Genomic DNA, 72,089 nt, shown 5'->3' with positions numbered 1-72,089 from the left:
ATATCCCTTTTAGCATGTTATTAATTTGATTTTGGATGGCGTACCAATACGTCTAGTCACTTCCTAACTCAACTGCCGGAGAGGAGTATGCGGTCAATTGTGACTTTAAAACAGAGTTTAATAGCTGTGATAAGAGAAAACTGAGGATGGATCAAAAGATTGTAGTTACTCCACAATACTAACCTAAATAACAGATTGAAAAGAAGGAATCTTGTACAAAACAAAAATACTCCAAAACATGCATCCTGTTTGCAATAAGGAACTAAAGTAAAACTGCAAAAAATGTGGCAGAGAAATTAACTTCATTTCCTGAATGCAAAGCGTTATGTTTGGGGCAAATCTAACTCAAAGCGTCACTGAGTACCACTCTTCATACTTTCAAGAATGGTGGTGGCTGCATCATGTTATGGGTATGCTTGTCATTGGCAAGGACTAGAGAGTTCTTTAGGACACAAAGAAATGAATAGAGCTACATGTAAGCACAGAAAAAATCCTACAGGAAAACCTGGTTCAGGCTGCTTTCCTACAGACACTGAGAGACACATTAATCTTTCAGCAAGACACTAACCTAAAACACAAGGCCAAATATATACTTGTGTTGCTTATCAAGATGACATTGAATGTTCCTGAGTGGCCTAGTTACAAGTTTGACTTAAATCGTTTTGAAAATTAATGGCAAGACTTGAAAATGGCTGTCTAGCAATGATCAACAACCAATTTGACAGAGCTTTAAAAACATGTTTAAGAATAATGTGCAAATATTGTACAATCCAGGTGTGCAAAGCTCTTAGAGGCTTACCCAGAAAGACTCACAGCCATAATTGCTGCCAAAGGGGATTCTAACATGTATTGACTCGGGGGCGTGAATACTTATGTCAATGAGATATTTCTGTCATTCATTTTAAATACATTTGCAAAAATGTCTAAAAACATGTTGTTGTTTTTTTTTTTACATTTAATCCATTTTTATTTAAGGCTGTAACACAACAACATGTGGAATATGTCAAGGGGTAAAAATACTTTCTGAAGGCACTGTATCACAGCCTCTTGGGATGAGGCACTAAATCAGAAGAGCACACTGATATCCAGGCAATACAAGCTTTACTGACTAGTCAGGCTCACCAGGGTTTTTTCTACGAAGATATTTCTTACTGACAAATCAGTATAGGTATATATTTCTTAGCAAAGTTAATACAAAAGGGGATAGTTATTTGTGAAACAGAGAATCAGCTGCAGACTGTGGATATGGATATGGATATGCTCACCAAGTGAGAGACAACATGGGTGATAGACAGCTAAATCTGTCCCCACAGCTGGTCATGCAGAAAGAAATGTGACAACAGCCTTGTGACTGTGCAAGTGGAAAATACCCTCCACATCAAAGGTGTATATCTGGGAAGAACCATGGTAGTCAGAGATGGACTTTTAACTCAGCAGGTTTGGTGGGGTCATGACACTAATGTGTCCAGAACTCTATCCTCCTAATTCCTGCTTACAAGCAAAAACTAAAGCAGGAATCACCAGTGACTCGGTCAATAAAGAAGTGGTCAGATGACGCAGATGCTAAGCTACAGGACTGTTTTGCTACTACAGACTGGAACATGTTCCCGGATTCTTCCGATGGCATTGAGGAGTACACCACATCAGTCACTGGCTTTATCAATAAGTACATAGTAAGCACATCCCCACAGTGAATGTACGTACATACCCCAACCAGAAACCATGGATTACAGGCAACATTAGCACTGAGCTAAAGGGTAGAGCTGCCGCTTTCAAGGTGCGGGGACTCTGACCCGGAAGGTTATAAGAAATCTCGCTATGCCCTCCGACGAACAATCAAACATGCAGAGCGTCAATTCAGGACTAAGATCAAATCGAACTCCACTGGCTCTGACGCTCGTCGGATGTGGCACGGCTTGCAAACCATTACAGACTACAAAGGGAAGCACAGCCGCGAGCTGCTCAGTGACACGAGCCTACCAGACGAGCTAAATTACTTCTATGCTCGCTTCGAGGCAAGTAACATTGAAACACGCGTGAGAGCATCAGCTCTGTGAGTAAGACCTTTCAACAGGTCAACATTCACAAGGCCGCTGGGCCAGATGGATTACCAGGACGTGTACTCTGAGCATGCACTGACCAACTGGAAAGTGTCTTCACAGACATTTTTAACCTCTCCTTGTCTGAGTCTGTAATACCAACATGTTTCAAACAGACCACCATAGTCCCTTTGCCCAAGAACACGAAGGTAACGTGCCAAAATGACTACCGACCCATGGCACTCACGTCTGTAGCCATGAAATGCTTTGAAAGGCTGGTCATGGCTTACATCAACACCATTATCCCAGAAACCCTAGACCCACTCCAATTTGCATACCGCACCAACAGATCTACAGGTGATGCAATCTCTATTGCACTCCACATTGCCCATTCCCACCTGGACAAAAGGAACCCCTATGTGAGAATGCTATTCATTGACTACAGCTCAGTGTTCAACACCATAGTACCCTCAAAGCTCATCACTAAGCTTAACCTGTTAAATCTATGGGGGCGCTATTTCATTTTTGGATAAAAAGACGTGCCAGTTTTAAGCGCAATATTTTGTCACAAAAAGATGCTCGACTATGCATATAATTGATAGCTTTGGAAAGAAAACACTCTGACGTTTCCAGAACTGCAAAGATATTGTCTGTGAGTGCCCCAGAACAGAAGCTACAGGCAAAACCAAGATGAAACTGCAACCAGGAAATGAGCAGGATTTTTGAGGCTCTGTTTTTCATTGTCTCCTTATATGGCTGTGAATGCGACAGGAATGAGCCTGCCCTATCTATCGTTTCCCCAAGGTGTCTGCAGCATTGTGACGTATTTGTAGGCATATCATTGGAAGATTGACCATAAGAGACTACATTTGCCAGGTGTCCGCCCGGCGTCCTCCGTCGAAATTGGTGCGTCATCTTCAACTGCACGTCTTTTTCCAAGCGATTCACCGGAGAAAGGAGACTACCACGAACGATATATCAATGAAGAGATATGTGAAAAACACATTGAGGATTGATTCTAAACAGCGGTTGCCGTGTTTCAGTCGATATTATGGAGATAATTTGGAAAACAGTTAGGCGTTTTGATGACTGAATTTTCGTTTTGTTTTGGTACCCAAACGTGATGTACAAAACGGAGCGATTTCTCCTACACAAAGAATCTTTCAGGAAAAACTGAACATTTGCTATGTAACTGAGAGTCTCCTCATTGAAAACATCCGAAGTTCTTCAAAGGTAAATTATTTTATTTGAATCCTTCTCTGGTTTTTGTGCAAATGTTGCCCGCTAAATGCTACGCTAGCTATCACAAATGCTTGTTTTGCTATGGTTCAAAAGCATATTTTGAAAATCTGAGATGACAGTGTTGTTAAGAAAAGACTAAGCTTGAGAGCTAGCACATTCATTTCATTTCATTTGCGATTTTCATAAATAGTTAACGTTACGTTATGCTAATGAGCTTGAGGCTATAACTGGATACAGGTTTTTTTCATAGCCAAACGTGAACAAAACGGAGCGATTTGTCCTACACAAATAATATTTTTTTGAAAAACTGAACATTTGCTATCTAACTGAGAGTCTCCTCATTGAAAACATCTGAAGTTCTTCAAAGGTAAATGATTTTATTTGAATGATTTTCTTGTTTTTGTGAACATGTTGCTGGCTGAATTCTAGGCTTATAGCTATGCTAGCTATCAACACTCTTACACAAATGCTTGTTTAGCTATGGTTGAAAAGCATATTTTGAAAATCTGAGATGACAGTGTTGTTAACAAAAGTCTAAGCTTGAGAGCAAATGAAAATGACCTGACATTTGGCATGTGAGTCGAGGTTCTGACGCGGTCAAACATGGCATGCAGATACAGTACAGCAGATTAGGATAATGTCCTCAGGATCTCCCTGCAGGGCATAGCATGTTTCGTAAAAGCCCACAAGCTGATAGTAGACTAATGGGCTAAACAGCTGATACAGCTCATAATAAGAAGAATAGTGGAATCTGGATAATGCATGTCTGGAATCCACCGTTTAGCCAATCAGAATGCGTGGCTGAACAGAACTTACCATGTCAAGGGAAAACAACAAAAATACTTAACATCACATCTCAGCATAGTGTTCAATTCCTTTCAAATGTTTAGTGTGTTCTCAAAAACAGCAATAGATAGCCTTTTGGTTACTTCTGTTAGGAATTGTTTGTATTGCTGTTTGTTTTTACCTCTCAGTAGTAGCGGAGCTTGGCTCTATCTCCTGAGGACTGTCTATTAATCCCACCTCAGAGAAACAGATGGAGGAGTGTAGCGGGTGGTCCCTGTATAAGACCAATTACCCAGACACAGACACAGACAGTCCTGGCACACCAGCACTACACATTGGCAGGATAGCGCCATACCGGGAGGGCAAAGCATGAGCAGCCATGATCAATTATTTGCAGTATTCTCACTCTTCTCTCTGTCTCACTCTCTCTCTCTCTCTCTCTCTCTCTCTCTCTCTCTCTCTGTTCATATATCCATTCATATTTCTCTCTCCATCTCTCTCTCGCCATCTTTCTCTCTCTACATATCTCTCTTTCTCTACTCATCTCTCTCTCTCTCTATCTAGGTTCAGACTGAGGTGGTTGTTATAGCGTCACAGAGAATGGGTTAGATTTTTTATTTTTGGTTTGGCTGATAAGGCTCTCTCCATGTCATTGGCCCCCCAGAGCCTTGACACCGTGGCTGCAGATAATAAATCACTGGTGTCAAAGAGGCTGAATTGGTACCCATTATAATGATCATTACAAGATATTAGCTACGCTTGTCGTTGTGGCAACTCATTTCCCAAACTCTCATTTATGACCAAACCAAGCATATTTGATGGAGGGCAATTTAAGGGTAAGTATTTTATCTTCCTGTTCATCATTAAAAACCTATCAAAACTGTAAAATGAGTTAAATTTATTTAACTAGGCAAGTCAGTTAAGAACAAATTCTTATTTTCAATGACAGCCGAGGAACAGTGAGTTAACTGCCTGTTCAGGGGCAGAACAACAGATTTGTACCTTGTCAGCACAGGGATTTGAACTTGCAACCTTCCGGTTACTAGTCCAACACTAGGCTACCCTGCCGCCCCATATGCTGCTAGATAGAAGGTATCAGTCAGGAACTGTAAGAACCACATATATCCTCTTAGAATCTTATCTGATTGGCTGATTGAAGCATGAGGCCCAGTAAGTGGCTCTCCCAGTCATGTAGTACTTACAGTTGAAGTCGGAAGTTTACATACACTTAGGTTGGCGTCATTAAAACTTGTTTTCAACAACTCCACAAATTTCTTGTTAACAAACTATAGTTTTGGCAAGTCGGTTAGGACATCAACTTTGTGCATGACACAAGTAATTCTTCCAACAATTGTTTACAGACAGATTATTTCAGTTATAATTCACTGTATCTGGTAAATTCCAGAATATTGTGTCATGGCTTTAGAAGCTTCTGATAGGCTAATTGACATCATTTGAGTCAATTGGAGGTGTACCTGTGGATGTATTTTAAGGCTTACCTTCAAACTCAGTGCCTCTTTGCTTGACATCATGGGAAAATCTAAAGAAATCCGCCAAGACCTCCGCCCCAAAAAAGAGTAGACCTCCACAAGTCTGGTTCATCCTTGGGAGCAATTTCCAAATGCCTGAAGGTACCACATTCATCTGTACTAAGTATTAACACCATGGGACCATGCAGCCGTCATACCGCTCAGGAAGGAGTTACGTTCGGTCTCCTAGAGATGAACGTACTTTGGTGTGAAAAGTGCAAATCAATCCCAGAAAAACAGCAAAGGACCTTGTGAAGATGCTGGAGGAAACAGGTACAAAAGTATCTATATCCACAGTAAAAGGATTCCTATATTGACATAACCTGAAAGGCAGCTCAGCAAGGAAGAAGCCACTGTTCCAAAACCGCAATAAAAAAGCCAGACTACGGTTTGCAACTGCACATGGGGACAAAGATCATAGTTTTTGGAGAAATGTCATCTGGTCTGATGAAACAAAAATAGAACTGTTTGGCCATAATGACCATCGATATGTTTGGAGGAAAAAGGGGGAGGCTTGCAAGCCGAAGAACACCATCCCAGCCGTGAAGCACGGGGGTTGCAGCATCATGTTGTGGAGGTGCTTTGCTGCAGGAGGGACTGGTGCACTTCACAAAATAGATGGCATAGAGGCAGGAAAATTATGTGGATATATTGAAGCAACATCTCAAGACATCAGTCAGGAAGTTAAAGCTTGGTTGCAAATGGGTCTTCCAATTGGACAATGACCCCAAACGTACTTCCAAAGTTGTGGCAAAATGGCTTAAGGACAACAAAGTCAAGGTATTGAAGTGGCCATCACAAAGCCCTGACCTCAATCCTAGTGAAAATGTGTGGGCAGAACTGAAAAAGTGTGTGCGAGCAATGAGGCCTACAAACCTGACTCAGTTACACCAGCTCTGTCAGTGGGAATGGGCCCAAATTCACCCAACTTATTGTGGAAGCTTGTGGAAGGCTACCTGAAACGTTTGACCCAAGTTAAACCATTTAAAGACAATGCTACCAAATACTAATTGAGTGTATGTAAACTTCTGGCCCACTGGGAATGTGATGAAAGAAATAAAAGCTGAAATAAATAATTCTCTCTACTATTATTCTGACATTTCACATAAAGTGGTGATCCTAACTGACCTAAGACAGGGAATTTTTACTCGGATTAAATGTCAGAAATTGTGAAAAACTGAGTTTAAATGTATTTGGCTAAAGTGTATGTAAACTTCTGACTTCAACTGTATCTCTGACTCCACACACATGTCAACCTGGGTCTGGTCCAGACAAGGTCACTGACGTATGGCCTGGTGGGTAAGAATGGTATCAGGTGTACTTAAAGGAGTGCAAACCACAACCTCACAATAACAGCTCAATCAGAGTCACCGCTAGCTAATCTCTTCTATCAAGGATTCTTCAATGTTTCATTGGAAGGAGGAGGACTCACGCGTCACGGTGAAACCTGGTTGACAAGGTTTGCGTGCAGCCAGTAGTCATTCATGAACAATTCCAATGGTTTAATGAGTCATATGTTGTTTTTTTGGTTTTCAATTCTAGTTTAGATTTTTTAAACATGAATGAAACTATAGGATGCTTTCTTAATCAGCCTTGTTCAAATGGTCAAAGAAGATATATAAATATTTAGCTGTTTTTCAGCAGTTCAATACAAATATTATAATAAAAATGCTATAAAATGATTACATCAGTACATTAAATAAATATTGAATTCAGCAATAGCAAATAAAAAGAGCGCTGAAGGTTTGGTAGGTTGTTTACAACTCAGAACAGCCCAGTCTCTTAGAAAGTTAAAAGATAAAAGCTAGCTGCTCAGAGGGGAATTTGTAAATCCACAGAAACAAGGAGAGTTATTGATTAATCAATATGTCAGTCGAGGAGCTGTTGCTGAGTGGCACAGAGAGACACAGAGAGGAGGTAGGAAGACAGAGACAAACAGAGAGATGCTCATCTCTCTTCAAAGTCCTGATGTATACTGCCCCAGGCACCCATGAATAGGAGATGTCACTATAGAAGTCAATGTCATCATGGATAAACAAGTACATCTTTGATCATTTCATCAAAAAGATCCCTCCCTTTTCATTGGATGTGGGGAGATCATCTTTTTTGACTACCTGTCACCATTAATATGGTTGTGGAATGTCCTATTCAATAATTTCTTAAGCATATTTTTCCTAAATAGGTATAGTATCTGTGTTTCAGCAACCTGAATCTAATCCCTAGATAGAGATAAGGGCTGAACGCTCTGAGGCAGACAAATGTGTTTTGTTACAGCGCCACAAAAAACAACAATACAGAGCCTGATCTTTTGTCAGCATTTGGGTGCAATATTGGGTCAGGAGATAAGCAATTCCCTGTGGACTGTGGACAGATGTGATCCATCTCTGGCTGTATTTCCGTTCTTTGCTCACTGCCAGGCAGATCAGATGGTGACCTGTGGAGAAACAGCTCTGCCCTGGGGGTCTGAAAGGCAGCAGGAGCTTTTGACACATCAGCCGTCATCATCAGAGGTGATGAGAGATAGCACAGAGATAAAGAGAATTTTGGTCTGTCATCAGAGGCAATGGGAGAGAGCACAGAGATAAAGAGAATATTGGTATGTCATCAGATGTGATGTGAGAGAGCACAGAGATACAGAGAACATGGGCCAGTCATGATCATACTACAACTAACTAATCCAGAACTGAAGTGTTGAGTAATTGGTCAGTGGCTCGATTAAGTTCTGGGTCCATACATCTTAAGAAAAGGGATTATTAAGAGATGCTAGAATGAGGAGCTCCACCCTCTCTATGCCAGTGATGTGTCCAAATAACCAGTGACGAAAAACCCAAACAGCGGAAATAGTGCTGCTCATTAGCCCACACATCCCATTCCTTCCTGACAGATTCTACGGTAGGTTACCAGTTATGTTGACATAGATCTGTCCACGAGAGATTATACTACAACTCATCCCCACTAGGTCTAAGGAAAAACACTGGGGTTTTGGCATAATTTATCTGGTGCCATGAAACAGATGTTTTACTGCTCTACTCACAGTAAAAGGTCAGATGTTCTATTTGACTTCCTCCAGCACATGTTTTGGCCATTGAAATCACTGATTTATTGATGTGTTATCCAATGTATTATTGGCAAAGTCATTAATAATGCAGGTCATGTAGATTTGAATAGATTTTTGTGGAAAATACAAACCATTCAGCATTAATCATTTTAAAAAGGCTGAAAATATGCATGTGTGTGAAGGGTGAGGGTAGACTCATGACGATCAAACCATAAACCAAGAACAAGTCAGCGGTACATCTCAGATAAGCCCAGTCCAGGTGTGCCTCTCTCTTGACCTGGCGCCTGACAGAGGCATTATTAAGGGAGATTTGGGGGACAGATGTGGTGATAGGGTTTAATGAAAAACACCCAGCATGTCATTCCTATATAACTGTTCCATGGCCTCCTTCCCATCTCAGACAGAGACATCCCATAATTCATTATGTTTTTGGAGTGATGTGGGGCGTTTCCGGACTGTCATCTATCTCTCTGGGCTAGTGGTAAGCTCATTCTGCCCTCAGGGAGCTGAAAGTCAGTTAGAGCACATCTCCATCCACGGAGTTGTGTGTAACGACTGTCGTCTTGGCTGACCAATATATGTATAATATGTACAATTCCAGAATAAGCATTTTCTGACCAGGGAACTATACAATATTATTCCAGATGGAACTAGTAAAACATACAAAGAAAGAATGGTGCTCTATTTGAAAGCCTTTATACAGCACTGACCTTCTGAAGAAACCGTTGTTATAATGATGATGATTATGTTTCTATGTGATGCACTGATATCTGTGTTTCCATCTCTGAATGTGCTTGTCAATATCTCTTTGTGTCATTCCCCTGGTGATTTAATGGGGCCACATGGGGCAGATCAGCACCTATCGTCAGGATTATAAGACATAAGGGGTTTATTCTGATAAAGCCCTGCCACAGCCACAGCCCTAGCCTTTCCCTACTAATAATGCCCAACAAATGCTTCTCCACACGGCAGCCGGGTCATGGCTAGATGGGATACAGTTCATGTCATATTGAGGTCTAAAATAGTTTCTATTTTATTTCTGAGATAAGCTGTATCCCATCTAGTTAAAAACCCAGCCATGCGGGCACACAAAGACACAGACATAGGTCCCATGGAGAAACGCTGTAGCCTCAGCAACATCCTTATCTGGCCAGTCCAGGTCAACGCTGCTTATAAAAAGGGGAAAGGCAGTGGGATTTATGGAGCGGCACAGAAAGCTAGTTGGAGTCAGTGATAGGCGCTGCTCACCCAAAGCTGTTTCAATACACAGACACCAATCATGGCTGATAACCTGGGCTGTGTCTCCCTGTTGCTCTTTGGGGAGGAGACAATAGCTGTGCCCTAAGGCTAATTAACGGGCTCACTCTGTATGAGACGGTTCTGCTCTGCTCGTTAGTGCTGTGCGTACTCACAGAAATGCAGATAAACCATCACCCCCCCACCTCCCCTCCTGCCCAGTCACACCCCTCCTCTCCCTTCTGCTCTCACCTTCCAAACCTCCCCTCAGATCCACCCCTCTCTCCTCCCTCTCTTCTTGGCTCCGTGGCTGGGCTGCATGCTCACTGTCCCGAAACATGATGAACCAATCAGCCCTATGGGAATTTCTCCTCCCAGCTAGCGTCAGCTACATCTGTGTCTGTCAGGGAGGACAGTAGTATTAGCAGGGATCAAGCATCATCTCTTTTCCTTTCTGCCACAGACACTAACTGAGATCCAACTTCACTGAAAGGGAGTGAGCGTCACCAGCCAGTCCACAGCAGTTCAGGGGAAAGTTCACCCCTCCTCTTTCTTCTCTCTCTCTCTCTCTCTCTCTCTCTCTCTCTCTCTCTCTCTCTCTCTCCTCATCAGAAACCTTCCTCTACTCCTCTAGAGCATTGGTTAATTCACAAATAACAAAGTAAGGATGCCATGCAACTTGTGGATAATTTTCTTCATTGGACTGCTACGTTGACTGATTTCTCTCCATTTTTTCTCTCCGAAGAGATGTCCTGTCTGTTGTCAACGTCTGAGCGGTGATAACTAAAGCCTTCTTCTTCCCGACATACAATATTACTCTACACTCTGGGATCTATATATCTGGACTTCTGTAAATCTGACCTCATCCTCATCCTCTTTCCCAGGGTTGTGATTACACTTTTCAGCCCTGAGATTAACCTTGAGAGTTCAGAGCAAAACAAAGGGATTAAATATTAACTGGGAGAATCTATCTTCACACATCAAGAAGATCCTGCTGTCACACTGAAGGCAACGGGGCTTGGCTGCTTGAATAGTGAAAGTCAACTGTGAGTATGTGTCTGTGGCTTGCTCTGCTTCTTCTCGAGGAACACAAGTGATTCTTCTGAGGGTTTTATATGCACAGTAGTTTGACCTCTATAAAGGCGAGCGGAAACTGCTGCGAGCACGTCTGAGAGGTCTTAGCATGTATATTTAATGCATCCTTTTACCTTCATGAAAGGAACAGTTAGGTGGTGCTCAAACAGAGAGAAAGAGTTACAGTGGAAAAGGAATAGGCAGTCACGTAGGGTAACTGTATCACATAGCAGCACACACATTTAGGTTTCTACAGTGAATCACTGATGAATTACGTACAGACAGCTTTCCTGAGGAGGTAGCAGCTCCTGGAAAAGTCATACCTCTATCTCAGGTCACGTTTATGCACATGCACGGTATGTCTCTATACCTTGCTCTCACATCACATTTCTGTACATTTACTTAATTTTCCTCCCCATTCATCACTTTTAATCTTCCTCCATCACTATATTCTCCTCTGACAGCAGACTGTGCACTCCACCCCCTGTACATCCCATATATATATATATATATATATATATATATATATATCCCTGACCTCTCTCCCACTATGTATCCTTCTGTATATTTTCTCAAAATCTTATTCTCCCTTTCCTTATTATCATGTTTTCTTCATCCTCCTCCCTCCTCCAGTCTTGCATCCTTTCACATCCATCTGGCTCTTTGTAGCTTTCTTATTCTCCTCTAATTAACCAACTCTCCTCCCCCTATCTCTCCTTTCCACGTGTCTCTTCTCTTTATCTCTCCTTTTTCCCCGGAGGCAGGGGACAGGTGCAGATGAATGAGCATGTGCAGAAAAGAAGCAAATGAAGAGAATAACACTAAAGCCCTAGAACTTGTTATCTTGTAACTCAACAGAACAATGATAGCATTTCATTTGAATTCAGTACACAGTGGAATTGTCTCCAAATGGTCCCAAGAAATCTAGCTACTGTACAACTGACTGTAGGCTGTCTCTCATCCTAAGGTTACACTCCTCCACCACTCAAACCCAATAAATCTTTATTTTACCCATTGAAGGGGCTATGTGACCCTTCCAGCCCTCGATCCCCTGCTCTGCTCTTTAACTGAATGAAAATGACAAAAAAGGATTAAGCATTGGAGCGTGATTTTAACGAGTCCTTGCAGAGCCCTCAAACTTGGTGGAGCGTTAAAGAAATGTGTTGAGGCACAAGGCTATCAAATATTCAGGGATAGGTTGCCACAAAACAGGAAGGATCTGCCAAGCTTGGAGACATGACAAATGTGACAGTGGTAGTGGTAAAGACCTTGGAGCCTCACATATGGGAACAAAAAGAACCTCAATGTTATTATGAGGCCATTAGGAATCATGCCTGGGGAGAAGTCAAGGCTTTCTACAAGACTGTATATCACCAGAACCAGAGTTCACTAGAGTTGCTATAGGGGAGAGTGGGTTAAATTGAGCCAAAGGAGAAAGTTAATCCACCCATGTTTCTAGGAAACCACACACAAAATGGATAATTTCACCAAATATTTAGGAAGAGGTCATCATTTCATTGAGTCTGTGAAGGAAGAAAGGAAAAAGTGGCAAGCCACTGGGCAAAAACTGGTTGAATCAATGATGTGTCCACATTTCAACAAATAAATTCAATGCTATGACATTGAATCAACATGGAAAACTGATTGAATTTGCTAAAAGTAATCAACGTAGTGGAATTTCGTATTTTTTTCTTCCTACTTTTAACCTAAATCCAATGTCATGGTGAAATGTTTTGCTGATTTCATGTTGAATTCACATTAGTTGACAACTCAACCAAATGTAAATCAAAAATAAACATTGATCTGACGTCTGTGCCCAGTGCGAAGCAACATAGGTCAAATTAATTTATTGTGTTAGAGTATTCATGATGCTTATATCTAAACCAAAGCAGATCATTTTAAGATTGTTCTGTATATCAGTTGGGGTCTCTATAAGCTTAAATATGTGGGTAAGTTGAGCCATGGTAAGTGCTTTCTTCCCATTTGCAATGCAAGGCATTTTGGCTGGGATACGAGGTAACGACTAGGCCGGGCCTATGTTAAAAGTGTAAAAAAAACATACAACGTGTTTGTTAAGTGTTAACCCTGTTTTAAAATATGCTTAACCCTTGGCCTACTATTTCTGCAGCCCCTAGGTGATCTAATTAACATAATAAAACATCACCATCCAAAACGGTCTGTTTTAGCCGGAGATGTGTGTTTTTGCGTGGGCTACGTCTCAATCAACCTCATCCACCGATATCGCCTTTCCGCATTTGCAGTGAAAGGTGGCAGAGCTAGAGAGGTGTTTGTCAGACCATGAGACATCCTGAAAATCGCTCTTCTCATGAAAACGTCTCTAGCGTCAGATAGATTTGACCTATAAACTAGAATGGCCACTCCATTGAGAGATGGGACTCTCACAAATATGATAGTGTTCTCCATTTTGCTCCAGGATGTCCCAAAAGACTCCTCTGTAGTCTGTACAGTCGTATCTGACAACTTCTGTCTGTGGTGTCTGAACGGTTTGGGCTACACACTAATATGACCCCTCTTTGGAAATTAAGGTGATGAATACAGTACATGTAAAAACAATACATATATTTTCCTGATGTTTCATACATCTCTCAGATGTAGAGGACAGAAACTTCAGAACAAACTTCTTTTAGATTTTTGGGGGAACTATCTGTTGTTGCATGTAGTGAATCTGTAGTGAATTCAATGCATTTCTATTGGCTAATAGCAATAATGCCAAATTCAATGTTTCATCCCCCCCAAAAATTATAAAACATGTTGATACCTTTGGAGGTCTTAAAATTCAAAATCGAATAGCTAAATGATATTTGGTATGACCATTTTAAAACAATTCTACATGTTAGCTTAGAACTGTTTTTGCACAAGCTATGTTTTCAGTCACACTTCATTTTGATAGTCCAGATAGTCCATCTGTAGATGCTTTACAGACGGTCATACTATCAATAAAATACCTGTTGATAAGACACTGCTTACTAAGGTTAAGGTTAGGGTTAGGTTTAGAATAACGGGTTAGGGTTAAAGTTAGGGTTGGGGGTAGGGTTAGGGTTAGGGTTAGGTTTCGGATATGGGTTAAGGTTAAGGTTAGGGCTAGGACTAGTAGATAGTTGAAATGTTACTGATAGTCTGTCAATAGTCCATCTGTAGATGCTCTACAAACTATCTAAAGTGTTACTGTGTTTTCAAAATTGTAATGTTTACATGAATTTGGATTATTTCCAGGGATACATAGCATCCTGAAATATATGTAGATATATTTGTTAGAAAGAATACTATATTTTGCTTGATGGAGTGATGCCGAATGTAAAAAGAAGGCCTATCCCACTTTAGATACACACCCTTGAAGGTCTGCTGCCCCCTTCTGGTTTTGATTTAACATGAACGGAAATTTCATTATCTATGAACTTTTTTTCATTATGCTGGCTCTTTCTACCTCCAATGCCAGTGAACAGCGATGGGAGCGTCAAATTATGCTCCTTTATTTATGGGTTTTATTGGAAGAAAAAAAATCACTAATAATGCTGTATCTAACCCATTCTTTTCTAATATTGTCATGTGGCACATATTATATTGACGATATTCTAGTAGTCAGGAGGGGCACAGAAAAAGATTTGAGTAGATTTTTGTTGTATGAGGGTATGCCAAGGAATATTGGTGTCAAGTTCAAACAGAGTGAGCCAGACGCCAGTTCGAGTTCTGGAAGTGATATTGAAGGGGAAGAAGGTGTTGTGGGAGCTCGGAGCCCGAACCTTGCATTGATGGACATGGTTGTGATAAAGATACGCTTGGTCCAGAGGGAGTGAGAGTTTTGAACAGGGTGGAACCAGGCCTTTTGGCTGATCCATGGATGGTTTCAGGTTGGGTGGAAAAGATGGTGAGTGCTGTTGAGTTGGTGAAGGTAACCCGTAATCAGAGGGAGCAGGCACTCGGTGTAACGCAACTTGGGGAAAGACCTATACCTTAGGTACCTTAGATACAGAGCACCAATGAAGAGAGGGATTTCCGGGGCAGCGTTATTAAGTGTGGAGGTGGAGCAATTTAAGTTGAAGATTCCTGGTGTTTGTGACGCCCGCCCGTTGGTGCGATGCATATCCGGCTGGGAGTGTGGTGAAACAGAGGTGACAAGTCTGTTCTTTTGAGTTTTGATTCAGAGTCTTTACCTGACAAAGTAATGTTGGGATATATGAGTTATGATGTTAGAGCTGTTGTGCTGAATACACTGCGGTGTTATAGGTGTCACGTTTATGGGCATGTCGCAGCAGTGTTTAGGAGGGAGATTCCAAGATGTGGGAAGTGTGCAGGAGGACATGTGCAAGAGAGGCAGGTGGTCAGAGTAGAGCAGAAGATGTCGTATGGTGAGGCAATGAAGAAGGTAGAGGAGGGTTGATCAAGAGTGAATAGTAGATCTGTGTCAGATAAGAGGGATAGGCCAAGGAGTGATATATGTTTCAGTAAGTTTGGCTTCTTAGCGTTCATAGCAATGATTGTAAACTCTACCACAGAGATGGAACATAAGTCACAGAAAATAGATGTTGTGGTGGCAGCTGCAGAGAAGAACTGCTTAAGATTTGACTTCAGAAGAGTTACAGGGTGTGAGTGGGGGTGTCCTGTCCTCTCAGGTCGTTGGTCTGGGGTAGAATCAGATAGGGTTAAATAGTGGAATAGGGTGGTGGGTTTTTAATGTGTGTAGTTAGTTGGCAGGGTAGTTTTTAATATATTTGTATTTTATTTTTACCCTTTTCCCATGTTGTATCACAGTGTAATGAATTCATACTATAGTTCAGTTGGGGTTGGTAATGCAACATATTGGATGCCAACCAACTTCTTAGGGCTGCAATCCCGTTAACGGGATCGATATGACAACAGCCAGTGAAAGTGCAGGGCGCCAAATTCAAAACAACAGAAAGCTCATAATTAAAATTCCTCAAACATACATGTATTTATACCGTTTTAAAGGTAATCTTGTTGTTAATCCCACCACAGTGTCCAATTTCAAATAGGCCTTACAGTGAAAGCACCACAAACGAGTATGTTAGGTCCCCACCAACTCACAGAAAAACACAGCCATTTTCCAGCCAAAGAGAGGAGCCACAAAAAGCACAAATAGAGATAAAATGAATCACTAACCTTTGATGATCTTCATCAGATGACACTCATAGAACGTCATGTTACACAATACATGTTTGTTTTGTTTGATAAAGTTCATATTTATATTTAACAAATCTCAGTATACATTGACGCGTTACGTTCACTAGTTCCAAAAACATCCGGTGATATTGCAGAGAGCCACATCATTTTACAGAAATACTCATTATAAATGTTGATGAAAATACAATTGTTAGACATGGAAATATAGATATACCTCTCCTTAATGCAACCGCTGTGTCAGATTTCAAAAAAACTTTACGGAAAAAGCAAACCATGCAATAATCCGCCATGTTGGAGTCAACAGAAATCAGAAATAACATTATAAATATTCCCTTACCTTTGATGATCTTCATCCGAATGCACTCCCAAGAATCCTAGTTCCACAATAAATGTTTGATTTGTTCGATAATGTCCATTATTTATGTCCAAGTAGCTACTTTATGTTAGGGTGTTTAGTACACAAATCCAAATACTTGTGCAGGTCCAGCCGAATGTCGGACGAAAACTTTAAAAAGTTATATTACAGGTCGTAGAAACATTTCAAACTAAGTATAGAATTAATCTTTAGGAAGTTTTTATCATAAATCTTCAATAACTTTCCAACCAGAGAATTCCATTGTCTGTAGAAAAGCCATGGAACGCAGGTCGCCATCATGTGAAATGCGCATGACCAGGACCTGGCTCTCTGCCAGACCACTGACTCAAAGAGGTCTCATCCGGCCCCACATCACAGTAGAAGCCTCATTCAAGTTTCTAAACACTGTTAACATATAGTGGAAGCCTTAGGAAGTGCAACATAACCAATATCCCACTGTGTATTCAATAGGGGCTGGGTTGAAAATCGACCAACCTCAGATTTCCCACTTCCTGTTTGGATTTCTTCTCAGGTTTTTGCCTGCCATATGAGTTCTGTTATACTCACAGACATCATTCAAACAATTTTAGAAACTTCAGAGTGTTTTCGATTCAATATGACTAATAATATGCATATATTAGCAACTGGGACTGAGGAGCAGGCCATTTACTCTGGACACCTCTGGAAACCTCTGGTCACCCTTCATCCAAGCTACTCAATACTGCCCCTGCAGCCTTAAGACGTTTTAAACTCCAGCAATGAAGAAGAAGCGCGTGTTCCAGAATCCTGCACCTGCTCCCTCTACCGGTCTCCCACAGGTCCCCCCAATGACTTCTACTGCTGCGGTCATTGCACACATTGTTCCAACTCAAGTGACACAAAAGTATTCTACCACCCACACTCATACAAGATAAAATACTTTATAAATTGTAGTACACGAATATGGAATATGTGATTGCCAATCATGGCTCTGCCTCTGCCTTGAAATTCTAGGGAATAAGGGTGCAATCATTTTGTGATGAAATTGTTACAGAGAGGAACTATGGATTGACTGCTTAGATTGCGTCGAGCCAAATGGTCTGAATGAACAGCTTTTTTGTAAATATGTTCTTCTTGTTTATTTCTATGTCTTTTGTAATTCAAGTGGAATGTATGTGTAGGAATCTTGAATGATGATCATACTCTTGTTTGAATGACCGGTATAGTTGCTACTACTACTGACAGTATTGACATGTTTGAGTGACATGAAGAGCGGGACACTCCCCTGTAAGGGTATATAGGTGCCTCCCAACCTTTTCCTATTGAAGTCTCTGATGAAGGTAATTCATGCCGAAACATAAACCTATTGTTTGTTTGTCCCGTCAATAAATCTATCAGGTTTACGCAGCAACAGAGCACTCCTTTTTCTTCATTCTCCTGGATAGTCACCAGTAGAAGTATCCTGGGGTAATGGATGATAGTCACCAGTAGAAGTATCCTGGGGTAATGGATGATAGTCACCAGTAGAAGTATCCTGGGGTAATGGATGATAGTCACCAGTAGAAGTATCCTGGGGTAATGGATGATAGTCACCAGTAGAAGTATCCTGGGGTAATGGATGATAGTCACCAGTAGAAGTATCCTGGGGTAATGGATGATAGTCACCAGTAGAAGTATCCTGGGGTAATGGATGATAGTCACCAGTTGAAGTATCCTGGGGTAATGGATGATAGTCACCAGTAGAAGTATCCTGGGGTAATGGATGATAGTCACCAGTAGAAGTATCCTGGGGTAATGGATGATAGTCACCAGTAGAAGTATCCTGGGGTAATGGATGATAGTCACCAGTAGAAGTATCCTGGGGTAATGGATGATAGTCACCAGTAGAAGTATCCTGGGGTAATGGATGATAGTCACCAGTTGAAGTATCCTGGGGTAATGGATGATAGTCACCAGTAGAAGTATCCTGGGGTAATGGATGATAGTCACCAGTAGAAGTATCCTGGGGTAATGGATGATAGTCACCAGTAGAAGTATCCTTGGGTAATGGATGATAGTCACCAGTTGAAGTATCCTGGGGTAATGGATGATAGTCACCAATAGAAGTATCCTGGGGTAATGGATGATAGTCACCAGTTGAAGTATCCTGGGGAAATGGGTGATAGTCACCAGTAGAAGTATCCTGGGGTAGTGGATGATAGTCACCAGTAGAAGTATCCTGGGGTAATGGATGATAGTCACCAGTAGAAGTATCCTGGGGTAATGGATGATAGTCACCAGTAGAAGTATCCTGGGGTAATGGATGATAGTCACCAGTAGAAGTATCCTGGGGTAATGGATGATAGTCACCAGTTGAAGTATCCTGGGGTAATGGATGATAGTCACCAATAGAAGTATCCCGGGGTAATGGATGATAGTCACCAGTTGAAGTATCCTGGGGTAAGGAATGTCTTTTGGGATTTTCAAGTCCCTCAGCCGAGCACCTGATTGCCCCTTTTTCGTTTAAGCTGGACTGAAGCGTGTTTGGGCATACCTACCCATGTTTCATACATCAACAATAAGGTCAGTAGATGCAAACTGTGAGTATGTTGTCCACCTGAATTTATTGACAAAGTCTCTTAAGTAATTTCCATGCAGGCCTTGGAAGAGGTAGTGCTGTGTGTGAGAGAGTCATGACACATTGAGGATAATTTATAATAGCCAGGTTCCATCAAATAAGCCCAACAGTCAGACAACAATAAGAATGCAAAGTAGAGACGTCGCAGTAACACAATGTTCCAGTGGTGATAGAAAATATGGATCCTCAGAGGCAGATAGTTATGGGCATGAGTATCATCAGCAGACAGTCAGTATGGTCATGAGTATCATCAGCAGACAGTCAGTATGGTCATGAGTATCATCAGCAGACAGTCAGTATGGTCATGAGTATCTTCAGCAGACAGTCAGTATGGTCATGAGTATCTTCAGCAGACAGTCAGTATGGTCATGAGTATCTTCAGCAGACAGTCAGTATGGTCATGAGTATCTTCAGCAGACAGTCAGTATGGTCATGAGTATCATCAGCAGACAGTCAGTATGGTCATGAGTATCATCAGCAGACAGTCAGTATGGTCATGAGTATCATCAGCAGACAGTCAGTATGGTCATGAGTATCATCAGCAGACAGTCAGTATGGTCATGAGTATCATCAGCAGACAGTCAGTATGGTCATGAGTATCTTCAGCAGACAGTCAGAATGGTCATGAGTATCTTCAGCAGACAGTCAGTATGGTCATGAGTATCTTCAGCAGACAGTCAGTATGGTCATGAGTATCTTCAGCAGACAGTCAGTATGGTCATGAGTATCTTCAGCAGACAGTCAGTATGGTCATGAGTATCTTCAGCAGACAGTCAGTATGGTCATGAGTATCTTCAGCAGACAGTCAGTATGGTCATGAGTATCTTCAGCAGACAGTCAGTATGGTCATGAGTATCTTCAGCAGACAGTCAGTATGGTCATGAGTATCTTCAGCAGACAGTCAGTATGGTCATGAGTATCTTCAGCAGACAGTCAGTATGGTCATGAGTATCTTCAGCAGACAGTCAGTATGGTCATGAGTATCTTCAGCAGACAGTCAGTATGGTCATGAGTATCTTCAGCAGACAGTCAGTATGGTCATGAGTATCATCAGCAGACAGTCAGTATGGTCATGAGTATCATCAGCAGACAGTCAGTATGGTCATGAGTATCATCAGCAGACAGTCAGTATGGTCATGAGTATCATCAGCAGACAGTCAGTATGGTCATGAGTATCATCAGCAGACAGTCAGTATGGTCATGAGTATCATCAGCAGACAGTCAGTATGGTCATGAGTATCATCAGCAGACAGTCAGTATGGTCATGAGTATCATCAGCAGACAGTCAGTATGGTCATGAGTATCTTCAGCAGACAGTATGGTCATGAGTATCATCAGCAGACAGTCAGTATGGTCATGAGTATCTTCAGCAGACAGTCAGTATGGTCATGAGTATCATCAGCAGACAGTCAGTATGGTCATGAGTATCTTCAGCAGACAGTATGGTCATGAGTATCATCAGCAGACAGTCAGTATGACAGTCAGTATGACAGTCATGAGTATCTTCAGCAGACAGTCAGTATGGTCATGAGTATCTTCAGCAGACAGTATGGTCATGAGTATCATCAGCAGACAGTCAGTATGGTCATGAGTATCTTCAGCAGACAGTCAGTATGGTCATGAGTATCTTCAGCAGACATCTATTGTCATTTCCATCAAACTGATCATAAAATGAATTAAATAATAATACTTAGCAGCTCTCCTCTGAATGGAAATGCCATTGCAAAGTTTGTCATCACAGTTGTAAAAAGACACTTAGTGTGCTGAAGGAGAAAATTAGCACCCACTGAAGGTAATTCAATGGTACATTAGGAGATAGATAATGCATAAAAGCTATTAATGATTGGTATGAAACAAATGTGAAAAGATTGATGAAAACCATGTCAACCAGCTCCAGTTGTTTGTACCATCACAGCGTGTAGATGGCTTTAGAGGACTGATTTATCTTAAGCATGAGGTTAATAATCCAGAAAACTGTACCTGATATTTGTCTCTTTGCGCATATAATCCCCCTCTACCCACTACACTACCGCTCTCCAGAGCACGCACACAGAACAACATACACATGCATTATCTCTCCCCCTGTCTCTCCCTCTGTCTCTCTCTCTCACACACACAAACACACCCTCATCCCCATTCACTTTTAGCTTTACCCAAGCACACAAACATGAGCAGAGCTGCAGTGCAGGCAAAGGTTAAACGTGACTCTGAGGAGTGGTCAGTGCCGGTGCCCATGGGCACAATTGGCCCAGCGTTGTCCGGGTTAGGGGAGGGTTTGGCCGGTAGGGATGTTCTTGTTCAATCTGGTATTAGCGACTCCTGTGGCGGGCTGGACGCAATGCATGCTGACACGGCATGGGTTTAAATCTGGCCCTTTGACTCATGGAGGAAGAGGGTTAATTTTAACAAGGTTAAAACAGAATCAGCTCAAAGGTTTAGACATTTCATTGCTTTTTTAAAACTTCATATTCATTACCCCAACATATGTTAAAATGGCTCGTTTCTATATTTTGCAGTAAGAAATATAGACAAAAATAAGTGTTTCCAATAATACCCTAAACCAATTAGTATGCAATTAGTAGACAATTAGTAGACAATTAGACACGGCCTATTCATAATTGGTAAAATCATATGATGCACGCCTATGATGTCAATGGAAACACATCTCCCTCTGTTTTTTTTGCTATAAAACACAGAAAAGTGCAATTTTCACATACCGTATGTTGATGTTAGGGTGGCGCTGGAGATGATTAATATGAAATTGAAAACATTTTTAATTCCCCTTTAAGGTTAAGGCTATGGTTTGGGGAAGGCTTAGAACAAAAGAAATAAAAACAATGTGCATATGTATCATCAGTATTCATAGTATTCTTAGTGTTTGCTAGAGCATTGTGAACTGTCCCCAAGCTTTGAACTGCTGGTGTTAGTCTGACCATAATGACTCATGTTTTGCGCCATTTTGGGTGAAAATTAATCTTGGTTAACCCAGAACTAAAGTCTCACGTAATTGTTCAGATGCTCGATTAAGTGCTGGGTTCATGGTGTTAAGAGAAGAGATAGAATGAGGATCAGAACCGGAACAGAGAGCCCCACCCTCTCTCTTTGCAAGTTACGGACAAGTCTATGGGCCAAATGTCACCTCCTGTAAAGATGCTAACACCTGCGAAATCCTGATTTGTCCAAAGCATTGGAAGTAATGGTCCTCGTTATTTCACGCATCCTGTTGTATCATGACAGATCTATAGTACCGTTTATGTTTGCGTAGTCTGTCCACGAGAGACGAGGGGTAAATGGAAGTTGTGTGCTTGCCTTGTTCAATCCCCTCAAGCTGCTCTTCCGATTGCTTACACAATATTTGTGGAATGGAACAATGCTTTTCTTTGGCCCTACTACGTTGAGTCTCATGTGCTGTGTGCTTGTGTGTACCTGGATATAGTACGTGCATGCATTTTTGCCTGAGTGCATGTGTGTATATTTAAGCACGAGAGACAGTCATTGGTGAGTCAGAGACTGAACTCTAGAACGCCTTGTCACTCAAGTGTCCACACAAAGGACTCATAATGAATTAATCCACTTCCTGGCATGGAACTCGCTGACTGAGAGAGTGGCTTGGCCTATGTCTCCAGCCCTTAGAGGAGAACTAGCTTTTTCTGGAGACCCTCAGTCTACTAGACAAGGGCTTACACCTCAAGCACACATATTCCCTTTCGTCAGGCGTGGGAAATTGAGACAGGTGCCAACCAGAAGCACCATTTTTGAGTGAGGCCAGTTAGGCTACTTTGAACTTGATCATTTCTGCAATTTTGCCTTATGATCAAATAAAAGTGTGTTTCTTCCAGATCAAGCAGTTCATGGCGAATGAGAGGATTGGAGAGAGAGAGACTGATAGATTGAAGGAGAAATAAAGAGAGGGAAAGAGAGAGTGATAGATTGAAGGAGAAATAAAGAGAGGGAGAGAGAGAGACTGATAGATTGAAGGAGAAATAAAGAGAGGGAGAGAGAGAGACTGATAGATTGAAGGAGAAATAAAGAGAGGGAGAGAGAGTGACAGATTGAAGGAGAAATAAAGAGAGGGTGAGAGAAAGAGTGAGACTGATAGATTGAAGGAGAAATAAAGAGAGGGAGAGAGAGTGACAGATTGAAGGAGAAATAAAGAGAAGGAGAGAGAGAAAGAGACTGATAGATTGAAGGAGAAATAAAGAGAGGGAGAGATGGAGAGACTGATAGATTGAAGGAGAAATAAAGAGGGAGAGAGAGTGACAGATTGAAGGAGAAATAAAGAGAGGGAGAGAGAGAGTGATAGATTGAAGGAGAAATAAAGAGAGGGAGAGATGGAGAGACTGATAGATTGAAGGAGAAATAAAGAGAGGGAGAGAGAGAGAGACTGATAGATTGAAGGAGAAATAAAGAGAGGGAGAGAGACTGACAGATTGAAGGAGAAATAGAGGGAGAGAGAGAGAGTGATAGATTGAAGGAGAAATAATAAGAGGGAGACAGATTAGTTCATCATCTAAAGGGACAGCACAGAAGAAGAAAAACAGCTGTCAAGTGATACCTGGGCTCTCCAGTGCTGTGATGTTGATTATTTGAGTGATATAAAATGTCACAGTAATAAGCTGAAGGGCGATCCAAGGGCTCGCTGAGCCTCCCTGTGGTGAGTGGAATGTCATTTGTGTGGACCTCAGGCTGCCAAGGTGTGGAAACAGAATACCAATGAGTGGAGAAGTTACTCCGAAGTATAGGTCCCGATAGGGTCAAAATAATACTGGTAGATGAACTGACAAAGTATACATTCATCTTCCAAGGCTGAGAGGAGAACATATGAGTTTTACAGGTATCCAGGATCAGAAATGGAGAACGTGATAGTCTATCATAATAATTATACTGAGACAGCAAAGCTAAAATTGAGACAGCAAGTTAAGCAAGATATCGCACACCATACTGCGTCTTATGTAATGAACTGTCAATGTTTCCATTGTTACAACTTACGGCAGGACTCAAAATGTATTTGAAGAGCATCTGGTGTATGACACAAAGATCTCTCAGTAGACTGATGATGCAGATGTTTTGAGGAAGGGAACAACTAAGCAAGTGTCAAATTTATGGATGATAATGGGAATCCTTCCATTACCGAGTGATCCCATTGATCCTAAGTATCATGGACATGGTGTACAGTGGATATCCATTTAACAAGGCCCTAAACTCAGCATCTGTGATGCCACCTTCATCCCCTCTCAACAAAATGGACATTACCCATGTTGGAAGTTCTCCAGAAACACTGGGTTAGCAATGAGATGACCTGGGACATTGCATACTTAGGCTCATCGTAACACAGACACAGGTTTCAAACATGTGCCATTGCCAACCTGTGCCTATGCTAAAAACACTACCATCCTAGTCTCCCATTAGATGTATTTTCATGGTAGTAGACACAGTCAACCCTATACACTGAGTATACAAACACTAAGAACACCTGCTCTTTCCATTACATAGACTGACCAGGTGAATCCAGGTGAAAGCTATGATCCTTCTTGATGTAACTTCAAACAGATGAAGGGGAGGAGACAGGTTAAACAATGATTTTTAAGCCTGGAAACAATTGAGACATGGATTGTGGATTGTGTATGTGTGCCATTCAGAGGGTGAATGGGCGAGACAAAGGATTGAAGTGCCTTTGAACGGGGTGTGGTAGTAGTAGGTGCCAGGCGAGACGGTTTGTGTCAAGAACTGCAACGTTGGTGTGTTTTTCACACTCAACTGGAAGGTGTTCCTAATGTTTGGTATTGTAACGGGATTCTTCCGTCGAAGGAGAGGCGGACCAATACGCAGCGTGGTTGAGTTGGGAAAATCTTGTGCAATACACCGACGCATGTCTTGTATTCAAGATCCTTAATGGCCTGGCTCCCCTCCACTCAATATTTTTGTTAAACAGAAAACCCAGATATATGACAGCAGATCCACAAGGTCTGCCATGAGAGGTGACTGTATGGTTCCCCTAAGGAAAAGCACCTTTAGTAAATCTGCATTCTCTGTGAGAGCTTCCCATGTCTGGAATACACTGCCATCAGACACACATAACTGCACCACATATCACACTTTCACAAAATGCTTGAAGACATGGCTAAAGGTCAATCAGATTTGTGAACATGGTCCCTAGCTGTGTGTTGCCGCTTTCTATGTTGTCTGTAGCTTGTGAGGTGTGGAAACACTTTGTTGCTTTTATGAATTTTGTCTTGCTGCTTTTTGCTCTATGTTGCTCTGTCTGTATGCTACGTCTTGCTTGTCCTATGTTGCTATGTCTTGCTTGTTCTATGTTGCTATTGTCTATATTGTAATTGTTTTTAATAACCTGCCCAGGGACTGCGGTTGAAAATTAGCCGGCTGGCTAAAACCGGCACTTTAACTGAAACGTTGATTAATGTGCACTGTCCCTGTAAAAATAAAAATAAACTCAACTCAAGTTCATGGTTTTTTAATAAGAAAAACTACACAAGAACAACCTACAAAACAATAAATGTGAAAACCCGAAACCAGTCCCGTGTGGTACAAACACTGACACAGGAGACAATCACCCACAAAACCCAACAGCAAACAGGCTACCTAAATATGGTTCCCAATCAGAGACAATGACTAACACCTGCCTCTGATTGAGAACCATATCAGGCCAAACACAGAAACAGACAAACTAGACACACAACATAGAATGCCCACTCAGATCACACCCTGACCAAACAAAACATAGAAACATACAAAGCAAACTATGGTCAGGGTGTGACAGGTATACTCAGTTTAGATCAAATATGACTCACTAAATGTTGCTCACATCTCTCTTAACAACACCATTTCTTCATCTCAATATTATTAGAGATGTGGTTTTCTTTTCCTCCCTACAGTATTGTCAAGAACAAAATGAAATGAAAGGAGAAACGATTGCTGTCAGATGTGACAGAGAAACACAGGAAGAATAAATGATAGCAATCACTCCAATCATTATTTCATTCCACAGTCTCTAAGGGTGCTGTTCCATTGACATAATGCCTGAGTTCATGATCATTAAACTGAATAACCTGCCGGGAAGAAATGGACAACGCTGAAATGAGCACTTGAAGTTCCTGTCTCCAGGGCTTGATGTAGGACTCTGTTTTAACCCAATTGGTTAGAATCGAATCCAAGGTTGCATGTTCAATTACCATGGAGGCCATTTGACATATGACACTTCAGAATCTGTAGGTCACTTTGGAGAAAAAGTGTTAAGTGTAAAGGACAATTCTGGTAGCCTCGTAGCCTGTATTTTGTTGCTAATCTACAATCTACTTAATCACAAACAGTCTTGACATTGAAATAAAACATCCCAGTCAGCCCATTCAGAAGCGGAGCGGGGAGGCTGAAGCCAGGAAAACAGATAGAAATATAGAGACCAAGACCTTGGGATTTAGCACCGCCATAGTGATCTGAGGTGGATTCATCTCATAAAGGTGTGTGGAGAAACTGCAAAGGCCCAGGTTTAATTGTGTTTTATCAATCCCGGTCAGTACATATGGTGCACTACGTGTCCCAAGAACTGGGATGCTGCTCTTCTTCAGCTGGGTAAACTCAGCCAGGAGGCAGAGAAAACCCCTGATAAAACCACCGCCTCGCCAGACAATACAAACAACCTCTGGGACAGAAATGTCATGGTCATCTTTTGTCTGTTTGTTGATTGTTCCATCAGTACAAAGCTTAAGCACATTTTATTTAGCTCCACTGATATCAGTGTTCGTCATTCAGAATCAGAAGCAATCACTTCATCGTCACCCTGGTTACAGAGAGCCACTGACATAATACTGTGATATCTACAGTATATCCATTTAATACAGACAAGAAACATGCTTGTTGATATTGATGAGCAACGGACTAGTTATTTTAATGACCTGGATTTAAAAAGTGTAATTTGGCTAGACTGCCTACAATGACCCATGTGTCAATCTGCTAAGCCTCTTTGTCTGCTAATGTACCTCTGTAGTGTAACAAACTGTCTGTGAGAGACCTCAATACAGACACACATATCTTTACATACTAGATGAACACACAAGAACTATAGCAAAAGAGACCTGAGTGCTTATATGACCTAATGGCCCTAAAATGTTCATACAGACATTCATGTGTGACACAGCTCTACCTGAGCTTTTTTGCAGCAAAAATAGAATCATACACTTTAATATGACACAGCACAAACATGCATACTTTTTAGGTGCTGTTATCACATTATTTACATTGAGGTCTTAAACTGTCTAGACAAGATGTTTTGCAAGGTGAATGGACCCCATATTTGGCCAGTGTGAGCATTGCTGCCCTACTTACTACTAGACTCTCATGGGGATGATTGTTGATTATTACTGCCATCTAGTGACTATTTATGGCACTACCCTTTATTTTATATACTGCACATGGAGTTTGACTTTGCATGAAAAGATCACTTGTAAACTGCATTTGTTATTTTATTAACTCACTTTATTTGTTCTTCTTTCTAGGATAGCCTACTCAAGATGGCATACCCAACAGATTACTCTCTCATAGCCATACCACTCATACCACAATAAGGACAACATTAGAGAAACAACATGGAAGGTGGGGGAATACAGAACTTATCCATACATGGCAATGCATCAGACATCCCCCCTGGCACACACAGTCTATGGGAGGTTATAACCATAGCAACTGTGTCGGCCATCGTGAGCCTGATTACGATAGTGGGGAACGTCCTGGTGATGCTGTCGTTTAAGGTAAACAGCCAGCTGAAGACAGTCAACAACTACTACCTGCTGAGTTTGGCAGTAGCTGACCTCATTATAGGTGTGTTCTCTATGAACCTCTACACCTCCTACATACTGATGGGATACTGGGCGCTGGGGAGTGTGGCTTGTGACCTCTGGTTGGCTTTGGACTACGTGGCCAGTAATGCGTCAGTGATGAACCTGCTGGTAATCAGTTTTGACCGGTACTTCTCCATCACCAGACCCCTGACCTACAGAGCCAAGCGCACCCCCAAACGGGCTGGGGTCATGATAGGCATGGCCTGGCTGGTGTCCCTCATCCTGTGGGCCCCTCCCATACTTTGCTGGCAGTATTTTGTGGGGAAAAGGACAGTCCCTGAAAGGCAGTGTCAGATCCAGTTCTTCTCAGAGCCAGTGATAACATTTGGGACAGCCATTGCTGCGTTTTACATCCCAGTGTCAATCATGACCATCCTGTACTGTCGGATCTACAAGGAGACGGAACGTCGCACCAAGGACCTCGCTGAGCTCCAGGGCATCAACAGTTCCACAGACACTGGTGTCACCAAGCCCCAGAAAACCATCATTAGATCCTGCTTCAACTGCAAGCAGCTCAGCTCTGCCTCCCGGGACAGAACCCAGGCCTCCTGGTCCTCCTCCAACAGGAGCAATGCAGCCAAATCAGCAGCAGCCACCAATGACGAGTGGTCCAAGAGTGACCAGCTGACCACCTTCAACAGCTATGCCTCCTCGGAGGACGAGGAGCGGCCCGTGTCCCCGGGGGCCTTTCAGCCCACCTGCCGGAACCAGGAGTGTAGGCAGAGCACGGGTGCAGCGGGCTGTGATAAAGAACAGCTCAGCAGTTATGAGGAGAACAACTTCATCCACACGCCACCAAAGACCAACTCCCAGAAGAGCAAGAAGTGTGTGTCCTACAAGTTTAAACCAGTTCCCAAAGACACTAGCAGCGGTGCCCAGCAGAGCAAGAATGGGGACACTAACATGGCCCCATCATCTTTCTCTTCAGCTGAATCTATGAGTGCCCCACCCTCCACCTCCTCCTCCAAGCCAATAGACACCACTCTGAAGATCCAGCTGACCAAGAGGAAGAGGATGGTGCTGATTAAGGAGAGGAAGGCTGCCCAGACTCTCAGTGCTATCCTGCTGGCCTTTATCCTGACGTGGACACCATACAACATCATGGTGCTCATCTCCACCTTCTGCTCTGACTGTATCCCTGTGTCTCTCTGGCACCTGGGCTACTGGCTGTGCTATGTCAACAGTACAGTCAACCCAATGTGCTACGCCCTCTGTAACAAGACCTTCCAGAAGACCTTCCGCATGCTGCTGCTCTGTCAGTGGAAGAAGAAGAGAGTGGAAGAGAAACTCTACTGGTATGGGCAAAACCCTGTTGTGAGCAGCAAGCTAACATGAGCCATTCACACCTTCCTTTCAGAGGAACGAGTATGAAGACTATATGACTCGATAGATGTGGAAATATTTCTGTCAGTATTTGAGTTATGTCTACATGTAGGGTGTGTCAAAAGTGCAAAGGTTAGAGACAAGACTCTAGTTTGTCAATGGTATTGTTCTTTAATCAATACCTTGATCACTGCTCACAAGGAATTCAGAAGTGTTTGATAATCTTGCCCCAAATGCTGATACTGTACACCAATACATAATTGAACATGTAAATATTAAAAATAACCCAACATGCACAAAACAGTTGGAGATATTTCATAGAAAAACATGTTCTGAATGTTTTCTAGGCATTATGTTAGACTACATTGTGTTTATTTTAAGGGCTATCACAGTTCTTGACTTGATTTCAGAGTGAGCTGGATAACAAATGCTTGTACACTCTGATCATCAAAGCCTTGTTCACATGTACCATTGACTTTTGTCAGATACTAATAATCAAACATTCAACAGCCAATATTTCCACCAATACACAAGCACAAACACATATACAGTACAAATGTATTCATCCCTCAATCCAAATGAATCCAGACACCACAGAAACAGAGGGGAAGAGATTTGATTAAAGTAAATGCTGAGTTTTCAATATCAAATTCTATAAATTCTATAACGATTAGTCTTACTCTCAACTCAGCAGCTTTAATCTGCACATAAACTGTGTAAAACACGTGATTTCATGCAATGGTTTATGGGACACTTCCGCATAAAGTATACACCTGACAAATTACTTGTCAGATAAGGATTAGCCTTTAATCAATCATAGTGGGTTCAGTTCAGGCCTAAGCATGGGATCATATCAGGGAGTGATTTAATCTGTCCAGGGTCACTATAAGTCACTCAGTACAGTGACAGCCCTCAACATTTACATCCATACTGAGTGGGAGACCGTAGGCTTTGATTCATGCACTGTTCTGTGTCATGTATTCATTAGAATGTGTTTAACGTCTGTCTGTACTGAGGAGACAGGCTTTTGTTTTGGTCATTCTGTGCTGTATAATTCTCATGTCCCCATTGCTAGACATTACATTTACAGAATTTCAATTGACCAGAACCATCAAAAAATGTTAAAATCTAGTTATTTAATCAAATGTGTCATCAGAAAATCTACTGTAAACTTACTGGATTGAATCTTATTTTGATCCAGTATATCTTGTTTTTCGTTCAGTGATATTAGGTGAGTAAATAAATATAGCAAAAATGGTTTTACATGTGTAATAAGCTATGATATAATGACCACAAAATGTGGTCTGTGATCATTTAGACATACAGTTCTGGGGGAAAGGTAGAGGGGGAGATATAAGTGTATGAAGTCCCCAAAATAACTATAGATCTTTTTTTTACACTTTTGTTTACAGCATTTTGTGATCATATGTCTCTATGTATTTCTGAATTAAATGTGTTGAACTATTGTCTCTATTACGTAAACAATGTTTTGAGAACCACTGCGTTAGAATAACCACAGATGGTATAGATCAACCTAATCTCCAGACAACAGACTCACAGTTCATCCTTCTTACAGTCCCCAGTGTGGACCACCTTTACTGTGTCTGAGGGCTTTACCATCATCCAGGCGTATTTACACAGGTGCTCTTTGTTGCAGTCCTTCTGCCAGTAGATCACGTTCCTGCGGTTGAGGTTGGCCCCAGCACAGGCGTCGTACCACCAGCCCCCTCCCGCCACACCCTGGAACTCCAGCTTAGCACAGTTTTGGAAGTAGTTGTCATTGTCTCGGTCCTTGGTGGTAAACCTCTGGTTGTCATGCAGGTAGTTCTCTGTGTCCTGGGTGAGAGCGTCTAAGGCAGAGCCCTGGAACAGACCAAGACGCAGCCTGAACCCAGACCGCTCGTCCTCCACCATGAAAGGGTCATACTCGCCAATCTTGGCGACGGCATCTTTGTCCACCAGCTTGACCCCCAGCTTGTAGCGTCCTGGCCCTCGGGTGAGATGGTGGAGGTGTTCGTTCCCCAGCCAGTGGTCACCATTCAGCACCCCGAAACCCTGCTTGTATTCGACCCAGGTGCGGTCGAAGTCCACGCTGCTGTTAACCGTGATGTGCTGCACTACGGTCCAACCACCATCTTGCATGGCACAGTAGGCCAGGATGGGGTAGTCAGCTGGCTGAATCAAGTACACTCCATCTCTGGCCTGACCCCCTGAACCCATCAACATCTCATAGCAATCCCTGGGGTACTCTGAAGGGTGAAAGAGCAACAAACTGAATTAACACCCACAATACGCAAATTGCACAAAGAGTTGACGAGTAACATGAGATCAAGTTGAGTAAATCAAAGTAGATAATCTGGATTTATTTTTCTAATCATTGTGTACACCTATTCAAGGTATTGTATGATGACGAACCACGATGATTAACCTGCCACTCCCTGTCTTATCATCAATGGGCTAATCTTCATGACTGTTGGCAGTTTCATAATCCATGGGATTTTAGTGTCCATGACAAGCGTAGTCAAACCTTGATGCTCTAACGTAGCATCTCTGTTGTTTAGTCTGACAAAAGTGTGTCACTACAATACACTACAGTTCTCAGCAGCAGGTAAGAAATGTGAAATAAGTTTATAGGAACACAGTTGTCAAGTATGAAGTATAGAAGGGTCAGTAAGTAATTCGGTCTAGGCTTTTGTATTTGAACTACCTCCAGAATTACAGAGACTCAAAACAAACGGGTTTGTCTATCAGCAAAGATAGCCCAAATTAAATCCCACTGAAATGACACATGACAACTACAGAAACAGCCATAAGTCCTACTGTAGAATCCATTTCTATATTATGTTGGTAATTACATTCCATTAATAATAATACAGTATTGTCATCCCTACCTTTCATTCCCTGGTTGAGGACCATCTTGTGCTCTTCAGAGGTCAGGAGATGGGTGTTCTCAGCTACCAGGTGTTTAGTGTGTACTCCCATCAGACTGATCACCAGTGCTGCTGCTACTGCCACTGCCCATGTCCCAAAACTCTGCATCTTCTAACGGGAAGTTCCTTCAGGGTAAACAGACATGTGGATTCAATTCACCATACATACAGAGTGGTAATGCAATTTCTCTAACAATTGTGTTACGCCCATTCAAGAGATACATGTATTTGACAATTTCATACTTGGACAAAAATCTGTCATTTTTGAATACAATGTATAGAACAGGTACTTTAAGAACCTTACTGAAATGTTGTAAAGAATGAACACTTACCTTCACTGTTACTGTTCCACTGTGTGTGTGTTTGTGTGCTGCGCTCTGTGACCATAAACCGTTATACACACATTGTACTTTGATAGCACAACATGGGGAGAGAGAGAGAGAGAGAGAGAGGGAGAGAGAGAGAGAGAGAGAGAGAGAGAGAGAGAGAGAGAGAGAGAACAAACAAGGCCACCCAGGCTGCCAACCAGTCCACTGAGGTGCAGTCCCTTCCACACAGCCTCTACAGGCCAGTCACGACTGGACTTCAGCCTCAGCTTCACGTCACAATAGGAAACACCATGGGTTAAAGCAACCTTCAACGTATCTGTGTCAAGTGGGATGGTTGCCTAATATCTCACCTTCTGAACACTTCCTCCACTGCTGGGAAGAAGCGATTGTAACCTTTGTCTTGGTGTTGCAATGTCAGTTTGTTTTAGCTGATCAAGTAGAACAACAAACAAGACAACTTTTAAAACTGGCATCCCCTAAATGTGTTCCCCCATCCTCACAAATACTGTATCACCATGTCCCTGTTATGCAAAGAGGTATTTTACAGCTATGTGTTTTAATATACAAAGATAGTCATAAACAAAGCACCATAAACGATAAGGCCTAAACAACTTATCTTCATGATGATTCAAACAGTGAATTTAAACTATGTCTGGAGGACTAACACAACACATACTGTACCTTATGAATAGGGCCAGGAATATTTTCTAACCATGTGACCTGACCAAGAAAAACTCCAGGCATTATTTATACTCTGGGTCCTTGTTATGGCCTCTAACTAGGGCTTGGAATATTTCAATAGCCTGACGAAACAAAAATGAAACCTTCTGCAGTGGCGGTTGATATTAACCGAAGCGCCAAGTCTAGGTCCAAGAGGCTTCTCAACAGCCTCTACCCCCAAGTCTAGGTCCAAGAGGCTTCTCAACAGCCTCTACCCCCAAGTCTAGGTCCAAGAGGCTTCTCAACAGCCTCTACCCCCAAGTCTAGGTCCAAGAGGCTTCTCAACAGCCTCTACCCCCAAGTCTAGGTCCAAGAGGCTTCTCAACAGCCTCTACCCCCAAGTCTAGGTCCAAGAGGCTTCTCAACAGCCTCTACCCCCAAGTCTAGGTCCAAGAGGCTTCTCAACAGCTTCTACCCCCAAGCCATAAGACTCCTGAACATCTAGTCAAATGGCTACCCAGACTATTCACCTCACCCCCCTCTGTTGTCATCTATGCATAGTCACTTTAATAACGCTACCTACATGTACATCAACTACTACCTCAACTAACCGGTGCCCCCGCACATTGACTCTATACCAGAACCCCCCTGTATATATTGTTATTTTTTACTGCTGCTCTTTAATTACTTGTTACTTTTATCCAGATTCTTTTTTTTTAAACTGCACTGTCGGTTAGGGGCTCATAAGTAAGCATTTCACTGTAAGGTTGTTGTATTCGGGTGCATGTGACTAATACAATTTGATTTGATTTTTAAAATCAATTTTCATACATTTTTCTGTACTGGTCCCACGTGGGAGTCAAACCCACAACCTTGGCGTTGCAAGTGCCATGTTCTAACAACTGAGCCACACAGGATAACATTTTATGGCTGACATTTTTATATCTAAGTAATTTATTTGTTTACTATAAAACAAGTTTAAGTACCATTTTAATTAACTAAATACAACTTCAAATGGTTCACTACTGTAACCAGACAGTTCTATGCGCTTTCATCCTTTGGATCAATGTTGTGCCGTTGAGATGAAATCATGATAGCATTGTGGTCATATCAAATTCTAATTCAATGAAAATGCTTTAAAGATCCAATGCAGCCATTTTTAGCTCAATATCAAATCACTTATGGGTAACAACTAAGTACTTTTACTGTGATTGTTTTCAATTAAAATGGTCAAAAAGAAACAAAAATAGCTTCTTAGCAAAGAGAAATTACTTTCATCAAGAACTTTGCTAGGACTTTCTGGGAGTGGTTGGAGTGGAAATTAGCTGTCATTGGCAGAGATGTTTGGAATTCTCTTTCTCATTGGTCTATTAACTAATTTACCGCATGGTGATAGTACCATGGAAGACCAAAACCCCATCCCACTAAAACAGTCAGTTTTCAAACAGCTCTTCCACGAAAAGGACATTATTATAATTTCCACAATTTCACATTATTATTCCAACCTCATAGTGTGGAAATATACAGTATATAAAACACAGGGACATCCTGTTTGACTGCACTGTGTCATTAAAAAGAATTAGGCACAATCATTGTCTGGAGTGTCTCTCTGAGTCAGATAGACACTCTTTAGCAGCCCTCAAATGAACTAGGTTATGCTTTTCCAAGCATAACACTTCAAGTAGCGCAGTTCATTGAGTCACAAGTCCATTTGGTTCTTGTGAGTTGTTTCACAATGGGAATTTGGAAACAAAGTCATCAGGACTTGAGCTTGACATGGGCCACCATTGCAACTGAAACAGGTAAGAGTCTATAGCCTGAAAAACAGGAATGAAAGTCACATACATCACAAACACTATTTGTACTTATGTTCAAATTATCATGTATTTTAAATAGTGTTGCAAAGGGAGGGTATATTACTAGGAACTGTTTTGGCATCAAACTGGTGGCAGTTTGGAAAAAAGTAAATGTTGGAAGAGTTGCAGAGTTGATTGAAAATAATGTAATTGTTTGATGAGATGCTTTTTTCATTAATTAGGCTATTTTCTCTTGAACTATGTATGGTCTATCTACTAAACTCATGGAAAATATGGACACAGACATAATAAATTAATACTGTATATGAATACACTTTTAAAAGTTATTCAAGGATAAATTACCAAATTTACGATAGATTGACATATATTTTCTGTTAAAACCTACCCATCCATAGATTGAGCATTAGTACCTCGACTTGTTGAGAGCTCTGGCCACCAATGTTTCAACACTGATTGTACCCATCGTTAACCAACTACCAGGTAGCTGCAAGACAACATGGGATCAGTTTGGTTGGATTATCAAGAATTTATAATGGATAGTGTGTCATTAACAGTGGTACTCACTCTTCATATGGACTAGTGAGGACCTTATTCACTAGAGGGAAAAGGTCAACACAACAGCCAATGGAAACACTGGATGACTCTGACTCATCGTCAAGACTATCGGGGAAAGATTAGATAAATAATACATAAATGGCATTAAACGTAAATTGTAATCATTGTTTTTTTTACCAGGAAAAAAACATTAGAAATGTACCTTTTTGTTATTACTTACAAGTGTCTTTGATCCTGTAGGACAAAAGAGCTATGCTATTATAGAATCAAAACTTTGGACCAATAAAACCTGCGATATTTCAATCTTGACAAGTTCTACTGTACCTTAAAAAATATGTAAGCAGTCCTCCAACATTTCTTCGTCACAGGGTCAAGGCTAGATTTAGTCTCAGATTTCTTCCAAAGAGCAGCTTTGTATTGTGGGAAGCAGAAGACCGGAGGTGGAATACATTCAAATATTTGTGACACCAAGCATATCACCATGATGAGACAATCAACCCTTAAGGCAAACAGACTACTGATATTTCACACCTCTGTGAAGTAGTCATTGTCTTTTGAACCAGCCTCGTCAGTCTTGTTAGTATGATGGGCAGTGGGTGGAACCTCCCATGGGTCCATGTAGACGATCTCTTACATGCTCTGCACACAGGCCATTTTGTTCTCCTTGTTGGCCACATCATAAGTCCTCCCTGTGGATCGCTGCTTCCTCTGAATGATAGTGAGATGGTGGGTCTTCCACTTACAGTACACGACACAACTCCCTTCAGTCTTCCAGGGTTGTTCCTTGAACGACCTGCCAGACGTCTATGAAACAAAGACATGGTTGAATACTCAGACATACTAGATTCAATCATCAGTTATATAATATATATAATATATCCCATTTAGCAGACGCTTTATATGAAGCGATGAAAAAAGGTATGAGGGTTGTTCCAGTTCAAGATTTCATTAAAGTGGCAATCAGCAGTTAACAATAACAAAGCCATCTCCCAGCCTCTGTATCAGTAGAACAGCTGAAGGATGGGGCTGGAGAAATGTAATCACTCTCAAATTCATAGGCAGAGCTATGGATCCATCTATGATATCAGAATTGCAGTTTTAACCATGTGTTGAGGCTATATAGTGTTTGTTTACATTTACTTTGTTTACAAAAACCGGAGTAATACAATATTATATTTGGTTCCGTTGGTGTACAACAGTTCAACTATGCTCATGATGCAAAAAGTACACATTATTTTCAATCAATGTACATCAAAACTCCTCACACACACACAAAGCACTGTAAATGGCTCTGGGAATACCCAGAGTGAGAGATTGAAGGGCTGACGGCCGAGTGGGAACCTGAACCACACCACATTGAACATACACATACCTTTAAAGCTAATTTATTCCTAGGTTTGCCTGTGGCCCTACATACACTATATAGGGAAAGCAACAGTGTAATCATTACTCCAAACTGTTATCTATTAGACAGGTTCAGCAAACAGGGAGGGAACTACCTGAATCTGTCCAACATAAACGCACATTTTCGTTGCAAAACGGAACATTTTGCAACTATTTGAAGTAATGATTTCACACAAGCTGGGAAAACTGGTTTTACCCACAATTCTTCGCGGGCACATTGTTGTTATTTTGAATAATGACGTAGCCAGAAAAGGTGAGGGCAACTTTGTCTGTCTAGCTAATGTATTTTCGCCACGTTTGGTTATTTTGCGCATTTCAATTTATAGGAAGCTACTGTACACTTGCATTTATCACGATATATATCTGTTTTACAGTTATCATCCAGTGAATCCAGCATTGCAGTTAGCATTGGCTGCTGTCTGCTAGTTGCGTTAGCTGTTAACAGCAGCAGCACAGCTGACAAAGAGCTCGAGGCAGCAGTATAATGTTGTAGGATAGCTACAGACGATGAGCACATATAACGTGGCTTGTACTATCATTTCCTCGATCTAACCTACTCTACTAGTTAGCTACCTTGCTAATGCTGCAATCACCTAACGTTACCTGTCAGTGTTGATGTACTTTCTAAGAAGTCATATTAAGAAGTCATATATTCTGATCTAATGAGGCTGGTGTTACTATCTTTTTCAGCTTGGTTTCTTAACCCAAACGAAGCCCCGGTTCCTTTCCTGAACTGTGACCAGAGACTTTGTTGGGGATTCATTAACCTCGTCCCCAGGCTCAAATTGGCTGGTGGACGTTATTGGGATTCATAAATGCGGTAAATGTACAATAGGCATACTGGATTATTGTTGTCGACCCCCTAGTGTTCAATGCGCTCAGTGCATTCTATTTCAAAATAGAAATCTTAATTGCTTTAAATACAGAATGAATAATCTATTTTCGATAACTTTTAGGTTTATCTTGTTCTCATAGTAGATTGGATCTTTCACTGCTTCTCTCTAACATACTGTTTTAAAAGAGAAACATAGTTGACGTTTTTAATAACATGTTAAGGCTTGTATAATTTTATGGGGGAGGCAATCATAAAGTGATACAGTTCTCATCAGTTAGAAAGCCAATGCAAGAATAGATTAACTCAAAGCGAATGACTTGTCCTTTAAATGAGCACACATCAACAATCGCAAACAACATCAACTGCTTTTATTGACTCATCATTCCTTGCCACACTGCATTTGCTGACTTCACAGGTTTGGCTGCTGTTTCATCAGTTTGGTCAACTGATTCTGATTTCCTCATCAGAGACACACTGACTGACTGGCTGACTGTGCAGTACACTAGCGGCAGGCTAGCCTAGTGGTTAGAGTGTTGGACTAGTAATCGAAAGGTTGCAAGTTCAAATCCCCGAGCTGACAAGGTACAAATCTGTCGTTCTGCCCCTGAACAGGCAGTTAACCCACTGTTCCTAGGCCGTCATTGAAAATAAGAATTTGTTCTTAACTGACTTGCCTAGTAAGATAAAGTTTAAAAAAAACTGTAGAATAACATGTATCTGGCACAGTTTTCTGTAGCCTAATTGAGACAATTTGTATCTTGAAAGGCTGGGTTTCATTTAAGGGAAGCATTGAGTTTAACTAGCCTACATGTTTTTTTATGACATCATGTGACATTGTATGAGAGGGCAACAAAAGTCATGGGACTGCAGACACAGGAGTATATTACCGGTATCCACTTCCTACTGTGTGAATTGCACCTCTCCTTTCCCCGCAGGACTGTGCAGAAGTAGACCAGACAGAGCAAAGATGGTGTCTGTTGTTGGTGCTGTGTTCGTTGCGTTGAGCTTGGCACCCCTGCTAGTGCTTAGTGTTCCTCCCATTGGGACCCAGCCTGAACAGGTGCACATTTCCTATGCAGGTAGGTCTTTGATCTGTTTCCATTCATCTTTAATATAAAAATCTATATATATGTCCAGGCTTTAACCTGGGGGGCGGTGTATGAATGTGGCACCTGGGGGGGCGATGTATGAATGTGGCACCTGGGGGGCGATGTATGAATGTGGCACCTGGGGGGCGGTGTATGAATGTGGCACCTGGGGGGCGGTGTATGAATGTGGCACCTGGGGGGCGGTGTATGAATGTGGCACCTGGGGGGCGATGTATGAATGTGGCACCTGGGGGGCGGTGTATGAATGTGGCACCTGGGGGGCGGTGTATGAATGTGGCACCTGGGGGCGATGTATGAATGTGGTACCTGGGGGCGGTGTATGAATGTGGCACCTGGGGGCGATGTATGAATGTGGCACCTGGGGGCAGTGTATGAATGTGGCACCTGGGGGCGGTGTATGAATGTGGTACCTGGGGGCGGTGTATGAATGTGGTACCTGGGGGCGGTGTATGAATGTGGTACCTGGGGGCGGTGTATGAATGTGGTACCTGGGGGCGGTGTATGAATGTGGTACCTGGGGGCGGTGTATGAATGTGGCACCTGGGGGCGGTGTATGAATGTGGTACCTGGGGGCGGTGTATGAATGTGGCACCTGGGGGCGGTGTATGAATGTGGCACCTGGGGGCGGTGTATGAATGTGGCACCTGGGGGCGGTGTATGAATGTGGTACCTGGGGGCGATGTATGAATGTGGTACCTGGGGGCGGTGTATGAATGTGGCACCTGGGGGCGGTGTCTGAATGTGGCACCTGGGGCGGTGTATGAATGTGGTACCTGGGGGCGGTGTATGAATGTGGCACCTGGGGGCGGTGTATGAATGTGGTACCTGGGGGGGCGGTGTATGAATGTGGTACCTGGGGGCGGGTATGAATGTGGTACCTGGGGGGCGGTGTATGAATGTGGCACCTGGGGGCGGTGTATGAATGTGGTACCTGGGGGGGCGGTGTATGAATGTGGAACCTGGGGGGCGGTGTATGAATGTGGTACCTGGGGGGCGGTGTAAGAATGTGGTACCTGGGGGCGGTGTATGAATGTGGTACCTGGGGGCGGTATATGAATGTGGTACCTGGGGGCGGTGTATGAATGTGGTACCTGGGGGCGGTGTATGAATGTGGTACCTGGGGGCGGTGTATGGTACCTGGGGGCGGTATGAATGTGGTACCTGGGGGGCGGTGTATGAATGTGGTACCTGGGGGCGGTGTATGAATGTGGTACCTGGGGGCGGTGTATGAATGTGGTACCTGGGGGGGCGGTGTATGAATGTGGTACCTGGGGGGCGGTGTATGAATGTGGTACCTGGGGGCGGTGTATGAATGTGGTACCTGGGGGCGGTATACCTGAATGTGGTACCTGGGGGCGGTGTATGAATGTGGTACCTGGGGGGCGGTGTATGAATGTGGTACCTGGGGGGGGCGGTGTATGAATGTGGTACCTGGGGGGGCGGTGTATGAATGTGGTACCTGGGGGGCGGTGTATGAATGTGGTACCTGGGGGCGGTGTATGAATGTGGTACCTGGGGGGCGGTATATGAATGTGGTACCTGGGGGGGCGGTGTATGAATGTGGTACCTGGGGGGCGGTGTATGAATGTGGTACCTGGGGGGGGCGGTGTATGAATGTGGTACCTGGGGGGCGGTGTATGAATTCAGATTTTTTTGTGTCCCACACACACAAAGTTGCTAATTCCTGGTCTAAAGGCTTGATTCTGTCGACATACTCGAGTCATGGTTCATTCAGAACAAATTATCAAGAGAGCGGAGAGTGAAGGGCAGACAGAGCCTGTTGCGCACCGCACATCACCCACCTTGAATCTGAGCAGAAGCTATTTAACCATAAACATAATTGTTTAAAACCTGGACGTTTTATGCCATTTTATGGTTGTCTTACCTTGTTTCAAAGTAGCCTAGCCAAAATATGACCATAGACATGTTGAGAAAATGATTTTATAAACACTTAATATGCCATTGAAACCAGCATTTTTCTCAAGTTCTGTTGGTTTTCAAATCAACTTTATTTTATTGTCCAGCAGCCAAAGCCATAATCCTAGTGATGTTAGTAACCCTGCCTGGTTGATGCATCTTTAGATCTCCCCTCTCTCTTCATTTTGTACTGATATTTGAATCTATGTCACATGAAAGCGCTCATGCACGTGGTACACTTCTGAGAACAGTGTTTTCCCACTAACTGCATTTTGGTACATTCGCATGTAACTTAAAGCCATGTGAGCATTGTTGAGCTTATAATATGAAGTAATAAAACTTTATCAACATTTTAAGCTAAACGGTCTAATGTGTTGCATCAGCCTCATTACTTAAAAATAAATAAAACATGTAATCTGCTGTGGTTGTATGAATTTTGCATCTGTCGTCCCAGAACTGTCCCAGAGTCTGTTTTGAACTGCAGACATATCTTTGATCATCCCAGGGACAACGAGACGCCCTTCATTTCGAGCATTGGAGATAATTATTTTATAAAGATACAATTACAACCAAATAGTTTTTATAATATTGCAATATTTTATAGGCTACCAAGGGTGGCCAACCATCCTCCATGAGAGCCTTAAAGGGGCAGTGTTGTATTTTGAGGTTTGAATATGCAAAGAAGCCAATAGGTAGAGTGTAGCCTTCATTTTTGTCTGATTCTCTATGGTAAAAGAGATAGTAATTCATTTTATTTTGTAAAGTGGTTCCTTGCATCATACAATGATATAAAAATGGTGTTAGACTTTTTTTGGGGGGGGTCATATAAAGTCAAGCTCTGTGAGCTATGAACAATCAGCCTTTTGAGCTAGTTTCTCCCAGCTTACGTAAGTGGATCAGTAAGTATCCAGGGCTGTAACTCTCTCCAGGTGGGCAAGGTGAGCAGCCTGATCTGGCTGGATAACTATGGGGCTTTTCTCCCTAGGGTTCCCTGGCTCTATGGAGATCACCTGGACCACATTTAATGAGACGGAGAAGAGCACCGTGGAGTACGGCCTGTGGGGCGGACGGCTGTTTGAGCTGACAGCCAAGGGCAAAGCTACTCTGTTTGTGGATGGAGGATCAGAGGGGAGGAAGATGTACATCCACAGGGTCACACTCACTGATCTGAGACCTGCCTCTTCTTATGGTAGGTTTCCATGTTAATAGAACTAGCATGATGTATTTAGGATATGTCTGTTGCCTGTCACATTCAGTCTGTGGCCTGTCATCAAAATAGTATTTATAGGGGAGTGATTTCTTCCCTGTGTTGACTGCAGTGTACCACTGTGGCAGTGAGGCTGGCTGGAGTGATGTATTCTCCTTTACTGCTCTGAATGAGAGCACTAGCTGGAGTCCCAGGTTTGCCGTCTATGGGGACATGGGCAATGAGAACCCTCAGTCTCTGGCCAGACTGCAAAAGGAGACCCAGGTCGGGATGTATGATGTCATCCTACACGTTGGTAAGTGGTTAAACTCCCAACTGATTGTCTTAAGTGAATAACCTTATCAATGTTGACAATTGTTGATCCTAACTACATAATAACTTGAATCACAGTGGTATAACATTGTGTTTTACTTTGGGTGTAACATGGAGCACACTTTGGAGAGGTGATGTATGACCAATATGTGGTTTTGTGTTTTCCAGGGGACTTTGCATATGACATGCATGAGGTAAAATATCTACATATTTTTGTTTCCTGCACACACACATGTTACAACGTCCATCACTGGTCAGCTGGTAGAATGATACACATACCATTTATGTTAAGGACTTTTTCATGAGATTTTCATGAAGTTAAACTATGGGCATAAGGGGGCACACTCAAAGTTTATGGTACCCTCAGGGTAAGATCTGAAAGTGGATTATGTCAGCATGAGGCTAGACCTCTTAAGCCCATCTGGGTGTCTGGCTAGATCCATGATGACAGATGAGATGGAGCTACTCTAACCCTGCTCAGTCTTATCCCTAGCGTCCCATTACTATTCATCAGCAGATCATGCCTGGGCCATGGTTAAGACACGCTGCTGTAATGAGCTGCATAGCTGTGAAATGCCTTAATCCTGTGCTGAAAGAATGGAGTTAGGGGCATAACACTGAAGTAACCCATTAAGTACAACAGCAGGGCTCTTTTCAGCCGAGACAACTAGCTAATGTAGACAAGAAGCCATGTTTCCCCAAACCTAACTGGCCAGTCTCACAGTGCCCTTCATAAATACTATGACATCTATTAATCACCAATGGCTACATCAGCTGCTGCTGTTTCCCTAAAATTAAATAGCAATGTTGGTTATGTTGTTCCTTTCATACTTTTCTCAAATATGGAGAAAAATGCTGGACATTATGAGCAGACAACCATAAAAATTAATCGCCGCAATTCATGCTGAGTTTGAGCTGGAATGTCGAACTCTGTTCCGCGGCTTCCTTGATATTATAAATAGAAATTCTTTCTGAAAGCTCATTAAGGGCAATGGCAACTGAAAATCAGAAGATTACCATGCCATCCACCACAGTGTGTTCATAAGCTCAAATGCCACCATTAGAATAGTTGTGAAATCAATGGTTCTAGTTTCATTGGGGTTTTGTTTGGTATGCAAATGGAACATTCCTGAAGCTGTCTGGAAAATTGATTTACAGTACTTTGGCTTTAGATCGTTTAATGTGCTTTTTACTTGTATCCTCTCAGCCTTATCATATCAGGTTGAATCACCACTGAAACAGTGTGTTATGCTGTGGTAAATGACTTCTAATTGTTTCAGGACAACGGCAGGATTGGAGATGAGTTCATGCGTCAGATCCAGTCCATAGCTGCCTACGTGCCCTATATGACCTGTCCTGGGAACCACGAGGCTGAATAGTGAGTAGGACCTTATCATGACCCCCTTTACTTATTTACTTACTTACTCCTCGCTCTCTTGCTCTCTGCTTGTCTGTCATGAGTAGAACCTTATGACCCCCTTTTAATTATTTACTTCTCTCTGTTTCTCTCTCTCTTTCACACCCACGCATACACACACACACACACATGCACCAGTCATTTAGTGTTAAACTGATGATTAAAACTGACAGTGTTATGAACAGTTTCTAATCTTCATAAACAGTGAGTCAACATGGTAGCAGTCGGCTTATTTTCTGCTCACCATTAGCCAATGTTTTCTGCTCCTGGTACATATTTTGGTGCATTCTGTACAGGTCACATCTAATCAATGCTATTATTAAAGGGTTTGGGAAAAATACTCGGTACATGCTGTATTTCATATTGGTGAGACAGACTGCCAGACCTCCCCAGACTTGATATCCATAATGTGCTACTCTACTGTACTGTGAGGCAGGGGTCGAAGCTCCGAAAAACAACTTTTTGGTCAGAGTGGTGCAACCATAGCTTTTCCACTATAGAAAACACTTTGGTCAACTCCGCTGTGCCATTGGAACAGATGGGAACTATTTCTTCTTCTAAGGTCTGGAGGTGTTTCAAGAACCACCGATAACTAAACAAGTAAACCTTGTCCAAAATAAACACTGACTGAGACATCAGTTTTCCTATCTTGCATCTAGGCCAACAGAAACTACTGACAGAAACTCACTGAAATGTTGTTTTTGTTTATTTACTACACAATGACTCTCAGACAAAGTCTACTGGTCTGTAATGTTATTTCTGTGCAGTTCATAAAAAACAGGCTACTGTATATTATTGACCAAGTTTAGTTTAAATACTCCACTCTCATCATGCGCAGTACAACCCTGTCCTTGATGGACAACCTTGTTGCCCCCTGGTTATTGGGGTGAATACCAGAGCTTTAGTCCTGGGGATCTTGGTCTAGGCTATCAGCTCAGTGAGAGGGCTGCACTAAAAGGCCAGGGATTTACAGGCTCAGCCATTTAGTGTCATATCCTGTACCGTGTGTGCGTGTCTGTTTCAAATACAATTGTAGTTGTCACGTGCTTCGTAAACAACAGGTGTAGACTAACAGTGAAATGCTTACTTACAGGCCCTTCCCAACAATGCAGAGAGAAAGATAATACAGTACCAGTCAAAAGTTTGGACACACCTACTCATTACAGGGTTTTCCTCATTGTAGAATAATAGTGAAGACATCAAAACTATGATGTAACACATGGAATCATGTCATGACCAAAAGTGTTAAACAAATCTAAATATATTTTACATTTGAGATTCTTCAATGTAGCCACCCTTTGCCTTGATGAGAGCTTTGCACACTCTTGGCATTCTCACAACCAGCTTCATGAGGTAGTCACCTGGAATACATTTCAATTAACAGGTGTGCCTTGTTAAAAGTTAAATAGTGGAATTTCTTTCCTTAAAAAATTTGAGTCAATCAGTTGTGTTGTGACAAGATAGGGATGGTATACAGAAGATAGCCCTATTTGGTAAAATAGCAAATTCATATTAGTGCAAGAACAGCTAAAATAAGCAAAGATAAATGACTGTCCATCATTACTTGAAGACATGAAGGTCAGTCAATTTGGAAAGTTGAAAGTTTCTTCAAGTGCAGTCGCAAGAACCATCAAGCGCTTTGATAAAACTGGCTCTCATGAGGATCGCCACAGGAAAGGAAGACCCAGTGTTGCCTCTGCTGCAGAGGATAAGTTCATTAGAGTTACCAGTGCAAATAAATGCTTCACAGAGTTCATGTAACAGACACATCTCAACATCAATTGTTCAGAGGAGACTGCGTAAATCAAATCAAATTTATTTATATAGCCCTTCGTACATCAGCTGATATCTCAAAGTGCTGTACAGAAACCCAGCCTAAAACTCCAAACAGCAAGAAATGCAGGTGTAGAAGCACGGTGGCTAGGAAAAACTCCATAGAAAGGCCAAAACCTAGGAAGAAACCTAGAGAGGAACCAGGCTATGTGGGGTGGCCAGTCCTCTTCTGGCTGTGCCGTGTGGAGATTATAACAGAACATGGCCAAGATGTTCAAATGTTCATAAATGACCAGCATGGTCCAATAATAATAAGGCAGAACAGTTGAAACTGGAGCAGCAGCACGGCCAGGTGGACTGGGGACAGCAAGGAATCATCATGTCAGGTAGTCCTGAGGCATGGTCCTAGGGCTCAGGTCCTCCGAGAGAGAGAAAGAAAGAGAGAATTAGAGAGAGCACACTTAAATTCACACAGGACACCGAATAGGACAGGAGAAGTACTCCAGATATAACAAACTGACCCTAGCCCCCCGACACATAAACGACTGCAGCATAAATACTGGAGGCTGAGACAGGAGGGGTCAGGAGACACTGTGGCCCATCCGAGGACACCCCCGGACAGGGCCAAACATGAAGGATATAACTTCAGCCACTTTGCCAAAGCACAGCCCCCACACCACTAGAGGGATATCTTCAACCACCAACTTACCATCCTGAGACAAGGCTGAGTATAGCCCACAAAGATCTCAGCCACGGCACAACCCAAGACAGGATGATCACATCAGTGACTCAACCCACTCAGGTGATGCACCCCTCCCAGGGACGGTATGAGAGAGCCCCAGTAAGCCAGTGACTCAGCCCCTGTAATAGGGTTAGAGGCAGAGAATCCCAGTGGAAAGAGAGGAACCGGCCAGGCAGAGACAGCAAGGGCGGTTCATTGCTCCAGAGCCTTTCCGTTCACCTTCCCACTCCTGGGCCAGACTACACTCAATCATATGACCCACTGAAGAGATGAGTCTTCAGTAAAGACTTAAAGGTTGAGACCGAGTTTGCGTCTCTGACATGGGTAGGCAGAACGTTCCATTAAAAATGGAGCTCTATAGGAGAAAGTACTGCCTCCAGCTGTTTGTTTAGAAATTCTAGGGACAATTAGGAGGCCTGCGTCTTGTGACCGTAGCGTACGTGTAGGTATGTACGGCAGGACCAAATCAGAGAGATAGGTAGGAGCAAGCCCATGTAATGCTTTGTAGGTTAGCAGTAAAACCTTGAAATCAGCCCTTGCTTTGACAGGAAGCCAGTGTAGGGAGGCTAGCACTGGAGTAATATGATAACATTTTTTGGTTCTAGTCAGGATTCTAGCAGCCGTATTTAGCTCTAACTGAAGTTTATTTAGTGCTTTATCCGGGTAGCCGGTAAGTTGAGCATTGCAGTAGTCTAACCTAGAAGTGACAAAAGCATGGATTCATTTTTCTACATCATTTTTGGACAGAAAGTTTCTGGTTTTGTAGATGTAGACTAGATGGAATATAGCTGTCCTTGAAATGATCTTGATATGTTCGTCAAAAGAGAGATCAGGGTCCAGAGTAACGCCGAGATCCTTCACAGTTTTATTTGAGACGACTGTAAAACCATTAAGATTAATTGTCAGATTCAACAGAAGATCTCTTTGTTTCTTGGGGCCTAGAACAAGCATCTCTGTTTTGTCCGAGTTTAAAAGTAGAACGTTTGCAGCCATCCACTTCCTTTTGTCTGAAACACATGCTTCTAGCGAGGGAAATTTTGGGGCTTCACCATGTTTCATTGAAATGTACAGCTGTGTGTCATCCGCATAGCAGTGAAAGTTAACATTTGGTTTTCGAATGACATCCCCAAGAGGTAAAATATATAGTGAAAACAATAGTGGTCCTAAAACGGAACCTTGAGTAACACCGAAATTTACAGTTGATTTGTCAGAGGACAAACCATTCACAGAGACAAACTGATATCTTTCCGACAAATAAGATCTAAACCAGGCCAGAACTTGTCCGTGTAGACAAATTTGGGTTTCCAATCTCTCAAAAAGAATGTGGTGATTGATGGTATCAAAAGCAGCACTAAGGTCTAGGAGCACGAGGACAGATGCAGAGCCTCGGTCTGATGCCATTAAAAGGTCATTTACCACCTTCACAAGTGCAGTCTCAGTGCTATGATGGGGTCTAAAACCAGACTGAAGCATTTCGTATATATTGTTTGTCTTTAGGAAGGTAGTGAGTTGCTGCGCAACAGCCTTTTCTAACATTTTTGAGAGGAATGGAAGATTCGATATAGGCCGATAGTTTTTTATATTTTCTGCGCAACAGCCTTTTCTAACATTTTTGAGAGGAATGGAAGATTCGATATAGGCCGATAGTTTTTTATATTTTCTGGGTCAAGGTTTGGCTTTTTCAAGAGATGCTTTATTACTGCCACTTTTAGTGAGTTTGGTACACATCCGGTAGATAGAGAGCCTTTTATTATGTTCAACATAGGAGGGCCAAGCACAGGAAGCAGCTCTTTCAGTAGTTTAGTTGGAATAGGGTCCAGTATGCAGCTTGAAGGTTTAGAGGCCATGATTATTTTCATCATTGTGTCAAGAGATATAGTACTAAAATACTTGAGCGTCTCTCTTGATACTAGGTCCTGGCAGAATTGTGCAGACTCGGGACAACTGAGCTTTGAAGGAATACGCAGATTTAAAGAGGAGTCCGTAATTTGCTTTCTAATAATCATGATCTTTTCCTCAAAGAAGTTCATGAATTTATCACTGCTAAAGTGAAAGCCATCCTCTCTTGGCGGATTCTGCTTTTTAGTTAGCTTTGCGACAGTATCAAAAAGGAATTTCAGATCGTTCTTATTTTCCTCAATTAAGTTAGAAAAATAGGATGATCGAGCAGCAGTAAGGGCTCTTCGGTACTGCACGGTACTGTCTTTCCAAGCTAGTCGGAAGACTTCCAGTTTGGTGTGGCGCCATTTCCGTTCCAATTTTCTGGAAGCTTGCTTCAGAGCTCGGGTATTTTCTGTGTACCAGGGAGCTAGTTTCTTATGAGCAATGTTTTTAGTTTTTAGGGGTGCAACTGCATCTAGGGTATTGCGCAAGGTTAAATTGCGTTCCTCAGTTGGATGGTTAACTGATTTTTGTCCTCTGGCGTCCATGGGTAGACAGAGGGAATCTGGAAGGACCTCAAGGAATCTTTGTTGTTGTCTGTGAATTTATAGCACGAATCAGGCCTTCATGGTCGAATTGCTGTAAATAAACCACTACTAATGGACACCAATAATAAGAAGAGACTTGCTTAGGCCAAGAAGCATGAGTAATGGACATTAGACCAGTGGATATCTGTCCTTTGGTCTGATGAGTTCAAATTTTAGGTTTTTGGTTCCAATCGCTGTGTTTTTGTGAGACCCTGAGTAGGTGAACGGACGATCTCCGCATGTGTGGTTCAAACCGTGAAGCATGGAGGAGGAGGTGTGATGGTATGGGGGTGCTTTTCTGGTGACACTGTAATTTATTTAGAATTATAGGCACAATTAACCAGCATGGCTACCACAGCATTCTGCAGCGATACGCCATCCCATCTGGTTTGCGCTTAGTGGGACTATAATTTGTTTTTCAACAGGACAATGACCCAACACACCTCCAGGCTTTGTAAGGGCTATTTGGCCAAGAATAAGAGTGATGGAGTGCTGCATCAGATGACATGGCCTCCACAATCACCCGACCTCAACCTAATTGAGATGGTTTGGGATAAGTTGGACCACAGAGTGAAGGAAAAGCAGCTCAACATATATGGGAACTCCTTCAAGACTGTTGGAAAAGCATTCCAGGTGAAGCTGGTTGAGAGAATGCCAAGACTGTGTGAAGCTGTCATCAAGGCAAAGGGTGGCTACTTTGAAGAATCTCAAATATAAAATATACTTCGATTTGTTTAACACTTCTTTGGTTACTACATAATTCTGTATGTGTTATGTCATAGTTATGATGTCTACTATTATTCTACAATGTAGAAAATATAAAACTAAAGAAAAACCCTTGAATGAGAAGGTGTGTCCAAACTTTTGACTGGTACTGTATATATGTATGTACTGTGTCTGTGTGACATGATGAATAAATACACAGTGAATAGCGAATAACAATGACGAGTAAAAATAACATGGCTATATACAGGAAGTACCCGGACAGAGTCGATGTGCAGACAATGTGCTTTCAGGTGTGAGTGTGTTTGCATGAAGAAGTGATTGAATGTTAAACATCTACATTAATCATGCATCATAATGATTATGCTTCATGTATCCCCAGGCCAGGCCTGGTCTCCTCTTCCCTGGTGGAATGTGCCTAGTCTGCCTACTGCCTGGCCTAATTTAAGGAGCTGCTAACAGTAGCCTGTTTTTCTTGGCCTTGTCACCTGACATCAGAACCTGATATCAAAAAGCAGTACCCTCGAACCTTGGATAACATAGCCTAAAGCCTACCGTCCCCCTCAATCAGATACACTGTTTTATTCAGTAGTGCTTGTCAGAACCAATCAAATGATTTATTATATAGATATTGGAAGTGCGTGGGCTACGGAGAGAAACGAAATGGTGCAGTTTTAGGCCATGTTGAGGAAAGTGATGCTGGTGATGGGGGTGTATGCTAGTGGGTTTGGACAGTGTGTGATGTAGATGATGTTTGTATGATGTTGTCGTTTTAATGTGTATGTTTTATTGTTTAGATAAAAAGTATATAATATTTAAGAACCAAGATTTTCAGCAGTTGCTTCTGCTTTTTATTTATATTTTCTTACCCCAGTAAAAGCAGAGGTGAAAGTAGATGTAATTTATTCCCTGTACGGGATCTACTAAGCACGTGCACACATTTGTTTTTATGGGCGTAATCATAGAATTTCACATAGAATCTCTGTGGGCCTAGTAGTAAAGATTTGTCATTTAACTTAACCTTTTTATTGCCTTTTTAATGTGGCATAAACACAACCATTCAGGGTGTTTTCATCTGATTGTCAAATAATCAAAGGCTCATGTAGGGTACCTGCGCACGTTCTCACAGTCACAAATTAATTCCAGCTACTTGCACCTGCCATTTGATGAATGTAAAGTACATTTCAATGATTATCATTATGCCTACATTTTTTGACTGAATTGATGAGTCTACTGCTGTCTGTGTGCGTCAGTCTCGGGCCATTCATCTCTGCCTTGGAAAAACGTCAGTGTTCTCCTCGAATCACACAGCGTTGGAGTGTTCACTGTATACCACCCGGTTTCAAGGGATTTTGATCATTTTTCATGCAGCTGACATCAAGATAAATGTTTTAAAAACCTACAGTTTTCTTTACATTTTAATTATTGTTATAGGCTCAGATTTTATCGGTACACAGTCCCCCCAATATTTATTTTGCCAGGACTCCGTACGGGACCGTACTGGTTTACTTTCACTCCTGATAAAAGCAATTGAGCCGGGCTGACCACGAGTCCTCAGCATTCCAGCTGCATGAGGCCATCATGTCCACATTAGATGCTAAGGCCCCAGTCAAGAGCGCCTTTGTTCCCCCGCACAATCTATAGTTCAATGGCCCATCTGAGGCAATAGGAAGTGACTGTTGCCATTTCAAACAATGAGCATGACGTGAATTGATGTTCAGACAGCGATTGTTCCTTTAAGGTTTCAAAAAGCCAGGATTATGTTGGCATCTTGTAGCTCAGACTCATCAGTGAAATGAAAGGGCTGATCTGATTTGTTAGTATGTGTGGTTTCTAAACAGTTTACTTGCAGGGGAAAGTCCTGTTGATTAGGATTATGAATCAGTCCATCCACGTTGCATTTGACAAGGTTCAAGCTGGATCATTTCCCTTCAAATTTGTATCATGATATGAATCACACAAGGGAAACGGAGACACCTGAAACCCCACCTCTTTAAGGAATACCTAGGATAGGATAAAGTTATCCTTCTCACCCCCCCCCCCCCCCTTAAATGATTTAGATGCACTATTGTAAAGTGGCTGTTCCACTGGATGTCATAAGGTGAATTCACCAATTTGTAAGTCGCTCTGGATAAGAGTGTCTGCCAAATGACTTAAATGTAAATGGAAACAGCCTTTCTAGTTACAAACTATGACTGATTGTACTTGTCACATGTGCTGAATACAACAGGTGTAGACCTTACAGTGAAATGCTTACTTACAAGCCCTTAACCAACGATGCGGTTAAGAAAACCCCTAAAAAAGTAAGAGATAATAATAACAAATAATTAAAGAGCAGCAGTAAATAACGATAAGCGGGGCTATATACAGGGGGTACCGGTACAGAGTCAATGTGCGGGGGGGGGGCACCAGTTTCGAGGTAATTATGTACATGTAGGTAGAGCTATTAAAGGGACTGCATAGATAATAACAGAGTAGAAGCAGCGTAGAAGAGGGTGGGGGCAATGCGGGGACACAATGTAAATGAATGACACAAATAAGCATTTTCAATTGAGCTGATCAGTTTTTCCACTGTGTAGAGGAGAAAAACACTTCTGAGCGGCTGTTTCCCCTTTCGACATGCACATATATCATTCAGTATACCAAAACAAGTCCATATATTATTGGACCAAATAGAAGTGCTTTTATTACCCCTGTTCTATTTTCATTGTCCAGGGTCTCTTAAAATGTATATTGTTTTATGTATGAGGTAAGAGGTGTCCGCCCATAAGGAGACCTTGCGTCTCGTGTCCATCCAACAAACAGTCAGCTGCTTCCCTGCATAGCCACCACAAGATGGGGGAATTAACCCATGACTGTGCTCCAGACGAAGTAGCTTTGACTCAGACATGCTGCTGCTCACAGCGTCTCCCAGTTCTGCATACGGCGGGACACACTGTGGCTTCCTTTCTCAACCACCCAGAACTGTCTCTGGTTACCTAACTTTGCATTAACCCTGTCATCTGACCTCCAGCATCCATACTCACTCAGGTGGGCCGCTCTGTCCCTGTCTGCCTCTTACATAAGCCAGGAGAGCTATCAGACTCCCCCATCACTTCACCACATACCTTACTGGGTCGTTCCACCAATTCGGTGCCTTTTGAGAAGTGTAAGTTGGTTTTTAAAAAATGTTGGATTTCACCTAATTTTAACGTGCTGTCATAAAGAGCATATATTCAACTTAATAAAAAAAAATGTTTTCCCATCTCAAGAGGTTAAATAAAAAAAGGACTATAGTAAGTGCCTATTAAGTGACAAATAAAGTAGCATGGTTGACCTTAACAGGGTTGACGATTTCATCTTAAATCAGCCATAAATCCCCATGTGTGCAACCAGGGATGGGCATTTTAATGCAAGTTTCACACAAAAAAATGAAATTGTCAAAACATTTCTAGCCTGTTTATGGGTAACAGGGTTAATGTGTTATGCTTGACCCACTCCGTTTTCCACCACAAAACACCAGTAAATTGCCAAAAAAGTCATATGCTTTTACACTGTGATTTGACTACATATTCAATGTTTATTTTTATTCAAACGAGAGTTCAGTTCACGTGAAAGGGTTGACCATAAAATGAGGGACAGATGTAAATGAATCACTAATCACAAGAAATAAATAATCCTCTTCAGAAATGACTTTGTCAAAGCATCAAAGTAGCAAGGGCTTTACAATGGTGAAAATAGGGAGAAATGCTGGGGTTAAGTGGGTTAAAATCTTCCTAGAAGTTAGTGTTGACGGAGGGAAATAAAAAACACTTTAGCAAGTCTTTACTCATAAAAAAAAAATCTAATTTATTTTATTATCCATGCAGTCTATATTAAAGGGCACTTTATTTAATATACTTTAACAAGCTTTTAAAATGAAATATTGGTGCATAATTTCTACTTAAAATATCAAAGGGATGCAAAAGACGGTCATTTTGTGGAATGACTCTACTGCTTTAACTGGAAGGAAGATTGCCTCCCAGTTTTATATGTGAAATTCAAATCTGTAAACCCCTAAAGACAGCTAGCTCTTGGCTTGGCCTGCCGTCGTTCGTGAACGTCTTCCTAGAAAGGCTTTTCCTTTCTGCATGCCGCTTGTTAACACAGGTTTGGCCCATTGAAATATTTAGGAAATGGCACGTGTTTGCGTGGGTGGACAGCACGCCTGCGACTGGTGCTCTCCAAGGCACAAGTCTCGGTTTGGGTCTCATTAGGGGAACCGGTTCGGTCTGTGTGTGTCCGGATCTGGTGGCTCTGGTCCTATAATATTGATAGATGACCAGCGGTAGAGGTGGTGGCGTTGTAGGAAACACCGTCTGGTCTTATCCTGTCCTGTCTCTAGAGGTGACCACTTACAGACCTTGGCTGGAGCGGTGGACTAGTGTAATAAATGGCTGTATTCCATGCAGGTTTAAAGCAGATGCTTTACTTCTGTAGTCAAAGCTGGCTAGATAGGTCATCTCCATGAGGAATGTGACTCAAAGCTATTGTGAGTGTGGGAGAGGTAACGACCACGATTGGCTAGCAACTACAAAAAATGGCAGTGTCATTGTGTAATGAATCTTTCTGTAGTATGTATTCTGAATAGCTGTCTAAGATTAGCCTTGTTTATGTCACAAAGTGCAAAGTAACAGGTTCTAAGATCTGGGTTGAGCAGGTGGTGTGAAAGACCAGACAATGGGGTTGTTTGATTCCAGTTTAACTTTGTCAATGCATAGTTTTACAAAAAATACACTTTAGGTTTACAATATACATCAAGTTCAATTTATTTAAGTTCAGATTCAAGTCATTTAGCCAAATAAATTATCCACTTTTTGTTCAAACCAATGCAAAGTAATAATTTCAGTCAATTACACAAACCTAATAAACAGAAAGCAACCCAGTCCCAAGGCAGGTGTCCTGTGGGCGGACAAGGGAACCACATGATGATAGAACTAAGGTTTCTGGCACTAAATATCTCACCTGAGGTATTTAAGGCACCTAGATGGAACACTAAAGTCCATGCATCTCATTAACCGAACCCGTTCTGTTTTCACAGCAACTTTTCCAACTACAGGAACCGCTTCAGCATGCCAGGACAGACTGAGAGCCTATGGTACAGGTAAGGGAGCATCTACCACACACACACTTACCCTCTACTGTATAGAAGGGGTCATTGATGAAAGTAAACTCACCCCCAAATGATTTGGCCAAATAGAGGGGAGCTCTAGTTAGCATCCCCTTTGGAACACTTTGGTTCAGTCTGAGTGAAGGGGCTGACGGCACAAAGGAGCCATACATCCGATCTGTGGCAGGCTCATAACACACATGCCATTCTCTGAGGCAGTAAGATAATACCTCCTAGACCACAGACCTGCCCCTCACTCCCCTGGCTAAGGCTAAAGAAGGGATGAGGCCCCTTCTTTCGAGCACCTGCACAGCATGCAGGACTGGGGTGATGACTGAGGAGACAGACATGTACATGAGGGACACATGTTGCTAAGGATCCGCAAAAGACTATGGCCACGCTGACCCGCAAGCCACTGCGGCCCCCCTTGATGAGCTCAGATTCTTTGTCCCCCACGCCGATTAAAGTTGCCCATCCCTGCACTAAATCTTGTCCAATTTAGCTGTGAGCTAGCCACATACAGAATGGCTCTCTCCTGGTCCCCCACTCTGCCAGGCACCGTGCAATCATAGGGCTCTCACGGTCACTACCCACATCCCTTCCATTGGAAAACAAGATAGCTAGTAATGTTTGAGAGATTGTACCGTAAAATAGCAGTGATGACACAGCACTATTTTCTTTGTTTGTGCAATGTAAAATGCATGCCATGTAGCCTATTACATAATGCAAGTTAGTTAAATTTTAATCTTTCACACGCTCCTTTGCAAATGTTCCTTTGGGGAAAGTATTTCATTATAGACTAAGTATGTGTCCCTATCAGTAGTTTGTTTACTTTGGATGGTCAAGGCTTTTGATCGTTTGAATGCTCTGTCCACAGCTGGAATGTAGGATCAGCCCATATCATTTCTCTCTCTACTGAGATCTACTTCTTTCTTGATTATGGTGTGGACCTCATCTTCAAGCAGTACGAGTGGCTTAAAAAGGACCTTGAGGTAAAGTACTTAATTTACAGTCCCAGTATTAGTGAAGCCATTTGTCGCATCTCTGGACAACTGAACCTGGCAGTGACAGTAATGCCCTTTTTAGTAGTATTTCTTGAGTAATAAACTTTGCTGTCCTAAACAGTACAAACACACACAGCGATGTGACTCATTCTCTTGTCTGATCCTCTCTCAGGAGGCCAACAAGCCAGAGAACCGAGCAGAGCGCCCCTGGATCATCACTATGGGACACAGACCCATGTACTGCTCTAACAACGACAAAGACGACTGCACCCAGTTTGAGAGTTATGTGTGTACGACACAAAACACCTCACTGATTAGAGAGAGAGGGGGGTCAATTACATGGATGGATGATTATACCCTCTGTATTAGTTGTGATATTTAATAGTGTTCTTGGATGTAAGAATGAATTAATGTACAATTTGCTTTCACAAGTGAACTTCCACAGCAACTAGTGTTAATATGCACAGGGGTTTTAGTCTCTGACCAAATCTGAGCAACTAGCTGACTGGCCAAACATCCCCTGTACTGATCATAAGTGAAGTTTTACAAGCAGAAGTAACTCCCTGCTCCCCATCAGTGCAACTATTTACTCATTACATGTTGATTACTGTTATTGTCTGACCAAGTAGGCTCTATCACTCTGTTAATATGCTTTATAACACTTGGCCCTGATTTACTTGACATGGCATTGACAGATATATAAAGAACAGCTAGGCTGTATCCCAGAGAACTATTCTATGTTAAATACAAACATTTACAGGATTTGTTTTCTGCGCTGTTGCTGGAGACATTAGTTGCCGTGTCTGACTAAAACTGTCAACGTCTGGCTACATTAATCCCTGAAGCACAGTTTCCATTCAGACCTGTTGCAGTCAGCACTTGGCATGGGTAAGGAGTGACAGCCTGGCATGGACATGAGGGTGATCTGATGACGTTTCTGATCCTAATCCCAGCATACTCTGTCTGTCTCTGCTCTGTTTCAGGTCCGCCTCGGACGGAATGACACAAAACCGCCAGCGCCAGGTCTGGAGGATCTATTATATCTATACGGTAAGGTCTCCATTTTACACAACAGAACTGTGCTCTAAAGTTGTTACCGTCACAAATATGTCCTCTCAGACAGACTAACGTCCCAGCACTCGGCTTGAACAGAGTAATCCAGCAACTTTTCCTTTATTACAAAAGCTGACCATTATCCAAATGTTTTTCAATGTTACATTTCTCTCGCTTATTGGTTGTGTTTCTTGAGTGGAACCCTTATATTTAGTGCTCTTTGAATAGCAAACGTGAGTAAATAGGTAAAACATGAGGTATGTTCTATGGGGTTCATTAATTAAAATAATGCACCTTTTCATGGCTATATTGTATAATGCAATGAAAAAGCATGAGGATCCCACAGTTGCTCATAGTCCTTTGTGTTGCTGTCAATAGTCTTTGTAGATAGGCTTGGGATGGTATCCAGATTGTGTTTTTTTTCTCATTATTTGTAACTTATTTTGTACACAATGTTTCTGCCACCATATTTTACGGTAAAGAGCTTCTGGATATCAGGACAGCGATCACTCACCTCGGATTAGACAAAGATTTTGTCTTCAACAAGCAGGACGCACAGGACATGCTTCGAACACCCGACAATGCCAACATCTCAGTTATTGGCAAGAGGAAGAGAAGCAGGTACATAGGACACAGAGCGGGGTGCCTCGTTAGGACCCGCAGAAGGCGAGTGGGAAAGCTGCCGTTACTGTCAATATTACTCGCCAACGTATGAGGTACAATCACGAATATCCTACCAACGGGTCATCAAAAACTGTAACATCTTATGTTTCACAGAATTGTGGCTGAATGATGACATGGCTATTCAGCTAGCGGGATATATACTGCACCGGCTAGATAGAACAGCACACTCCGGTAAGACGATGGGGGGGGGGGGGGGTCTTTGCATATTTGTAAACAACAGCTGGTGCACAAAATCTAAGGAAGTCTCAGGATTTTGCTCGCCTCAAGTAGAGTATCTTATGATCAACTGCAGACCAGACTATTTGCCAAGAGAGTTCTCATCTATACTTTTAGTGGCTGTTTATTTACCACCACAGACGGATGCTGGCACTAAGACCGCACTCAGTCAACTGTTGTAAGGAAATAAGCAAACAGGAAACCAGTCACCCAGAGGCGGTGCTCCTAGTGGCCGGAGACATTAATGCAGCGAAACTTAAATCAGTTCTACCTAATTTCTATTAGCATGTTAAATATGCAACAAGAGGGGGGAAAAATTCTAGATCACCTGTACTCCACACATAGAGACACATACAAGGCGCTCCCTCGCCCTCCATTTGGTAAATCTGACCACAATTCTATCCTCCTGATTCCTGCTTACAAGCTCAAATTAAAGCAGGAAGCACCAGTGACTCGGTCTATAAAAAAGTGGTCAGATGAAGCAGATGCTAAACTGCACAGACTGGAACATGTTCCGGGATTCTTCCGATGACATTGAGGTGTACACCACATCAGTCACTGGCTTTTTCAATAAGCACATCGAGGACGTCGTCCCCACAGTGACTGTACGCACATAATCCAACCAGAAGCCATGGATTACAGGCAACATTCGCACTGAGCTAAAGGGTAGAGCTGTCGCTTTCAAGGTGTGGGACTCTAACACGGAAGCTGATAAGAAATCTCACTATGCCCTCCAACAAACCATCAAACAGGCAAAGCGTCAATACAGGACTAAGATTGAATCGTACTACACCGGCTCCGACGCTCGTCTTATGTGGCAGGGCTTGCAAACCATTACAGATGACAAAGGGAAGCACAGCCGCGAGCTGCCCAGTGACACGAGTCTCCCAGACGAGCTAAATTACTTCTGTGCTCGCTTCGAAGGCAAGCAACACTGAGGCATACATGAGAGCATCAGCTGTTCCGGACGACTGTGTTATCACGCTCTCCGTCGCCGACGTGAGTAGACCTTTAAACAGGTCAACATTCACAAGGCTGCGGAGCCAGATGGATTACCAGGATTTGTGCTCCGGGCATGTGCTGACAAACTGGCAGGTGTCACTGACATTTTCAACATGTCCCCGATTGAGTTTGTAATACCAAAATGTTTCAAGCAGACCACCATAGTCCCTGTGCCCAAGAACACTAAGGCAACCTACCTAAATGGCTACAGACCCGTGGCACTCACATCTACACCATTATCCCAGAAACCATAGACCCACTCCAATTTGCAAACCTCCCCAACAGATCCACAGATGATGCAATCTCTATTGCACTCCACACTGCCCTTTCTCACCTGGACAAAAGGAACACCTACGTGAGAATGCTATTCATTGACTACAGCTCAGCGTTCAACACCATAGTACCCTCAAAACTCATCACTAAGCTAATGATCCTGGGACTGAACACCTCCCTCTGCAACTGGATCCTGGACTTCCTGACTCTCTGTTCACCCACGATTGCGTGGCCAGGCACGACTCCAACACCATCATTAAGTTTGCAGACGACACAACAGTGGTAGGCCTGATCACCGACAATGAGACAACCTTATCCCTCAATTTAACCAAGACTAAGGAGATGATTGTGGACTACAGGAAAAGGAGGAACGAGCATGCCCCCATTATCATCGACGGGGTTGTAGTGGAGTAAGTTGAAAGCTTCAAGTTCCTTGGTGTCCACATCACCAACTAACTAGAACGGTCCAAACACACCAAGACTGTTGTGAAGATGGCACGTCAAAGCCTGTTCCCCCTCAGGAAACTAAAAAGATTTGGCATGGGTTCTCAGATCCTCAAAATGTTCTACAGCTGCACCATCGAGAGTATGGTATCACTGCCTGGTATTGCAACTGCTCGGCCTCCGACAGCAAGGCACTACAGAGTGTAGTGCGTACGGCCCAGTACATCACTGGGGCTAAGCTGCCTGCCATCCAGGACCTCTACCCCAGGCAGTGTCAGAGGAAGGTCCTAAAAATTGTCAAAGACCCCAGCCACCCCAGTCATAGACTGTTCGCTCTGCATGGCAAGCAGTACCGGAGCGCCAAGTCTAGGAACAAAAGGTTTCTCAACAGCTTCCCAAGCCATATGACTCCTGAACAGGTAATAAAATGGACTATTTGCATTGCGTTCCTCCCCCCAACCCCTCTTTTACACTGCTGCTTCTCTCTGTTTTTTATTTTACCTTTATTTAACTAGGCAAGTCAGTTAAGAACAAATTCTTATTTTCAATGACGGCCTAGGAACAGTGGTTTAACTGCATGTTCAGGGGCAGAACGACAGATTTGCACCTTGTCAGCTTGGGGGTTTGAACTTGCAACCTTCCGGTTACTGGTCCAATGCTCTAACCACTAGGCTACCCTGCCGCCCCAGGATAAACTTTCAGTTTATCATATATGAATGGTCACTTTAACTATACATTCATGTACATACTCCCTCAATTGGCCCGACTAACCGGTGCCTCTGCACATTGGCTAACCGGACTATCTGCATTGTATCCTGCCACCCACCACCCGCCAACCCCTCTTTTACGCTACTGCTACTCTTTGTTTATCATATATGTGTAGTCACTTTAACTGTGCCTACATGTACATACTACTTCAATCAGCCTGACTAACTGGTGCCTGTATATTGCCACGCTACTGTTATTTTTCACTGTTTTTACTGTTGTTTTTATTTCTTTACTTATCTATTGTCCACCTAATACCTTTTTTTTAACTTAAAAATGATCTTCACTGTCTTGGTGAGCAACTCCAGTTTAGATGTGACCTTGTTTTAGGTTATTTTCCTGCTGAAAGGTGAATTCATCTCCCCGTGTCTGGTGGAGACCTGGTTCAGTCTACTTTTCTTGTAGGATTTTTGCCTGGAACAACTCCCCAGTCCTTAACAATTACAAGCATACCCATAACATGATGCAGCCACCACTATGCTTGAACATATAGAGTGGTACTCGGTAATGTATTGGATTTGCCCCAAACATAACAGTTTGTATTCAGGACAAAAAGGGAATTGCTTTGCCACATTTTCTTTGCGGTACTACTTTAGTGCCTTTTTGTGACAATGATGCATGTTTTAATAAAATAATTGATTCTATACAGGTTTCCTTTCACTCTGTCAATTAGGTTTGTTTTGTAGAGTAACTACAATGTTGATCCATCCTCAGTTTTCTCCTATCACAGCCATTAAAATCTAACTGTTTTAATGTCACCCTTGACCTCAAGGTGAAATCCCTAAATGGTTTCCTTCCTCTCCGGCAACTGAATTAGGGAGGACTCCTGTATCTTTGTTGTGACTGGGTATATTGATGCACCATCCAAAGTAGAATTAATTGCTTCACCTTGCTTAAAAGTATATTCAATGTCTGTTTTTAAAATGTTTATCCATCTACAAGGCTTCCTTTTTGGCGAGGCATTGGAAAACCTCAATGGTCTTTGTGGCTCAATCTGTGTTTGAAATGTACTGCTTGACTGAAGGACCTTACAGATAATTATATGTATGGGTTACAGAGATGAGGTATTCATGTTATTGCACACTCTTTGCAACTTACTGAATGTGACTTAAGTACATTTTTAATCCTGAATTGATTTAGGCTTGCCATAAGATAAGAAAGAGGTTGAATTATAATTGACTCAAGGCTTTTCATTTGACATTTGTGAACCTTTCTAAAAACGTAATTACACTTCGACATTATACAGACTGTGCACCTGCAATTTGATGAGTGGAAAGAGGCATCGGTTACAAAACACCTTAACATAATTCCACTGACATTATGGGATATTGTTAAAAAATAATAATAATAATAATAATTCATCTGGATGTAACACAACAAAATGTGGAATGTCAAGGCTGTGGTATTTCTATTTTGTTCAGTATTGAAAATCATGCCATATGTATATTGCCCAGGCTTATACTAGGTAAGTACTGCATCAAAATTGTCATATCAACTAATGCGACATCTTTTTCCAGGAGTGGACCTGGAGCTGTGGGCCCATGAACACACATATGAGAGGTTGTGGCCTGTCTATGGCTACAAGGTCAGTTCCCATGTGAATAATCACTACATCACACACTCTCCAAGTCATCAGTGTTTTGTCAGACTGAAGAGCCTTTAATGTTCCTCTTCCAGGTCTTCAATGGGAGCATCGAACAGCCTTATGTAAACCCCAAAGCCCCAGTACATATCATCACAGGCTCTGCTGTAAGTAGACCACTCCTTTTTCAGTCAATCCCCCATTGATGGGTGTGCTGTGGTGTATAAATACACATGAATAAATGCACACATGAGTTGGTCATCCCCATATCAGAGTGGTGTCAGGACCGCACCAGAGCCTCAGTCCTGTTCCAAATGTCAGATGCCTGAGAATGAGCTTTAGGGAGGCATGTGGCTCTCCAGAAACAACATGAACCTTTGACTGAAAACAGGACACTATAGACTATCAAAGGACTGTGAAGTTGCATACAGTGTTTAGTGAAAGTCTACACAGCCTTGCAGTTTTAATATTTTGCTACCTAAAATTTTTGTCTGGATTTTTTCACTAATCTACACAACCTCCACATTTTCCAAGTAAAATACTTTTTCTGAAATAACAAGTCTTAATTGCAAAGGTCTTCACACCCCTTGCTGAGGTACATCTAAATAAGTTTAGGAGAAAATATTTTCATACAAAATCATATTTGTTGAATGAGGTCTATCTGTTTGCAAAAGTAGTGGTTCTCATGATTTTAGTTCTTGTGTCTAAGTTCCCTTGGTTAGTGAATGTCTAACAATTCAACCGCAAAGCCACCAATGAGCTTTAAAAGCATGTCTGGGATACATTTTTAAACAGGAATAGATCAGGGGAGGATAAGAAATGATTCCAATAACTTTTTGGCCTAAATTTAAAACCTTCAGGTTTGGATTAAAAGGATCAGGCCCTTTTTTCAGTTTTCACCTAAAATGACATACACAAATCTAACTGCCTGTAGCTCAGGACCTGAAGCAAGGATATGCATATTCTTGATACCATTTGAAAAGAAATACTTTGTGGTTTGTGGAAATGTGAAATTAATGTAGGAGAATATAACACATTAGATCTGGTAAAAGATAGTACAAAGAGAAAAAAAACAAGTGTTTTTTTGTGTACCATCTTTGAAATGCAACAGGCCATAATGTATTATTCCAGCCCCGGTGCCATTTAGATTTTGGCCACTAGATGACAGCAGTGTATGTGCAAAGTTTTAGACTTAACCATTGCATATCTGTTCATAATGTTGTATCAAGACTGCCCAAATGTGCCTAATTGGTTTATTAATACATTTTCAAATTCAGAACTGTGCACTCTTCTCATACAATAGCATAGCATTCTTTCACTAATAGCTACTGTTAATTGGACAGTGCAGTTAGATTAACACGAATTTAAGCTTTCTGCCCATATGAGATATGTCTGTCCTGGGAATGTTTTTGTTACTTACTACCTCATGCTAATATCATATTAGCCTACGTTAGCTCACACCAGTCCCGTAGAGGCTAAATCCAATATAACATATCAGAGTGAAACCCTCTGTATTTTTAACTATTGTGGTGGCAGCATACTGAGGGACTGAGTTTGTCATGATCAAAATAAATATGAACGTAGCAAAGCCCAGGTAGAAAGTTAGAGGACAACCTTCTAAATACCTAACCCTGCTGGACAATTTGGTTTTGACTTCAAGTCAGCAAAATCTATGCTGTGTAAGGGGTGTTTAGACTTTCACTAGGCACTGTAGGATGGCTTGTAGATATCTATGGTCTTTTCAGGGCTGCCGTGAGAATCATGATCCGTTCGTCCCTAATCCGAGGGACTGGAGTGCCTTCAGGAGTACAGATTATGGATACACCCGCATGCAGGTGCACAACACCACCCATCTGTACCTGGAGCAGGTCTCCGATGACCAGGTGAGCAGAGAGGGAAGTCCTCAGTTCTATAACTATGAAGTGAATGATCTTCTCCAATCTCTTACTGATATGTAATACACTTCATGGGGGAAAAAACAAGTCATTGCACTGTTCATTCCGTTTTGTTGGCTCAGTGATAAAGGAGAATGCCTCTTTGTCGTTCAGTATGGTAAGGTGATCGACAGCATCTGGGTGGTGAAGGAAAAACACAGCTTCTCAGCCTGGTTCTGAAGACCCCAAGAAACCCAGCCAATCAAATCAACATCTCTTCTCAGGAAATGCACTTTGAAACCTAATCATGGTGAACTGCACTGTTGACTGCTATCAAACCAATCATAGGAAAATTATTATTTTCCAAATAATGGATATCTTTGCACACAGGCCCATCCGTGGAGGACCATTAGGGATTAGACACATGTTTCAGATTGGGAGGAAAAGCGAATCTTCAGATTTCAAACTGTCTGCTCATATTTATGCTGTCTACTGTTGGTTATTCAAGAATCAGTGAATTAGCTGAGCACATTGGGAGAGGCCCAAACCTGAGTTGACAGTTATTTTATACAGTAGATTACAGTCATATCTCTGTACATCTTAGTTTCATTCAAATGGGCACAATGTGGTTCGTTTCCCCTGACAAATCGTTGTAAGGGGCCTACATTTTATAACAGTCTACTCATATTGCTACCTAGATTTGTATGTATCTGTAAAATGTTTAACATAAAACATGTATATTGTTAGTGAGAAAGGAACAAACAAACGGTTGTTTAAAGCACTAATAGAAAAATCCTATGATTCAATGTAAATCGTCTCATTTTACTGTCTTGTTAAGAATGGTACTGTAAAACAAGGCATCAGACTTTTAACTATATCAATAAATCCTGTCTTTCCAAGTGTATGTCAGTTTCTCCAGAAGTAGCAGGCACCTGGCAGGCCACCTCAAACAAATTGGCTTCTTTAACTCAACCTGCCCTGAGTCCTCACAGGCACACTAAGGGATAGTACCACCAGGCCATATCTGCTGCACCAAGCATGTTTTCCACTGGCCAAGAACTGGAAATATGTTTAAAAGATCAAGTCTCTCATCATTCCATCAAGATGACTGATCCTTACTTGGCAAATCTAAAACGCTGCAGCCTCAGTTGACTTGTCCAACACAACAACAGTCAGGAGCGGCATGCTGACTGGGATGGTTACTGGCAGCCCACCAGCCCAACTCAATGCGTGTTTGAGCTAACAGACTCCAGCTGTTAAAATGCAGTATACGAGAAAATAGGTACTGTACCGTAACCCGTACATAACCATTCTGCCAAGTGAATAAATAAAGTCCATGTAAATTGAAAAGGTTTTACAACTCGTCACCTGGATCAATGTCCAAATGTTAAAAAAAGGAAGTTACCCATTGCACACATGCAGTGGCTGCTGCGTTACTGGTGGTATTCAGTCACTAATGAAGTCAGTACATGTAGGAGGTTGTTAATTTACTGAGCCCAACAGTAGCTCAGAGAGTTAGAGGTCGCCTGAGGCCGGGTTCATCTAACAGTACGTGCCCATTTCCTAGCCTAGCGCGCATGCCTCCTGTTAATTGCCAGTTTTACTACCTTACATTATCTGTCTTTGGTTGCAACAGTCACTACCGAGTTCCATACTGCCTCTGGAAGCACTGTTTGTCGGGAGCTTCATGAAATGGGCTGATAGGGCCGAGCAGCACACAAGCCTAAGATCGCCAAGCGTCTGCTGGAGTGGTGTAAAGCTCGCCGCCATTGGACTTGTGCAGTGGAAACGTGTTCTCTGGATTCTTTTTTTTTAAACCTTTATTTAACCAGGCAAGTCAGTTAAGAACAAATTCTTATTTTCAATGACAGCCTAGGAACAGTGGGTTAACTGCCTGTTCAAGGGCAGAACAACAGATTTGTACCTTGTCAGCTCGGGAATTTTGAACTTGCAACCTTCCGGTTACTAGTCCAACGCTCTAACCACTAGGCTACCCTGCCGGATTGATGAATCACGCTTCACTATCTGGCAGTTCAATGGAGAAATCTGGATTTGGTGGATGCCAGGAGAATGGCTCCTGCCCCAATGCATAAAGTTTGGTGGAGGAGGAATAATGATCTGGGAATATTTTTCATGGTTCGGGCTAGGCCCCTTAGTTCCAGTGAAGTGAAATCTTAACATTACAGCATACAATGACATTCTAGATGATTCTGTGCTTCCAACTTTGTGCCAAACGTTTGGGGAAGGGCCTCTCCTGTTTCAACATGACAATGCCCCATGCACAAAGCAAAGTTCATACAGAAATGGTTTGTCAAGATCGCTGTGGAATAATTTGACTGGCCTGCACAGAACCCTGACCTCAACCCCATCGAACACCTTTGGGATGAATTGGAACACCGACTGCGAGCCAGGCCTAATCGCCCAACATCAGTGCCTGACCTCACTGATGCTCGTGGCTGAATGGAAGCAAGTCCCCGCAGCAATGTGGAAATCCTTATCAGAAGAGTGGAGGCTGGTATAACAATAGGGGGTAAAAACTCCATATTAATGAATGTTTGAAGAGTAGATGTCCACATACTTTGGTCATGTAGCGTATTTCATTCATAGTAAGTATATTTTACCTCAATAAAGTAGCTATTAGTTTAAGTCAGTGCTAGTAAGAAAAGAAAAGAAGTGTGCATGTTAGTTAACAAAAGGCAAGGGCGTTAAAAAATATATATATTGGGGGGGTGCTGTGGGATTATTTAAGATACTCTGAAGATAAAAGGCCCCTATGCCACTGTGTTCCTGTCCTTTGACCCTTTATCCAGTATATTGCGGACACCCTGTTGTGTGTGCTGAGGTGCACAGGGTACAATTTGTCGAGTGGAGGGGGACTGTTTGACTTGCTGTAAATTTATATCTTCAGACATTGTGTTTGTTTACTATGCTTGATGACCACCATTTATAATCCTAGAAAGCTCTGCTGTTTTCCCTCTCAATCATCTAACCGTAATGTATATTACATGAGAGGACAATACATAGATCTCATTTCAGCAGAGGGGGCTGCTTTGTAAGCACAAAGTTCATGCTGTTAATGAGTGTATCACATGGTATTCACGTTTGTCTGTTGTTGACTTCATCTGTTTTTGTGAAAAATGTATCCCTTTCTAGGAAAAAACTAGCAAGGAGAAAATAACATGTCACTTCAGATCGCATGCCTATTTGTGAAATACGATGTGCTTATTAATGTCTACGGCAGAGATAGCAGGTTTGCGGTTAAAAGTCCTTTGTTGACCGAAGTAATTATTTCTGTATCTTGAACAGAGATGTTATTTTCTTGTGTGTCCGGCCATCATTTTGAATTGGTGGAATGTACACTTTTACTTGGCAAAATAAAAGCAAGCTGGTTTGGCATAACAGAATCTTTGATCAGACACTAAAGACACTTTTAAATCCACCACTCCTAGTCCATGTTTAGTATAGTGTGTTAGTAAAGTTGCTGTTTGCTTTGCCCTGCAGTGTAAGAAGTCAAGGAGACCTAGTGCCTTTCCTAGATAGGCTGACGGTTCCACGTAGCCTATAGGAAGTAGAGGTTAACCCTGCTCTTTGGCTTGTCTCAAATGAACACAATGGAATTCACCTTGTTAGTCCTACTCAGATTGCATGGCCCTGGGAACTATTAACAGGCCTTGCTCTGGGTTATGATGATATAGCACAGGATGTAGTACCTCCATTGTACCATCCAGGTCATGACCTTCCTGGAGTCTTCAAGGTAACATATCTACTTCCATCATCACTAATTTTACCACTACAAGGTCATTAGTAATGACACATCTATACCCAAATAGTTGTCCTCTGGAGGCTGATGGGTTTAATAGTCTCCAGAGTGATGACCACGTAGAGACCCACGTGAGACGAAAGAAAACGTCTCCTTCTATTCAAAACAGCCGTCAAGAATCCCTGGTAGAACACTCTAAACTCTCCTCAGAATGGCACTGCGGTTAGTCCTCACTGTTTATCTATTTCCAAAAGAGTAAAGTAGTCCCTTCAACATCAAATTCCCCCTCGAGAGTCAACGTCTGTGTGGTATTTTTGCTCCACAGGAGATCAAGAGGAGAGCTGCTTGATCCAAGGATAGCCTGCTGCCATCCTCTCTGTGGACTTGGACTTGAACATTTTTAATGAATTCAAGCTCTCAGATGTTCCGTGAAGAAATTTAATCAAATCAGAACACTCAGTGTGCTTCCACAACCACAATGCAAGAGATACAGATGTAGGATCTTAATTTGATCACTTTTGTTGCTGAGAATTTTACTCCACAGCGGGAAATGCAAACTTGTTGTATATTCAATGTTTAAAAAGTTTGTAATTTTGACTTTAAAATGTAAGACTTGATTTGCCCTACAAAGAAGTTATTGTATCAACCCCAACAAAGAATCCACATCATAATTGACATTTCCTGTTGCTGCAGGATTATTTTCCGTTTCTGTATTAAACTGGCTCAAATTAAGATCCTATATCTGTATGAGAGATATTTTCCCTCTGCCCCATATAAAGAGCCCAGGCTTGGAATGCAGCGCTGCACATCTCCTTACATTCCTGCTGTAGATCTTCTCTTAATAACAATACCACTGATTTACAGGACCCAAGAATGTGGTGTCAACAGGAGGAGCGCAGCACGAAAAGCTAACCTCCATAGTAAATCTGAAACAAACACAACACAGGGCTCAGCGCTGGAAAAACGCTATGGCAGTCCTGTGTTTTTTCGTCTCGCACAACATGTGTAAGCAAAGTGTCGCATTCCAGCACATGGGCTCAGATTGTCTGGTTGCAACTCACATCATCAGAATGGGGTGTCAGATGGACAGTTTCAAAAGGTGCCCTCCTTTGATCGATTGCTGTATACTAATGTACTATAAGTAGTTACCACCACCAGAATTCATTGTAGAGGTCCCTGTTTGACTGAAAGATACCTTGAGTGTGTGTACAATTAAGATGGAATCAATGTCAATACACTAATACACCTCATGTTAATGAAAAGGGACTACCATAGCTTACTGCTGAGCTATTTCATACCAAATGAGACCATGCATATATTAGAATTGACCTTTGTTGTAAACACACATGTTGGCAAGACCGGAACACATAATACACATGTACTGTGTATGATCCTTTGCAGATAGCTAACTGCTAGCTTGCCTGCCCCGGTCTGCTAACTGCTAGCCCCTGCTAACTGCTTGCTTGCTAACTCGGTCTGCTAACTGCTAGCCCCGGTCTGCTAACTGGTAGCTTGTTTAGCCCCGGCCTACTAACTGTTAGCGTGTTAGCATCAGCCTGCTAACTGTCTGAATCGCCGTGTCCCCAGTCAGCTCAACCACTCACTGGACCCATATGTTCACTTGGCTACGCATGCCTCTCTAATATCAATATGCCTAGTCCATTACTGTCCTGGTTAGTGATTACTGTCTTATTTTACTGTAGAGTCTCTAGCCCTACTCAATATGCCTTAACCAACCATGTTGTCCCACCTCCTATATATGCGATGACATCCCTGGTTTAAACGTCTCTAGAGACTATATCTCTCTCATCATTACTCAATTCCTATGTTTACCTCCAATGTACTCACATCATACCTTACCTTTGTCTGTACACTATGCCTTGAATCTATGCTATCGTGCCCAGAAACCTGCTCCTTTTACTCTGTTCCGAACATGCTAGACGGCCAGTTTGTATAGCATTTAGCCATACCCTTATCCTACTTCTCCTCTGTTCCCCTGGTAATGTATAGGTTAATCCAGGTCCTGCAGTGCCTAGCTCCACTCCCACTCCCTAAGTGCTCTCATCTGTTGACTTCTGTAACCGTTAAAATCCTTGGTTTCATGCATGTTAACATTAGAAACCCACTCCCTAAGTTTGTTTTACTCACTGCTTTAGCACACTCTGCCAACCTGGATGTCTTAGCCATGTTTGAATCATGGCTTAGGAAAACCACCAACAACCCTGAAATCTCCATCGCTAACTATAACATTTTCCACCAAGATAGAACTGCCAAAGATAGCTTGCAGAGTACTGTATTACTATCCAAGTCTGTACCCAAACAATTCGAGCTTCTACTTCTAAAAATTCTCCTTTCCAGAAACAAGTCTCTCACTGTTGCCGCTTGCTATAGACCTCCCTCTGCCCCTAGCTGTGCCCTCGATACCATATGTGAATTGATTGCCCCCCATCTATCTTCTGAGCTCATGCTACTAGGTGACCTAAACTGGGACATGATTAACACCCCGGCCATCCTACATTCCAAGCTTAATGCCCTCAATCTCACACAAATGATCAATGAACCTACCAGGTACAACTCCAAATCCGTAAACACGGGCACCCTCATAGATGTCATCCTAACTAACTCGCCCTCCAAATACACCTCTGCTGTTTCAATCAAGATCTCAGTGATCACTGCCTCATTGCCTGCATCCGTAATGGGTCTGCGACCAAACAGGCTACCCTGGGGCGGCAGGGTAGCCTAGTGGTTAGAGCGTCGGAGCGTCGGACTAGCAACCGAAAGGTTGCAAGTTCAAATCCCCGAGCTGACAAGGTACAAATCTGTCGTTCTGCCCCTGAACAGGCCGTTAACCCACTGTTCCTAGGCCGTCATTGAAAATAAGAATTTGTTCTTAACTGACTTACCTGGTAAAATAAAGGTAAAATTCACTGTCAAACGCTCCCTTAAACACTTCTGCGAGCAGGCCTTTCTAATCGACCTCGCCGGGGTATCCTGGAATGACATTGACCTCATCACGTCAGTAGAAGATGCTTGGCTATTCTTTAAAAGTGCCTTCCTCGCCATCTTAAATAAGCATGCCCCATTCAAAACATTTAGAACTAGGAATAGATATAGTCCTTGGTTCACTCCAGACCTGTCTGCCCTTGACCAGCACAAAAACATCCTGTGGCGTTCTGCATTAGCATCGAATAGCCCCCGTGATATGCAACTTTTCAGGGAAGTTAGGAATAAATATACACAGGCAGTTAGGAAAGCTAAGGCTAGCTTTTTCAAACAGAAATTTGCATCCTGTAGTACTAACTCAAAAAAGTTATGGGACATTGTAAAGTCCATGGAGAATAAGAGCACTTCCTCCCAGCTGCTCACTGCTCTGAGGCTAGGAAACACTGTCACCACCGATAAATCCACTATAATTGAGCATTTCAATAAACATTTCTCTACGGCTGACCATGCTTTCCACCTGGCTACCCCTTCCCCGGTCAACTGCCCGGCACCTTCCACAGCAACCCGCCAAAGCCCCCATCATTTCTTCTTTACCCAAAGCCAGATAGCTGATGTTCTGAAAGAGCTGCAAAATCTGGACCCCTACAAATCAGCCGGGCTAGACAATCTGCACCCTCTCATTCTAAAATTATCTGCTGAAATTGTTGCAACCCCTATTACTAGCCTGTTCAACCTCTCTTTCGTATCGTCTGAGATTCCCAAAGATTGGAAAGCTGCCGCGGTTATCCCCCTCTTCAAAGGGGGTGACACTCTAGACCTAAACTGCTACAGACCTATATCTATCCTACCCTCTCTTTCTAAGGTCTTCAAAAGCCAAGTTAACAAACAGATTACCGACCATTTCGAATCCCACCGTACCTTCTCCGCTATGCAATCTGGTTTCAGAGCTGGTCATGGGTGCACCTCAGCCACGCTCAAGGTCCTAAACGACATCATAACCGCCATCGATAAGAAACATTACTGTGCAGCCGTCTTCATCGACCTGGCCAAGGCTTTCGACTCTGTCAATCACCACATTCTTATTGGTAGACTCGGCAGCCTTGGTTTCTCAAATGATTGCCTCGCCTGGTTTACCAACTACTTCTCTGATAGAGTTCAGTGTGTCAAATCGGAGGGCCTGTTGTCCGGACCTCTGGCAGTCTCTATGGGTGTGCCAAAGCATCCTTCATTCATGCTGCCAAACATACCCTCGTAAAACTGACCATCCTACCGATCCTCGACTTCAGTGATGTCATCTATAAAATAGCCTCCGACACTCTACTCAACAAACTGGATGCGGTCTATCACAGAGCCATCCATTTTGTCACTAAAGCCCCATACGCTACCCACCATTGCGACCTGTATGCTCTTGTTTGTTGGCCCTCACTTCATACTCGTCGCCAAACCCACTGGCTACAGGTCATCTTCAAGTCTCTGCTAGGTAAAGACCCGCCTTATCTCAGCTCACTGATCACCATAGCAGCACCCACCCGTAGTACGTGCTCCAGCAGGTATATCTCACTGGTCACCCCCAAAGCCAATTCCTCCTTTCCTTCCAGTTCTCTGCTGCCAATGACTGAAACGAACTGCAAAAATCAGCTGTCAGAGCAGCTCACAGATCACTGCACCTGTACATAGCCCATCTGTAAACAGCCCATCTATCTACCTACATCATCCCCATACTGTATTTATTTATTTATCTTGCTCCTTTGCACCCCAGTATCTCTACTTGCACATTCATCTTCTGCACATCTACCATTCCAGTGTTTAATTGCTATATTGTAATTACTTTGCCACCATGGCCTATTTATTGCCTTAACTCCCTTATCTTACCTCATTTGCAATCACTGTATATATACTTTTTGTTTTCTTTT

The 72,089-nt window shown here is 42.4% G+C and overlaps 3 protein-coding genes and 1 pseudogene across 5 annotated transcripts; 2 read left to right on the top strand and 2 right to left on the bottom strand.

The window, feature by feature from the left end:
* Nucleotides 1-25,531: 25,531 nt before the first annotated feature.
* LOC135508245 (fibrinogen-like protein 1-like protein) lies at nucleotides 25,532-32,700 on the bottom strand. Its single transcript, XM_064928303.1, has 3 exons — nucleotides 32,513-32,700; nucleotides 32,142-32,306; nucleotides 25,532-31,499 (listed from the first exon to the last, which is right to left on the bottom strand). The coding sequence occupies exons 2-3, from the start codon at nucleotides 32,287-32,289 to the stop codon at nucleotides 30,805-30,807; spliced, it is 843 nt and encodes a 280-aa protein (XP_064784375.1). The 5' UTR covers nucleotides 32,290-32,306; nucleotides 32,513-32,700; the 3' UTR covers nucleotides 25,532-30,804.
* LOC135508244 (muscarinic acetylcholine receptor M5-like) lies at nucleotides 27,676-29,262 on the top strand. Its single transcript, XM_064928302.1, has one exon. It carries the CDS (start codon nucleotides 27,676-27,678, stop codon nucleotides 29,260-29,262), a length of 1,587 nt encoding a protein of 528 aa, XP_064784374.1.
* A 2,279-nt stretch (nucleotides 32,701-34,979) lies between the features above and the next one.
* On the bottom strand, nucleotides 34,980-36,362 carry LOC135507497 (KATNB1-like protein 1; annotated as a pseudogene).
* Nucleotides 36,363-37,111: 749 nt separating this feature from the next.
* acp7 (acid phosphatase 7, tartrate resistant (putative)) lies at nucleotides 37,112-64,372 on the top strand. 3 transcript variants are annotated; one of them, XM_064928301.1, is made up of 16 exons: nucleotides 37,112-37,198; nucleotides 37,636-37,765; nucleotides 38,248-38,362; nucleotides 38,716-38,859; nucleotides 41,792-41,995; nucleotides 42,126-42,308; nucleotides 42,494-42,519; nucleotides 43,606-43,703; nucleotides 54,508-54,570; nucleotides 55,454-55,568; nucleotides 55,753-55,866; nucleotides 56,564-56,630; nucleotides 61,535-61,602; nucleotides 61,695-61,766; nucleotides 63,345-63,482; nucleotides 63,648-64,372. In XM_064928301.1, exons 4-16 carry the CDS (start codon nucleotides 38,748-38,750, stop codon nucleotides 63,711-63,713), a joined length of 1,326 nt encoding a protein of 441 aa, XP_064784373.1. In that variant the 5' UTR covers nucleotides 37,112-37,198; nucleotides 37,636-37,765; nucleotides 38,248-38,362; nucleotides 38,716-38,747; the 3' UTR covers nucleotides 63,714-64,372. The 3 variants fall into 3 exon arrangements, with proteins under 3 accessions (XP_064784373.1, XP_064784371.1, XP_064784372.1); XM_064928299.1 differs by lacking the exon at nucleotides 38,248-38,362; XM_064928300.1 differs by lacking the exons at nucleotides 37,112-37,198; nucleotides 38,248-38,362 and adding an exon at nucleotides 37,454-37,474.
* The last annotated feature ends 7,717 nt before the right edge of the window (nucleotides 64,373-72,089 follow it).

The sequence above is a fragment of the Oncorhynchus masou genome, chromosome 21, assembly GCF_036934945.1.
Source record: "Oncorhynchus masou masou isolate Uvic2021 chromosome 21, UVic_Omas_1.1, whole genome shotgun sequence".
Taxonomy (NCBI): Eukaryota; Metazoa; Chordata; class Actinopteri; order Salmoniformes; family Salmonidae; genus Oncorhynchus; species Oncorhynchus masou.
The sequence above is the reverse complement of the archived record's forward strand: the minus strand, read 5'-3'. Positions and strand labels throughout refer to the sequence as shown.

Excerpts from the sequence above, each read along its gene's own strand:
- LOC135508244 (XM_064928302.1), top strand. The coding sequence starts at position 27,676 with ATGGAAGGTGGGGGAATACAGAACTTATCCATACATGGCAATGCATCA.
- LOC135508245 (XM_064928303.1), bottom strand. The coding sequence starts at position 32,289 with ATGCAGAGTTTTGGGACATGGGCAGTGGCAGTAGCAGCAGCACTGGTG. Across the intron at positions 31,500-32,141 it reads CCTCAACCAGGGAATGAAAG|AGTACCCCAGGGATTGCTAT; the intron begins GTAGGGATGACA and ends TTCACCCTTCAG.
- acp7 (XM_064928299.1), top strand. The coding sequence starts at position 38,748 with ATGGTGTCTGTTGTTGGTGCTGTGTTCGTTGCGTTGAGCTTGGCACCC. Across the intron at positions 42,520-43,605 it reads TTGCATATGACATGCATGAG|GACAACGGCAGGATTGGAGA; the intron begins GTAAAATATCTA and ends TAATTGTTTCAG. Across the intron at positions 61,603-61,694 it reads GGCCTGTCTATGGCTACAAG|GTCTTCAATGGGAGCATCGA; the intron begins GTCAGTTCCCAT and ends TTCCTCTTCCAG.